The sequence below is a fragment of the Zingiber officinale genome, chromosome 9A, assembly GCF_018446385.1.
Source record: "Zingiber officinale cultivar Zhangliang chromosome 9A, Zo_v1.1, whole genome shotgun sequence".
Classification (NCBI taxonomy): Eukaryota; Viridiplantae; Streptophyta; class Magnoliopsida; order Zingiberales; family Zingiberaceae; genus Zingiber; species Zingiber officinale.
Window position 1 is genome coordinate 70062593 of NC_056002.1, and position 72089 is coordinate 70134681.

A 72089-nucleotide genomic window follows, 5' to 3' on the forward strand; every position below is an offset into this window, starting at 1 on the left:
TCAGAAGCAACACGAGTTAATGGGCGCTTATGATATGGTTGAACATCTTCGTCAACTATATCAAGGACAAGCAGGGCACTGGAATAGGAACTGCATAGGATACCTGGAAGATCTTAAGAAGAAGAGAAATAAGATTTCTACTTCAGGTATAAATGTTATAGAAGTCAACCTCTCTATTTCTTCATCGTGGGTATTAGAAACCGGATGTTCTTCTCACATTTGTACTAATGTACAAGCGCTGAGAAATAGCAGAGCATTGACGAAGGGCGAGATAGACCTACGAGTAGGCAATGCAGCACGGGTTGCTGCTGTTGCTGTAGGAACTTACTATTTATCTCTACCCTCTGGCTTGTACTAGAATTAGATGAAAGTTGTTATGTGCCTGCCTTAACTAAGAACATTATATCAGTTTCTTGTTTGGACAAGAAAGGGTTCTCTTTTATAATAAAGGACAAATGTTGTTCTGTTTATTTAAAAGATATGTTCTATTGTAGTGCACCTCTGATGAACGAACTCTATATTCTAGACCTTGAAAGCCCAATCTATAACATAAATACCAAGAGGTTCAAGACAAATGACTTGAACCAAATCTATCTCTGGCACTGTCGCTTAGGTCATATAAATGACAAGCGCTTATCCTAGCTCCATAAGGATGGTTTGCTGGACTCATTTGATTTTGAATCTTATGAGACATGCGAGTCATGCCTTCTAGGTAAGATGACCAAGACTCCCTTTAGTGGGCACAGTGAAAGAGCGACTAATTTGTTAGGACTTATACATAGTGATGTATGTGTCCCTTTCAATGTCGCTGTTAGAGGCGGTTATAGGTACTTCATCACATTTACTGATGACTTCAATAGATATGGTTATGTGTACTTGATGACACATAAGTCTGAATCCTTTGAAAAGTTCAAGGAATTCAAGAATAAAGTACAGAACCAGCTTGACAAGAGTATTAAGATACTTCGATCAGATCGAGGTGGAGAATACCTTAGCTATAAGTTTCGTGACTATCTAGCTGAGTGTGGGATTCTATCCCAACTCACTCCTCCTGGAACACCACAGTGAAATAGTGTATCCGAAAAGAGGAATCGTACCCTATTAGATATGGTACGGTCTATGATGAGTCACACAGATCTTCCTACATTTCTTTGGGGCTATGCTCTAGACACGGCAGCTTTTATACTCAACTGAGTTCCATCCAAGGTCGTGATAAAGACACCATATAAAATATGGACTGGGAGAGATGCCCAGGTGTCTTTTATGAGGATTTTGGGTTATGAGGCTTACGTTAGACGTCAAGTTTCAAACAAATTAGGACCCAAATCTGACAAGTGCTATTTTATTGGATATCCCAAGGAAACTAAGGGATATTACTTCTACATTCCCAGTCAGCACAAGGTAGTTGTGGCAAAGACTGGGGTCTTTCTAGAAAGGGACTTTGTTTCTAGAAAGACTAGTGCGAGTACGTTCGATCTTGAAGAAGTTCAAGATGCGGACCATAGCACTGAAGCCTCGATGGAAGTTGAACTGGAACCACAAAGTGTTATGGATGATGTTGTTCAAAGAGTTGAGGAACAACAACCAGTTCAAGTAGACATACCTCTTCGCAGGTCTGATAGGGTACGTCGTCAGCCTGAGAGATATTCATTTCTCTTGTCTGACCATGATGACGTTGTGCTCATAGAGGATGAGCCTACCACCTATCAAGAAGCTGTGATGAGACCATATTAAAAGAAATGGCTAGAGGCAATGAGATCCGAAATGAAATCCATGTACACCAACCAAGTATGGACTTTGGTTGATCCACCTGAAGGGGTAAAACCCATAGGGTGTAAGTGGGTCTTTAAGAGAAAGACTGACATGGATGGACTTATCTATAAGGGTCGCTTGGTAGCTAAAGGTTTCAAGCAGATTCATGGTATTGACTATGATGAAACCTTTTCTCCAGTAGCGATGTTTAAGTCCATTCGGATCATGCTTGCTATTGCAGCATACCATGACTATGAGATATGGCAGATGGATGTCAAAACCGCGTTTCTGAATGGAAACCTGCTCGAGGATGTGTACATGACACAACCTGAGGGTTTTGTAGATCCACGGCATACTAGCAGAGTATGCAAGCTGCATAGGTCCATTTATGGACTAAAGCAAGCTTCTCGGAGATGGAATCTTTGATTCGATGATGCAATCAAACAGTTTGGTTTCATCAAGAATGAAGATAAACCTTGTGTCTACAAGAAGGTTGTAGGGAACACAGTTGTCTTTGTTACTTAGAGCCCTAAAGTCAATTATGGACTTGTTGTATCATATTCTTATATAAATAAAGGCATTTGTTTTGGTTATTATACTTACTTGTATTGGTGCCAAATAAACTAAGTATAATAGCGTCCTTGAGTAGAAGGTTCTCACCTATATCAATCTGTTAGTTGAACTGATAGTGAGATGATATAGGGAACACTACTCTTAATCATTCCTAGTCGAGTATTAACATTCAGGGACAATGTTAATGCAATAAGACTAGCATGTAGGTCAACTCGATGACTTGATCTCACAAGTCATGGATATAGATATATCAAGTTGACACATGGGTATGCATTGGAGAATGTATACTGAATGACCCGCCATGAGAAAGTATCATGGATCGTTATATGAGTGTCATATACTTTCTCATGTGGCTATTAGTATGACTACTAGTCCTTGGACCTGAAGTCACCATGGATCCCTACATAAGGAGTTATGTACTTTGGTTTCGTCAAACGTCACCCGTAACTGGGTGGTCTATAAAGGCGATTACTGGGTATATAACGAATTATGCAGAGGGATGTGAGTGATGTAGATAGGATCTATCCCTCCTATATGACGGGAGCGACATTGATATTCTTGATAAAGTGAGACCACGAAGTGCATGACCATGCCCAAATGAGTCAATATGATATATTGAGCTCATTTGATTTAGTGAGTCTACTTGGAGTTCAAGATTTAGATTGGTCATAGGATGACACGGTCTATGCCTCACATTGATTAATCTAGATGTCTAGGATAGAAGGACACTTGTCATATATTGTGTGGAGTCACAATTAGTAGTCACATGGTGATGTTGGATCTCAATATTCTTGTAACTTGGGTAGTAATGATATGTTGCTAGATACCGCTCATTACTTATGCTCCTAAATGGGTTTAGGGGCATTGCCAACGTTACAAGAACCTATAGGGTCACACACTAAGGACAATTAGATGGAGATTAGGTTCATATGATGAACCAAGAGGATTAGATTCATTTGATGAATCAAATTAGATTAAGAGTAATCCTAATTGGGCTAATTGAGTTGGACTCAAGTTGATTCATGTGTTCAATGAGTCTAATTTAGATTATGACTCATTGAATCAATTTAATTAAATGAATTAGATTCATTATATTAAATTGGCTTGAATTAAATGGTTGGATTAGATCAACCATGAGAGAGATTAAGTCAAGTTTGACTTGACTTGAGAGGAAGAGGAAGAGTCAAGTTTAACTTGACTTTATGCCACATCATTTATGACTTGGCATTAAGTGGCCAATGATGATGTGCCACATCATCATGTTTAGCACATGTGTGTGCCACCTAATGGGGGTACAAATTCCCTTTCAATTTAATGTGGCCCTCCACATTTAGTGAAAAAAAGGAGTTACACTCCATGAAGGTGGCCGGCCACTTTTGATTGTGAATGGAATTCATTTTTCATTCAAGGGCATTCACTTCATCTTCTTCCTCAAGCTCTCCTTCTCCTCTCCCTCTTGTCCTTGGCCGAACCACCTAGGTGCTAGCACACCTATTGTTTGGTCTTCTCCACCTAATTAGTTCGTGTGGATACGCATAGAGAGTTGTCTACCTTGACAACTTGAGATACAACATCTCCTTGGACAAGCGGGACTCGCGAAGGGCACGCATCAAGGGTAAAAGGTTTTCTCCTTGTAAATCTAGTTTAGAACTAGCATAAAACTCGTAATGTTTTTCGAAAGTTTTATTCTTCACATGGTTCCGGTGGCGGGGTTTCCGCAACGCGAAAAAATGATTTTCGCGGCCCGAAAACCCCAACAGTCTTCCTTATATTGTATGTGGATGACATACTACTCATTGGGAAAGACATCCCTTTGCTGCAGTCTGTCAAGACTTGGCTAGGAACTTGTTTCTCAATGAAGAACTTAGGTGAAGCATCCCGTATTCTAAGCATACGGATCTATAGAGATAGATCTAAGAGGTTGCTTGGCCTAAGTCAGAGTACATACATTGACAAGGTACTTCTACGGTTTGTCATGCAGAACTCCAAGAAGGGATTTCTGCCGATGTCACATGGTGTGAGTCTTTCAAAAACTCAAGGTCCCTCTTCTAGAGAGGAGAGAGACCGCATGGATCAGATCCCTTATGCCTCAGCCATAGGATCTATCATGTACGCCATGCTATGTACTCGTCCTGATGTCTCGTATGCTTTGAGCATGATGAGCAGATACTAGTCAAATCTAGGTGAAAGTCACTGGATAGCGGTCAAGAATATTCTTAAGTACTTAAGAAGGACTAAAAAATATTTCTTGATATATGGAGGCGATGACGAGCTAGCTGTAAAGGGTTACAGTGATGCCAGCTTCTAGACCGACCAAGATGATTATCGATCGCAGTCAGGGTTCGTGTTTTGCATAAATGGTGGTGCTGTGAGCTGGAAGAGTTCAAAGCAGAACATAGTCACTGATTCTACAACAGAGGCCGAGTATATTGCTGCATCAGAAGTAGCAAAAGAGGCAGTTTGGATCCGCAAGTTCATCACTGAACTTGGGGTGGTTCTTAGCATCGTTGACCCTATTGAGCTCTATTGTGACAACAATGGAGCAATTACGCAGGCCAAGGAACCTTCCTCACACCAGCGGACCAAACACATACTACGGCGCTTCCATCTCATTCGGGAGATTATCGAGAGAGGAGATGTGAAGATTTGCAGAGTACCCACAGAGGCTAACATCGCAGATCCCTTGACCAAGGCTTTGGCACAGAGAAAGCATGATGGTTACACTAGGTCATTAGGCCTTAGAGCCTACACTGATTGGCACTAGTGCTAGTGGGAGATTGTTAGTTAGAGCCCTAGAGCCAATCATTTGATGATTATTGTATGGACTCGTTGTATCATATTCTTGTATATAAATAAAGACATTTATTTTTGGTTATTATACTTACTTGTATTGGTGCCAAATAACTAAGTATAATAGCTTCCTTGTGTAGAAGGTTCTTACCTATATCAATCGACTGGTTGAATCGATAGTGAGATTATATAGGGAACACTACTCTTAATCATTCCTAGTCGAGTATTAACATTCAGGGACAATGTTATGCAATAAGACTAGCATGTAGGTCAACTCGATGACTTGATCTCATAAGTCATGGATATAGAGATATCAAGTTGACACATGGGTATGCATTGGAGAATGTATACTGAATGACCCGCCATGAGAAAGTATCATGGATTGTTATATGAGTGTCATATACTTTCTCATGTGGCTATTAGTATGACTATTAGTCCTTAGACCTGAAGTCACCATGGATCCCTATATAAGGAGTTATGTACTTTGGTTTCGTCAAACATTACCCGTAACTGGGTGGACTATAAATGCGATTACTCGGTGTGTAACAAATTATGCAGAGGGATGTGAGTAATGTAGATGGGATCTATCCCTCCTATATGACGGGAGTTACATCGATATTCTTGATAGAGTGAGACCACTAAGTGCATGGCCATGCTCAAATGATTCAATATGAGATATTGAGCTCATTTGATTGAGTGAGTCTACTTGGAGTTCAAGATTTAGATTGATTAGAGGATGACACGGTCTATGCCTCACATTAATCAATCTAGATGTCTAGGATAGAAGGACATTGTCATATATTGTGAGGAGTTACAATTAGTATTCACAAGGTAATGTTGGATCTCAACATTCTTATAACTTGGGGTCTAGGATAGAAGGACATTATCATATATTGTGAGGAGTTACAATTAATAGTCACAAGGTGATGTTGGATCTCAACATTCTTATAACTTGGGTAGTAATGATGTGTTGCTAGATACCACTCATTACTTATGCTTCTAAATGGGTTTAGGAGCATTGCCAACGTTGTAAGAACCTATAGGGTCACACACAAAGGACAATTAGATGGAGATTAGGTTCATATGATGATCCTAAAGGATTAGGTTCATGTGATGAACCAAATTGAAAAGAGTAATCCAAATTAGGCTAATTGAGTTGGACTCAATTTGGTTCATGTATTAGATGAGTCTAATTTGGACTTACACTCATTGAATTAATTTAATTCAATGAATAGAGATTCATTAAATTAAAATTGACTTGAACCAATGGTTATATTAGATCAACCAAGGGAGAGAAGTGGTCAAGTTTGACTTAACTTGAGAGGAAGATGAAGGGTCAAGTTTGACTTGATCATTTGCCACCTCATTGGTGAATTGGCATTAAGTGGCTGATGATGATGTGCCACATCATCAAGGTTAGCACATGTGTGTGCCACCTCATGAGGGAGATCAAGAATTTTTTACTCTTGAATTTCCATGGAGTATATAAACCTTTTTGAAAGGTGGTCGGCCACTTTTGTGGAGTTACAAGCTTGAATTGATTTTTCATTCAAGTCATCTTCTTCTTCAAGCTCTTCTCTTCTCTCCCTCTCCTCCCTTGGCCGAACCCTAAAAAGGTGCTAGCACACCTTTTGTTTGGTCTCTCTATCTCTTGCTTGTGTGGATACACATAGAGGAGTGTCTACTTTGACACTCTCGAGATCTGGCGAACTTTGGACGAGCGGGATTAAGCGAAGGGCTTCGCATCAAGGGTAAAGCTCTTCTCCTTTGTAGATCTAGTTTAGATCTAGGTTAGAAAACTCATACTCGAAGTTTTACGAAATTTTAATCTTCGCACGGATCCGTGGCATGGGAGTTTCGGGATTTCCGCAACGCAAAAAATAATTTTTGCTGCCCGAAAAATCCAACAAAACACACATATTAAACACATGTGAAACCTAACTTAAACTCTTTGACACACATATTAAAATATGATTGTACTCGATCAAACTTAGGTTGATTGCACCCACAGTAATATCCTCTGTCATTCTACCGTTATGCGATAGCATCATTCATCTCCCTCATTCGTGAATAGAATTTTCTTGGTTGGATCCTCGACTCAGGCAATAGAAGCATTGAAGATGCTGGTGGTGGCTTTCCGTTCACGAGTAGTAACAACTGCATCGACATCAAGGGCACCACTATTAATATCATTCCCACAACGATAGTAAGCTAATCTCGTTGCCTCTTCCATTGGTGGGTAACTTCTCCTCACCGTTCTCTTTTCCACCGTGAACTTATCTACCGGAGCCCTTGGAGGACAAACTGTAGCTATTTGCCTCAAGCTTTCTCTTAAACAAGCATCCAACCACTCTAAATATGTCCTTCTTTCTCAGATTAGGGTAGTCAGAGCAGTAGCAACTACCTCCCTTCCCCTTCTCTACCCAACCAAAGTGTCACCTCCCTGTAGGGGGTGAATATATGACAAAGCTCCCGTTTCTTATATCTGGTGGTAGTTTGGTCTCTTCTATTGGCGCCAACCGTACGAGAAGCAACAATAACATCAGGTATTTTTTCTACAGCAATTCCAGCAAAGTCCAATGAAGCCCAAATCATTAACTTTCGGTGATGATGCAGCGAGACCTATAGCAGCGCAGTATAAGCATCTACAGCAGACAATGGTCAAGCTGCTTACTGAAGCTGCAAAGATGGTCATGGCTAGGAATTTTACTATGCAAAGATGGTCATAGCTGGTATATTGGCACGGCTCAATCACCAACTCCCCTTGCCATTGGGGAAGCCCCTTATCCACTCTACCTTCTACTTCAAGGAGGCACTGCAACATATTCTCTGTAACACCCCTAGTCTTGATCTTTCTTGCAATTCGTCCTCTCACCATCACAACAATCCATTGTCTACTTATCTGTCGGTGTAATTTGACATTGTTCACAAACTTAGTATCTATAAGTCATTCTCTGAGGTCTCTCCCATTGTCGAATTCTCCAACTTCACTTGCGATGCCTCTTTTTTACAAATCTAGTATCAATACTGAAAATAACAGTGTCTAATTATGCCCAGGAATAATAGTATTAGCCCATTGAGAACCATTGAGAAGATAGGATATTTGGACAATAAATAATTTATTTTTTTATTTATCTAAGTAAACAGTTTAAGGGATTAATTTTACCTATCTTCCTCAATCAAAATAAACACACACGGTGAACTATGATTTTTTTGTTCCTTTTTCACACCCCTAAATTTATTTCATCTATCTATGATCCACTCCTTTAGATAAGTAGAGTATTAATTTTTTATAAAATGTATCTAAAAGAGTTATTCTTAATCCACTGTCTTCGTAGTCCATGCGCCCTTAATATTTTTAGGATTCGATTTAAAGGAGTCGTTCTCTGTCACTTTTTTTTTTTGTTTTTTTTTAAGTCCACGAGAATATCTTCAGTTAACATGTGGTCTGGCATAGACCCATACAGGTAGGCTTACAGAGGGGGCTATGATGCGCATCAAAAGTACTCCTAGAATAGGAATATAACGATAAATTAAAAATTGAGAGGTTTACTAAATTAGCACGCGGCAGTCGTTTTTTTTAGGTTTTTTTTCTTTCTTTTATTTTCATTGCGGCAGGTTTTAAAAAATAAAATTTTTAATTATTATATTTGAATTAAAGGTTACAAAATCCATGATTTTTTATTGCGTTAATAATTCAAGTATGATAATCAATATAGAATAAAAATCTTTGGAAAGTAATTAAATTCAGAAAATTTTCTATAAATGTATTAACCTTTTAATCCTTATAATAACAACCCTATTTAGACAATTTTAATTGGTAGGTTACAAACTTACAATAATCGACTTTCCTACTACGGCAGAAGTGTCCGCAGGCAATTAAATTTATGCGACCGTTGGCATTTTAAAAGGGGGCATAAGTCTAATCGATTACTCATAAGCCTAACCGATTAGGCCACCCCCTCAAAATGGAAGAACGAGCAATCGTCGTCCCGAACCACCTTCCGCCATTATCTCCATTGGCTCCGTCCCCCGATCCACGATCTGGTTTCGACTCTGCATCCAGAACCTTCCATAGCCTCCGTCCGTACGTCCCCCTTCCGCCGCCCGATCGCCCCCTCTCCTTCGCCGCCTACGCTTTCTCCCTCCTCCCCTCCCCTCTCCCCTCCCACCCCGCCATCGTCAACGCCGCCACCGGCGACACAATCTCCTTCGTTGATTTCATAACCCAGGTCCGCTCCCTTGCCGCTGCCTTACGGTCCGAGGTCGGCCTCGCCAAGGGCCATGTCGTCTTCATCCTTGCCCCACCCTCCCTCGATATTCCCGCTTTGTACCTCGCCATTCTCTCCATCGGCGCCGTTATTTCCGCTGCCAACCCTGCCTCCTCCCCCGCCGAGCTCGCTCGCCTTGTCTCCCTCTCGGATCCCCACATTGCCTTCGCCGCGTCGCAGGACGCCGCCAAGCTCCCCAGCCACGTGGCCACCGTCCTACTCGACTCGCCCCGTTTCCGCTCGTTTCTCGATGCCGAGGCAGGGGACCTCGTGGAGGAGGAGGTCGAGCAATCGGACGTGGCCGTCATACAGTACTCCTCCGGGACAACCGGTATGGTGAAGGCGGCGGCGCTGTCGCATCTAAATTTCATCGCGATGGTCGCTGGATTCCACTCTTTGAGGAAGCCAGCGGGCGGGGAAGAGGTGACGCTCCTGGGAGCGCCCCTGTTCCATTCCATGGGTTTCTTCTTCTTGATGAAAGGGTTGGCGTTGGGCGAGACGACTGTGGTGATGGGGGGCCGGGGAGGTGTGAAGGAAATGATTCAGGCCGCAGAGAGATATCGGGCGACGGCCATGACGGCGTCGCCCCCCGTGGTTGTTGCGATGGCAAGGTCACTGGAGAGTGTCGGCCTGACAGCACTGGAGTACGTCACCTGCGGCGGAGCCGCACTCCCTGAGGCAGCAGCCATGAGATTCATGAGGCGCTTTCCACATATTCAGATCCGTCAGGTAAGCATTTCATTTTATTTTCTTCGTTTTTAACAAAATTATTTAAAATTATTGAATTAGTGAGATAATTTTTTTAAGTTGAATTTGAATCCATAATATTTTTAAACAATCAAATTGATTAGTTTTATAAAATTTAATTTAAATATGCTCAAATTAAAATATAAATAATTAAATTATTTCAAAGTATAATTATATTTTATTCGAATCATAATGCAAAGAACTCGAATTTGAATTTTATTTCGAGTTAAACTCGACTTAAAATTCTTTATATTTTTAAACTTCTAATAAATTCAAATAACAAATATTAATATTTTAATATTATTTCATTGTACCTTCAGAGTACACGTAGTATTAAAGTAGGGGCCAATATTGTTTGTGTCATTGATCGATTTCACTGGCTGAGAAATGATAGCGTTAGCCACTTTGCTTATAGAGATGTTTTTGGCGTGAAGTAGTGAATTGCGCATGAGAAACATAATGTCCATTCTTAACTTTAAATCCAAGAAAGAATGAATGCGTAGCGTCGGTATCGATCCGTCCTGTTCATCTCTGTATTAGAGTTAGTTAAACGAGTCGCTCTTCTGTCAAATACAATTACAAGTGATTTTGAGTAGTAATACTTTATTTTTTTTAATTATATGTACCAAAACGAGACTCATCTGTATATTTATTTATTATTAAAAAAAATCCTTGAGTTTTATTTATCTATTTTCGTATATTTACATTGCTTGTGCCTCCGTCAAGATTTAAATTTTATATATATATATATATATATATATATATATATTTATTCTGTAATGGTCTTCCTAGATTGGAATCACCATATGAGTTGAGAAGGATAACTTATTGAGTAATAATATGCATAGAAAAAAAAAATTTAAAGAAAAATTTAAGCATAGACACCTAAATTTATAATTTTTTTTTTTTTTAGACTCATCACTTTATATATCTATCCTTGAATATTTTTTTAATATTCTTTCCTAATGCATATTAATTTTCTTTATATATCTATCCTTGAATATTTTTTTAATATTCTTTCCTAATGCATATTAATTTTCTAATTTATTTATCGAATTAGATTAGATGTAACAACTACTACCTAGTTTCTTCTGGTAGAATCAAATACAACAACTACTGGATTTTATTATCAGGTGTGCCCCTCATGCAATTTCTGGAGTCAATGGCACAGAAGCAACCCTATTGTCAACTAATTCAATTTTTTTTTCCTATTAAAAAGAACAAAAATCAAAAAGCCTCTTTTTATTGGAATAGTCAAAAAAAAAAATGTCTTTTTCATTTATTATTAAAAAAATATCTCATCCGATTAAATGATGGTTAGGGATATGGATCCACTGAAGCCGGAGGCATATCGAGGATGATATGTAAAGAAGAGTGTCATCGGATGAGGTCAGTCGGACGCCTCTCCCAACATGTCGAGGCAATGCTTGTGGATAATGCCACAGGAGAAACATTATCAATTGGCAAAACCGGCGAGCTATGGCTTAGAGGTCCTTCAATCATGTTAGGTGATAATAAATCATCTAAAAGCCCTTTTGCTCTAATTGTACTTTCACAACAGTTTTATCTCATTGTTATCAGGTTATGTGGGAAATAAGCAAGCCAATGCAAACACCTTCGATGCTAGAGGCTGGCTAAAGACTGGTGACCTTTGTTACTTTGATGAGGATGGGTTTCTTTACGTTGTGGATAGGTTGAAGGAATTGATAAAATATAAAGCCTATCAAGTAAGTTTAAAACTCGCTCTAGGTTGAAAATAAAATTCTACAAACACTTGTTTATCAACCGTGTATAATTGTAGGTTCCACCTGCTGAGTTAGAGCATTTGCTTCAATACCTTCCAGGGGTTGCCGACGCTGCTGTGGCTTCGTGAGTTCGATTGATTTTTAGTTAAACTTTGACTTCCTTTTGGATCGAACTCATGCTAAATTGAATATTTTCTAGTAAATTTAATGATCATGATAGAGAATTCATAAAACAAAATAAATTATTTTCAACTTATTTATTTATTTGCACATACACGTTGGTTGATTTCAACAAATTTGGTATGTAATTCCTGCCTACTTTCAAGTCATAACTCTTTGCGGCTTGTCTGCCAAATGATAGTTATCCAGATGAAGAGGCAGGTCAAATACCTATGGCTTTAATAGTTCGACAACCAAACTCCAAACTAACTGAAGTAGAAGTAATGAATTTCATTGCGAAACAGGTTAAAGTATCTTTAGTCATATTTCATTCTAAATTCATGCAAAAATAGATTAAGACTGAATCCTTTATTTCTGTTGTTGTGTTGTAGGTAGCGCCATACAAGAAGATTCGCAAAGTTGTGTTCACTAACAAGATACCGAAAACGCCATCAGGAAAGATCTCGAGGGCTGAATTACGCAACCATCCAGTTTTGAAGTCCTCTAGACTATAAGAGGGATTCTTTTTTTGTAATAAATAATTAGGTGGATAAATTGGACTCATGTATGCCCCAATATACTATGTCCTCAAGTTTCTTCAATAATGATCTCTCTTGGGGCCTGGGGCCTGGGGCCTGGGGCCGGACTGATGGTCCTAGGTTCGATGTTACATGATTCATTTTTTTCAATCATAATCATATGTCGCATATCATCTATATTTTTTTGAACTTTCTTTGAGCGTATACATATTTGTTGTCTGCCTCTCAAATATTTTGCTTGTTAAAGGTTCCAAAAGTTAGTCCCAAGGGGAGTTTAACTGAAGAGTTGATGTGGATGTATGTGCCTCTTGTATATATGTTAAGAGAAGAATGCCAGATGCAGCCTTGTACAAGTTAATGGAATTAAGAACAATGGAATTAAGAACAGACTAAGCTGAATCTTATATGATGTAACATGGTGATGCTTTAAAACGTGTAATTCTGAATGAGGACGGCAAGTGATAAGTTTTTGATGTACATGAATATGAACCAAGTGATACATGAATTTTATAATTTATGTACTTAAATAGAATAAGTACATGTATGTAGTTAATGAAATATGATTTAGAAGTTTTTATTGAGTCATGTAAATAATCTTGTATTAATGTGAAGCTGAAAATCAAATCATTTTATAATATAACTCATTTATCTTGGTGACTTTCTCTTCTCTTGAAACTTATCTGAGAGTCCACCACTTTCTAATGAATTTGTATCAAAGCCAATATTATAATTTCATTGTTGGTCACTTAATGAAGGTTATATTATTATTGAAAATGATTTTGAAGAACCTCTAAATGTGGCAATTTTACCTTAAAATTTTAAGGATACTTTAGAGAAATAAAGAAAGAGAGATTAGTGTATTCTCACCATCATCCATCAAGGTTTGGATGAAGACATATTTGAGAAAATAGCCAATGAAACAACATGAAAGAAAGTGTAGGAGAGACTTCGTAACTATGGAAGTGAACAAAGTGAAGAATGCCTGACTTCAAACTCTAAGGGAGAGTTTGAATTACTTTTAATGAAAAATAGTCAATTTGTCTTTGACTATTTTACAAGAGTATTTGTTATTGTGAATCAAATAAAAAGACTTAAAGAAACTACTTGATGTGTTTGCGTAATTGAGAAGATATTGTGTTGTCTTAGTACAGAGTTCAACCATGTAGTTCTTGTAATTACAAAATTCAAAGATTTGGAGACCATGCCCATTGATAAACTATATGGATTGTTACAAACTCATGAAGAACTGATGAATCATGGAAAAGAAAGAGCAATCAGAAACCAAAGAAAATGATGCGGAGCAATCCTTGTTTCTTGAAATATGGAGGATTTTATTAGAAAAAAATACAATGGTATATTGATTATAGAGTTATCAATCATATGATGGGTAATAAAAGTAAATTTGTTGAGCTTTTTGTTACAAGCAAGAAAGACTTTGTAAGTTTTAGAGACAACACGAAGATGAAAATTGAAGGTAAAGATACGATTTTTCTTAAAACAAAGAATGATGGTCATAACATTCTTTGTGATATTTATTAAGTTCCAAAATTGGCTAGCAATATCTTGAGTATTTGTCAAATTTTGGGGAAAAAATTACAAGATTCATGTGAAAAATTATATGTTTTGGCTCCAAGATCAATATTTTAACCTTGTTGCTAAGGTGTTTATGACTAAGAATCAAATGTTGTTGCTAGACTTGAAGAATTGTGGACCTATATACTTGAAGATTTATATCCAGGATCCCTCATGGATTTAATATATGAGGTTTGGACAATTAAATTTTGGGGAACTCAAAGCTTTGGGAGATCATAAGATGGTGACACGGATTCCAAAGATTCATCATCCTGATCAATTATGTAAAGCATTCTTATTTGTTAAGCATCCAAGAAAGAACTTTCCAAAGTAATCCATTTCGAAAGCAACCAAACCACTCCAACTTGTCCATGTTGATGTTTGTGGTATGATCAATCTTGACTCTTTTGGTAAAAGTTGTTACTTTATGCTCTTGATTGATGATCTTAGTAGAAAGACATCAGTTTATTTTTTGAAACAAAAATTGAGGTATTTGATACACTAAATTTTTTAAAGATATTATTGATAAATAAGTAGATATAAAATTCAAGCATTAAGAACTAATATAGGTGGTGAATTTACATCTAAAGAATTTAATTATTTTTGTGAATTGAATGAGATTCTTCACCCTTTGGCAATTCTTTATCACTCAACAAAATAAAGTTACTGAAAGAAAGAACAAAGCAATACTTAATATAAAGAGGAGCATGTTAAAGTCGAAGGACATGTCTAAGGAGTTATGAACCGAAGTTATGGTATGTGTTGTGTATCTTTCAAAATGAACTCCGACAAAGAGCTTGGAGAATGTAACACCTCAAGAAGTATGGAATGGATGAAAAACCCAATTGTATAACATTGATGAGTATTTTCATCCATTGCATTTTCACATGTCCTTAAAGCTGAAAGATCAAAGTTAGATGATCAGATTCAGAAATTTATTTTCATTGGACATGATAAAAATTTTAAGGAGTACAAATTGTACAATCTACACTAAGGAAGAGTTGTGTTTAGTAGTTGATGAATATGCATCATGGGACTGGAGCTCTAAGGAAGAAGAAGGATCTTATGATTTCCTTTCTTACTTTGATGAGGAATAAGAAGCATAAGAGGAATCTACTCCACCAGTAACTCAGTATTCACTCAAGTTATAATTCACATTAGGATCATCTTTAGGAGAAAAGAATCTAAAATATCAAAATCATAATTATAGCTATGATGAGATTCATGTTATTGATGAAACAAGTTTATTTTGTTTGTTGGTGCAATCAACCTCTAGTCAAGATTGACCAAGCTAAAGTTGGCTTAAGTTGAGTTTAGATGTTTGAAAAATATATTAGATGGTTGAGAGTAAGATGACAATTAACATAAAAATTATTAGAGAAGAAGATTGGTGGTACAATCGACCTAGGGTCAAGGTTGACCAAGATTGATTTGAGTTTCAATGTTGGCTGATTGAGCTAAAAGTTAAGTAGATCAAGCTTGGTTAGATACTCAATAATGATAAAATTCAAGTGGATCATGGTTGATCGAATACTTCCTAATTGGAAGTCCAATAAAGAGTTGACATGGGAGAAATCCAAGTCAATCATGGTCGATAGGACACTTGGCAATGTTGGGTGAAGTCCAAATGGGTTATGGAGGGTTGAACAATTGGTATGTGAAAGTAAAATCCAAATAGGTTACGGAGTACTAGATGTTAGACATATGGAAGTGAAGTCCTAATAGGTCATAGAGGACCAATGTGTTGAGGATTTACATGAAAAATTACATATGTTTTATAATAAAGCACTTAGAAGAGAAAATAATTTTCTTAAAGGATTATGTGCATCCCAAAATGACAAGACCATATGTAGGATCGATGACGTGCTAGAGGGGGGGGGGGGGGGGGGGGGGGAATATCATTCGTGCCTAATTCGTTCGTTTCAAAAAACTCAGAATAACACTTAGCGGAATAAAGAACAAATAAGACAAAGCTAGCACCTTTTGTTTTACTTGGTTCGGAGCCTATGACGACTCCTACTTTAAGGTCTGCGATCGTTAATTACTTATGTTGGACAATCACTATATATTCAAATAAGGATTACAAAACTTGAAGTACAATATAACAAAGTTATCGACAATAATAGAATTAGAAGTCTTTCGTCGGTTGTTAGAGCAGCGTTGAGGAGAGCAATAGTTGTTCATTCTTGATCTCAGAAATTGTGTTATTGAAGCAACTGGTCGAGCCCTCCTTAAATAGCTAAGCTAGACCTGATCCAGATTCATTGATCTCGGCATCAAGTTTGACTCGTCGCTGATCAATCGACCAATCCTCTAGTTCGATCAACCGATCTTGCCTGAATCGGTCCATCTTCCCATCTAGATTCAGCTTTGGATGAGTCACCATTCGGTCGACCGATCCCGTTATCCTCGCTGGCTTATTTGGTTTGATCCAATCAATCCGACCTGATCTCAGTCACTGCATATCCACTGTTCGGTCGACCGATCCCCATGTTTGGTTGATCGATCCTTCGATCAAATTGGGTCAGCTGGTTGGAAATCAACTCTGTTTACTTAGTGGTTCGGTCGACCGATCCCCGGTTCAATCGACCGATCAGGGCTAAGTCCAACCCTAGAAAACTATTAGTTTCCTACAAAATAGAGTTAAATAAAATAGGAAATATTATATAAATCATTACCTTGACAGCCTTCGAACTGTACGGTTCTGACTTCGGATTTCCTCCGGAAACCCTAGGTCGAACCGACGCCTACTGTTCCCTCAACGGGGAACGTGTCCTCACCTACTCCTCTTAGGAGAAGTTACTTGTTGCCAGATCGGTCCTCCAAATCGACTGGGCTTTTGCTCAGCGTCCGAAGCTTTAGGTCTTCATGCTAGATGTCCGCTCCTCGATCCATCAAGACTTCTACCTAGTCTGCGACCACCAGGGTATCAACCTAGAGTCCCCAACTCTAGGATTTTACCCAAAGCGCTTGACCCGCCAAAGCTTTTCTCTTAGGGTTACCACCCCCTAGGGGTTTCCACCTACCTAACCACAACTAGGACTTCCTATCACCTAAGGTTATCACCCCCTAGGACCTAGGGTTACCTCCCCCTAGGGGTTTCCACCTGCCTAGAATCCACTAGGATTTTTACCTAAGACAACTTAGGACTTTCCTGTAAGCTCAATCAACCTTATTAGCTTATAAGACAACTTAAGTTTGGACCCTTTGACATAATCAAAACTTAGGTTCTATCGTCTGATACTTCCTGCACCAACAATCTCCTCCTTTTTTATTATGACAACCTAGTTCAAAGTTAAGTAAAACATAACAATAATTTAAAGGATCTTTAGCATGAGCATAAAAATAATAATTTGAAAAACAACTCCCTTATGCTACCCTCTTTCACAAAAACTATTTCTAACTCTTAACTTTGACTTTTCTCTCTCCCTTTGACATAAATCAAAAAGTGGAGAGAAGGTTGTTTGACAAAAGGTTTTTACTCTGTTTAACTTTAAGCTCCCCCTAAATGGTAGCACTTAAAAAAAACTTAGCTTTGAAAATAATTGCTTTGAAAAATACTTAGCTAAATTAGAAATACTTTGAAAATACTTAGCTTTTTCAACAAAGACTGAGCTAAACTTAAGCTTTGAAAATAATTATTTTGTCAAGTACTTAGCTTTCAAAAGAAGTTAATAAAAACTTCGGTTTAATACTTAGCTTTATAGAGGTTTTGAAAAAGGTTTAGTTAAAAGTACTCAACTTAAAAAGTATTTTGATTAAAGCTTAGTTAAGTAATTAAAAAATTGATAAAAGCTTAGCTTAAGTACTTAGCCTAAAAAATACTTTTTAAAAAACTTTTTCAAAAATATTTGAACTTGTTTATTCAAATAAGGTTTATCTTCATAAAAGCTTAGCTTTTAAAATATTTTGATAAATACTTAGCTAAATGATTTCTTTGAAAAATACTTTATCAAATACTTAGTTTTTGCCTTTTCAAACATAATTTAATTTTCTTTTCAAAAATAATTTTTTTAAAAAATTAAGGGTGTGTTTGGTATGTGCGTTTTCCATTTTCATTTTCTAGAAAACATGTGTTTTCTGAAAAATGGTGTTTGGTTTGCGTTTTTCGTGCTTGCTTTCTAAAAAAATAGCTAGTGTTTTCTAGAAAAACAGAAAATGACAAAAATTCATTTTCTGTTTTCTAGAAAACGCGCGTTTTCCAGAAAATGAAAATGAAAAACGCGCGTACCAAATGCACCCTTAATAATTAACTTCCTCTTTCAGAAATATTTTGAACTTTTGAAAAAGTTTAACTTTGAAAAACAAAGTTTTAACAAAAAAATAAAAATTAATATCTTAATCTTCCTTTCACTCCCCCTTAATTAATGTCAAAAATATTTGAGGGTCCTAGAGTCTAAGCATAAAGATAAAAATAATTAACTATTTTTCAGTTTTTCCATCTCACCCTTTCTAGGTTATCAGACATGTTTAGCTTATAAGTGTATGTGAGACGGAGTTAAGTTAAGTTGATTTTATCTTTAACTTTGAAAAATATTGAAGTATATTTCAAAAATTTGGATTTCAAATGTACTGAATTTGAGATTTTAAAATATAAGTTTGAATTTTGAATGGGTTTGAATTTCAAATTTTGGAATATTAGTTTGAATTTCAAAATATAATTAAAATTTGAAGATTAATTGAATATTTGAAAATAATTTTGAAATTAATTATGATTTTAAAATGATTAATATTTTAGAAATTAATTATAATTTAAAAATAATTAATATTTAAAAATAATTAAGATTTGAAAATAATTTTGAAACTAATTATGATTTGAAAATGATTAATAATTTGAAAATGAGTAAAATTTTGGAAATAAATTAAAATATTATAATTAATTATAAATTTTAATTGAGTTAACTTTAATTTAATTAATTTAGGTTTGCTAACTACTTTAAATCTAGGTCTATCTCATCCTTTTCTAGATTTTCAATCAGGGAACCTTAATAGTTTTGTGAGATGATTAATTTAATCTTTAATTTAAATTTCAATCTAAGGGTTGATAAAAATATCTATTTCAATAATTAGCTTCTAGGCTGTGGCGAGATACTAGGACTTCTTAAGTATGGGATCATCCATCACATCTAGACAAAGTCTTTTAAATAAATTAAATAATTAATTGTCTTTCTAAAAATTATAGGTCTAACTAGTCAAGTGTGGATCAAGCCTAAATCCTTATCTACCCTAATCAAAGCATATATAATGAAAAACAGTAAAACAACCATCAGATAATTCTATTTTATGATAAAGACGATCTTTTTGTCGGGTTCCCTGGATTATAGCCTCGATAAGGTCTATCAAGGTAATAAATTTGATCCATGGGGACCCAATATTGACCAAGTCTAACTTGATTAGTCATATTAGACTTTGGGACCCATGCTTGGACTATTTTTCTGTGTTCAATTAATAAGCGATAGATAAGATCTAAACTTACAGTTAGCCTTATATCTAAGTCTAGATTGATTATATACAGCTCTCTGTTTTTCAAAAATTAGGTCAAGGTTCTTGGAACCAAAAGTAAACCATTCCAATGAGTCCTTGAGTTCTTTGACCTGAATTTTTAAATTGGAATTCTCTTCCTGAACTTGCTCAGCTAAAGAGCTCGAGTTAGTTATTTCCTTAAGGGTTGTTACCTCCTTTTGGAGTGACTTGACCCAGACATTGGATTTGGCCAACTTTCTTAATAAATATGCAATTAAATTTTGTAATTCATCTATCTGAGTACCAGAAATTAGGAAACTTACAATGTTGTTTGGCCCTTCAAAAATGGATACGAATCCGTGGGTTCTCTCAGACTCAGTTTCTGATTTGTTCTTGGTTTCAAACTTGGACTCGGTTTGGGCAACGTACGCTTGTACCGTAGGGAAAGGAAGCTCGCTTCTTCATGTCCTTCTTTGTCTGACTCTTCTGATGACTCGGACCACATTGCCTTCAATGTCTTCCTTCTTCCTTGCTTCTGGTTTGGACATTCAGGCTTGTAGTGTCCCTTCTGGTTGCAGCCGTAGCAGATAACTCCAGACTTGGTCTTCGAGTTTGATTGAGTCACCTTCTTCTTCTTGAGAGCTTTACAAACTAGTTTGATTAGTTTGATGGTGATTTCATCTTCAAGATCCGATTTATCTTCAGATTTGGGTTCGGTTCGACGCTTAATTTTTGGTTTCCTCTTTCTACTCGGCTGGGTAAGCAATGCCTTGCTCGGCTGGGCACGCATTAGTCTGTTCATAAAGTTCAAATTCTGAAAAGAGTTTCATCTAGTCTAATAGACGAAATATCCTTGGATACCTTGTAAGCATCTACCATTGATGCCCACAAGGTGTTTCTTGGAAAAGCGTTCAGTGCGTACCTTATGACGTCACAGTTCTCCACTTTCTGTCCGATCGCGTGGAGTCCGTTCAAAAGATCTTGTATGCGAGCATGTAGCTGACTCGCCAACTCACCTTCTTGTATTTTTATATTATATAACTTATTTAATATTAAATCTCGTTTGCTTACCTTCGTGTCGGAAGTGCTCTCGTGCAGCTCGATTAGTTTATTCCACAACTCCTTTACACTGTTGAAGGGACTAACTCAGTTTAATTCTTCTTTGGTTAGGTCGCATTGAAGAGTTTGCGTTGCTTTTGCATTGGCTTCAATTTTCCTGTGAGTTGGTGTGTCCCATTTGACGTAGGGGACAAGTGCTCTAGTGCTGTCGACTAATAGAGAGAAGTCCATTTGAATGATGATCCACATCTCTACCTCTGTCTTTAGATAGTACTCCATTCTGCCCTTCCAGTAGCCGAAATCTTCTCTGGAGAATAGAGGCGGACGTGCAGTGCTATAGCCTTCTTGGCGGGCCATTATAGAAGAAAATCTCGCACATAAAAAGTAAAAAAGAAACGAATGTCCCAACACTTGGTCTTGGATTAGTAATGCGGGAGAAAAATAAAACTAGCAATTCACTAATTTCAAAAAAAATAATAAAATATTAATAAAAAGTATTATTACAAATTTTGGTAACTACGATATTTTGGTAATATTGACGAATGGTGAAAAGATGAAAAATGAATTTTTCAAAAATAGTTTTGGAGGGAAAAAAATGAAAGACGTAAGATTTTTTTTTTAAGAAAAAACAGTATATAATTTTTCAAAGAAGAACCTCCCCTGCTCGATTGGTGGTTTCACCAAATCAGAGCGGCCAAGATCTGATACCAATTGTAGGATCGATGACGTGCTAGAGGAGGGTGAATAACACTCATGGCTAATTCGTTCATCTCAAAAAACTCAGAATAACACGTAGCGAAATAAAGAACAAATAAGACAAAGCTAACACTTTTGGTTTTACTTAGTTCAGAGTCTGTGATGACTCCTACTACAAGGCACGTGATCGTTGATCGCTTACATTGGACAATCACTATAGATTCGAATAAGTATTACAAAACTGGAAGAACAATATAACAAAGTTACTGACAACAATAGAATTAGAAGTCTTTCATCGGTTGTCAGAGCGGCGTTGAGGAAAGCAATAGTTTTTCATTCTTGATCTCAGAAATTATGTTATTGAAGCAACTAGTTGAGCCCTCCTTAAATAGCCAAGCTAGGTCTAATCCAGATCCATTAATCTTGGGATTAGGTTTGACTCATCGCTGATCGGTCGACCGATCCCCTGGTTCAGTCGACCAATCCGACCTGAATCGGTCCATCTACCCATCTAGATTCAGCTTCAGATGAGTCATCCTTCGATCGACTGATCACACCGTTCGGTCAATCGATCTCACTATCCTCGCTGGCTTATCTGTGATGTGAACCCAACGAAAAAGATATCTCAAGAACCCACAACGAATTGAAAACAGAAAGAAGGAAGGTCTAAAGACGATAAGATGGATGAAAGAAACCTCGACCTAATGCATAGAAAAGCATGAACCTTGGTATACGAGATAGAAGACACCATAACCTTGGGATTGAGGTTGATAAGTCTTTGAACGCCACAAGGAGATGCCTTGATAAGTTCAAGTTCAATGAAAAACCAACGAGCGAGAGCCTCACCGTGCTTTAGATTGAAAAATATGTCAAAGATACATGTGTGACCGTCACCCCCTTTATTTATAGCTATAAGGTGATCAAAAAACCCTAAAAGGCCAAAAGAAAGCCCATTTAGTAAAGGCCTATGTAGACTACTTAGCCATTTTAAGCTTATGGCATTATTACAACCCAAATAAAAGTAGAAATTGAGTCTAAATTAAGCCTACATATCCCTACTACATAGACATGAGACTTAAGTGCTAATTAAGCTCATCTAAGGCTTGAATTAGGTTAACTATGCCGAATGACTTGCTCTTGAGAATAAAGGATGCATTGGAGAATGTATACTGAATGACCCGCCATGAGAAAGTATCATGGATCGTTATATGAGTGTCATATACTTTCTCATGTGTCTATTAGTATGACTACTAGTCCTTGGACCTGAAGTCACCATGGTTCCCTACATAAGAAGTTATATACTTTGGTTTCGTCAAACGTCACCCGTAACTGTGTGGACTATAAAGGCGATTACTGGGTATGTAACGAATTATGCAGAGGGATGTGAGGATGTGAGTGATGTAGATGGGATCTATCCCTCCTATATGACGGGAGCAACATCGATATTTTTGATAGAGTGAGACCACGAAGTGCATGCACTACAACAAAATTGTTAAAAGACAACACCACAAAGACAACGATTTTAGAAGGAACTGTTGTTAATTTGGTAAAAGACAACAGTTTTTAACAAAATCGTTGTCTTTGAGCGCCCAAAAAAAATAAAAGACAACAGTTTGTAAAAATCGTTATTGTTGAACGACTTTTTGTAAAATCAACAACACCTTTTACAACAGTTTTCTAAAACTGTTGTCTTTAAGTGCTTTTTTAGGGGTAAAAGACAACAGTTTATTAAATTGTTGTCTTTGACTTTATTTATTCGCCGTTTTTCTCATTCGTCATTTTTTTTGTAGCAATGGTTTGCTTCCCTCTCTCCGAAAATTTTTTGACGCCCTATTTTCCCCCCTTAGCCTATCCAAACCCTAAACCTCTCTCGTCATACGAGATCTTCATACGGCTCTCCTCATACGATCTTGGCGAGTGTGGAAGTATGCCCCTTTTTTAAAATGCGAGGTAGGAGCGTGGGTGGTTGCTGCTGCTTGTGCAGATTGCTGGGTGGAGGTGGAGATGGAAGCGGAGGCGACCTCCTCGGTCCTGGGTTCTCTCCGCCTTGGGGGGTCTTCTCCATGATCGCCTTCCAAGTTGCTTCCATAGAGTCGTTCTCCTCCGAGCTCTCCGCCTCCTTGTCCAATGGATCGCCGTCGGAATCTGGATCTAGGAGTTTAGGCGTTGCAGGCGTAGGTCGGGGCGAGAGAGGGACGGCTTGAGCAGCGGGAGGAGGAGGGGCACTCTCGAAAGACTTGATCTTCACGGCTTCCGTCGCCTCCAGCGGCCCGTGGTGGTGCTTTTGGTCGGAGAGCTTCCATATGATGAGGACGATGAGATGGATGACGACGAAGAGATACAGCGGCGAGAGGCAGGAACAGAGGGGAGGGGGCAGGACGGCGCCGCTGTCGGTCTGTCGTCATCGTCAGCCAAGAGCTGGGCGCAGCAGGCTGAGGAGACGTACCAGCTCTAGCTAGCTCTGGCGCTTCGGCTCTGCTCCGAGGCGGCCTGCGCGGAGGACCCTAATTTCTTGGACGCTGCAGATCAGATGGTGCTGCCGGAACGTGCTGCTCCTACTTCCTTGTCCCATCGATTCTGGGTTTGGAGACAGTTTCATCCTCTCTGTACAATCTGAACCGGGCGGCGCAAGTGGCCTTCCCCGGCGAAGAGATACTGGCGAGAGCTAAGAGCTTCTCCTATGCCTTCTTGCGAGAGAAACAAGCTGCACACCAGCTGCTCGACAAATGGATCATCACCAAGGATTTGCTCGGGGAGGTAATTGTCCAACTAAAATAGATAAATTTCAGTTTCTACTTGTGTCGAATTAGTACCATATCCTAGTTTGATCAACGGAGTAGGTGGAGTATGCTCTGGATTTCCCCTGGTACGCGAGCCTACCTCGCGTTGAGGCAAGACTCTACTTGGAGCAGTATGGAGGGGGAAGTGATATTTGGATTGGCAAGACTCTCTACAGGTAAGCTCATCTACTGATCGCAGTTCCTTACTTTAAGCTATCTACTTACTAAACTTGTTTACTTAACTGAATGATTAACTGAAAGAGTGATATGGCAGGATGCCTCTGGTAAACAATGATATGTATTTGGAGTTGGCTAAGTTGGACTTTAACCATTGCCAAGCTCACCATCAGCTGGAGTGGCTCTATCTTCAAAAGTATGTCAAATATTTCTTATTCTAATTGAGACCTGCATTGGTTCAGTGTTGTACAAGTAGTCAACCTATTCAAGTTTCAATTGTGTGGTTCCACTCAAGGTGGTACGAGGAGGCAAGCCTTGGATGGCATGGTGTGAGCAGAAGAACCCTGTTGGAGGACTTCTTCTTAGCAGCCTCTTGCATATTCGAACCCGAACGCAAGACTGAGAGGTTGAGTTGGGTTTGAACCCTAGTTTTCTCGAAGGCCATTTCAGCCTACTTTGGCAGGGACTCATGCACTGATACTGTCACGCCCCCAGAAGAGTCCCTGTCCGAGAAAATTTCGGCAGCATCTCCCTTGTACGGCGGACAATCAAAAATTTTCTACAAGCACTAAATACTCAGCCACATGCGGCTGGAATAATAACAATAAATATAACACAACCACACAAACATCCACGCAGTTATATATAATCAAACAAAGCAGTATTACTCTGACTTGAAAACCACCCTACTCAACTACACTCGTAAAACTCAAATCCGACGAAACTCACCTCTTATGCCGACCCGGCAGGCATGTAGTAGAATATGACCAAATAAAATCCATCGACATCACAATAATAAATACAACGTCCAAGTATCAAACAAATCAAGTCTAAACATAGACAAACGAGAAGAAAACTCAAAAGTCAATCAATCCTCGAGGTCTGTAGGGGATCTAGCACTACGTGTAGTGGGGACTAACGACTAGAACTCCCTCCGGACAGCATCAACCTGAAAATAACAACAATGGAGGCGGGGTGAGTCCAACACTCAGCAGGTACAGTTGATATGCAAAGTAAAGAAATAACACCTAGCACTAATCATGCGTACAGTCTCCTGATAAAAATAAAGGTAAATGCAAACCGCAAAAGACAAGAGAGAATCTGTACTAACCAGGACCCGGTATAAGGACAAACAGTCCGAAAGGTATAGAAGACCTGTATGCATGTCAAACATAGGTATCCAAACAATATGCAGCATATAAATGCAACAATCACAATCACAAACAATAAATGCATCATGCATATGATGCCAATGTCATGGTCACCCCTGACGCCAGTCAGCCAACTCACAACAAAAGTGGGACCAAGTGGGTAGGGCTGTGACAACCGCGCACTCAGCAACACTACTCCTGATGAGTGATGCTGTCGGAGTACATACGTACTCCTACCCCAAATCATAAATGGGGGAGCGCAATGCTCTCATCTCCCGGTACACTATGACGGGGAGGAATCTCTAACGTGCTACACGTTGCGTCACACTACCCATGAGCGGATCAACGAAGCACCGAAAGAGTCAAACTGACGTGCTACCACGCTGTGTCACGCTACCCATGAGCGTCACAACGGAGCACCGAACAGTGATGAAAACTGGCAAAGTGCTCGACAATAATGGAGCAATCTCTCACACAGCATGCAATCATGCGAATGGTGCATGTCACTAAGCAAGGTAATATGCTAAATCAACCTCTGGACATATAACAATGGGCACCATAGTGAATAGATCAAAACAAGATATACTGATCAATAAGGTATCAAACCTAGGTCCTGAACATGTGAAACATGGTTGTATCACTACCCATGAGCATGTGAAATCAGATAGGTATCAACACGAAATGCCAACAAACAATCAATCAAACAGGTAACATGTATCGGGCAGTGATTAACCGAAACAAATGAGAAAAACACAATTAATGCAAATTGTTAATTTCATTACTAGGCATATCAAAGACAATAAGTCAAAAGTACCCGCCTCCGACAAAAGAAAGGTCCAATTCCGACTCCGAGATACTCGTCTCGCGTCAAAATCCTGTGATATCAAACATACGTTTTTATTTAGCTACAATTCTAATAAATAGCTAAATAAAAATCTCTAACCCTGAATTAGGGCAAAACCCTAATTAATACATGAACATAAACCTAATTCACACTTAGTCAATTTGTATCCCTTTTACACTGACATGCTACAATTATCCAACCTACATGAATCAGCAAAATCAAAAATCCATATTTAAAAATTTACTACTAAATGATCGATGCACCCATATTCAACTAATCCCAATTACGCAAACCAGAAGAGATTTACTAACACAAAATCCACATTTAACCTCATCAATAAACCAACCAAATCCAATAATGAATCCACTCCAAAACTTACCCAAACTCAAGTAGGTGGACAGGGGTACAAGCCGGCCACAGAGGTTTTACAATTGCTTCCTCCCTGTTTCCACTTCCTCTTCTTCGGTGATGGTAGTACAGTACAAAATCTACTGCTGGTGGTAGTGAAACCGGCTGCCGGAGGAATGGAGAGGGAAAACAGTGGTGTCGGGCAGCAGATTGTGATCACCAAGATGCTGGTCTCGGATTGCTTTGCCTCGTCCACAACCCGGAGAGATAACTAAAGCACAGGAAAACAAAGCAAAGATTAGGGCAAGGAGCATCCGAGAAGAATTTCCGGGAAGATTCGAGATGAAGGCAGAGAGGAGAAAACCGGCACTGCTTGGCGTCGGCGGAGACGCTAGGGCACAGATGACAGCGGCCGGCGCTGGAGTTTGTCTAGGGCAGAGGAAGGGTCGCCGGCACTGCTCGTGCGTCGGTGGAGAAGGAAACGGCTGCAGCCGGCGGTTAGGGCAGAGGAGAAGGTCACGAGGGAAGAAGACTCGGGCGTGCAGGGGTTTTCGGCGAGGAAGAGAGGAAATAAAGAAAAAAAAAAGAAAAGAAAAATAAATAAAGAAAAGGAATTAAGAAATTCAACTTTTCCTCATTTAAATGGGGTAACCTAAACAGGCTTTTTCCTGACTCCGTTTTTATCCCCGTTAACTCGTCCGTACTAGCTCCGAAAAATTTCCAAAAATTTGGAAAATTCCCTTATTATTATTCGTCCATTTTCGGTATTTTACATTCTCCCCCACTAACAAAAATTTGGTGCCCAAATTTCGTTATCTACCATCAGCAAACACTAACAATAGGTAAAAGAGTATAAATGCCGAACGGTAAATTAAATCACATACCTCAAGGGAAAAGATGGGGGTATCGAGCTCAGATCGTATCCTCGAGCTCCCAGGTAACCTCCTCGTCAAAATGATGTTGCCATCGGACTTTCACCAGTCGGATAGTCTTGTCCGCAGCTGACGCTCCTTCTGATCCAGAATCCGTATTGGAACCTCCTCGTAGGTGGCGTCAGGTTGAAGGGGAACAGGGATATCTGTCAGCACATGCGTCGGATCGGGTAAGCTACTGCTCCGATCCTCTCCAAGATCTGGAAAGGTCCAATGTATCACGGAGCTAGCTTACCTCTGAGGCCAATCTCTTCACCCCTTTCTTGGGTGAAACTCGCAAAAATACCTGGTCACGAATGGAGAACTCTAAGAGTCTCCCACTCCGGTCAGCGTAACCCTTCTGGCAGTCTTATGCCTCTAACATCCTCTGTCCGATAGTATGTACCACTTTGCCTCACGTTGAGCTCTATGAGGTCCCAACAACTGGGCCTCTCGGATTCTCGTCCAGATTAACGACTGAGCAACTATGGTAACAAAAATACCCTGCTCTGTCTGTCCCTGCTCCTCAAAGTCTAACTCGGAGAAACCCTAAATCCAGTCTGTTACCACTACTCGGTGGCAAACTAAAGTCCCTTTGGACTTCTGGTCAAGTACATCGGCAACCACATTAGCTTTTCTCGGGTGATAGCTAATGGTACACTCATAATCCTTCAGGAACTCCATCCATCTCCTCTATCGAAGATTAAGTTCCTTCCAAGTAATCAGATATTTAAAATTCTGATGATCAGTGAGAATCTCAATGTAATATCTTACAGGTAATGCCGCCAAATCTTCAGGGCAAAAATAATAGCGGCCAACTCCAGATCATGAACTGGGTATTTCTTCTCATACTCCTTCAACTACGGAGAAGCATATGAGAATACTCTACCGTGCTACATTAGAACAGCACTCATATCCTGTAGAAACGTGTCGGTGTAGAGGACAAATCCGTCCTCTCCAGAAGGTAAAAACCAAAAATCGAAGCCGACATTAGTCTCCGCTTCTGCTCCTAGGAACTGGTCTTGAAATCCTCAATCCAAGTAAACTTCACACCTTTCATGGTCAGGCGTGTAAGTAACGTAGCAATCCGTGAGAAACCCTCAACGTATCTCCGGAAATATCGAACCAAACAGAGGAAGTTGCAAGCTTCCTGTATAGACTCTGTCTACTCCCAACGGTAACAACCTCGATCTCATGTGAAACCACGGTATACTCCTATTGGTGACCGTGTGGCTCAAACATCTCACATAAGACAAACCCAAAACGCACTACTGAACTTCGTATATAGATATTCTCATCGAAACATCTCTATCCTATGCAAAGATGATGTGCGTGACTCACCGCTGATTCGTAATAGATCACATCATCGTCTACAAAGACAATGGAATCCGATCCAAACATCCTGGAAATACCAAAATCATCAAGTCTCTGTAAGCCTATATGGCCAAAAACCAAAACACATAATGTCCGTATCACAGACATTTCTAACCATAAGATCTATGATAATAAGTCAAAAATCTAATCATCAATAACATAAATCACCATAGAATAAATCCTCCAGTGTGAGAGCAACGCTCCATCACAGGAAACATCACATATGTGGGAGCAACGCTCTACCACCAATAGTCTGAAATAGGTATCTGCAATAAATATAGGAGCTATGCTCCGCTACCAGCAATCCGTAATATGTGGGAGCAACTCTCCACCACAAAATAATACATAAGTACCTCAAGAAACCTAACTATCCAGCTAGCGAATGTACAAGATCTCTCTACCACAAATCACTGTGGTTAGCCTAGGCTATAACAACCTAGTAAACTAATCAAATCCATCATCAACTCTATCAGCATCCTAGTGGGTCATCCACTGATAGGAGAATTAGTTGATGAGTTAATCCAACAAATGATATAATGTAGACACTCCACATCCTACATTTAACATAGGTAGAATCATCATGATGCTACCCACTATACATCTGTCACAGATGCACACACAACATATGTATGATCGACATAATCCTCCAATTAGTAACATCAAACATACTCACAACATAGGTATAAATCATCGTGATACCTCCAACAATGCACACCGAACCCGTGTGCATATACCAACATAGGTATAATCGACAAAACACCTCAAACAACACTCACATGACCTATATACACCTATGCCAAGAGTATAATCAACATAATACTTCCAACAAATCATAATCGACACAAGTATACTCTCAAAACAATCATATAATGAACAAGATACCTCAAATATTACACCCAACACATCTGCACATATCACAACTCAGATTAGATCGATAAGATACATCCAATAAAACACTCAAACATATGTGCACATTCCACAACATAGTTTTTAATTGACAAATACCTCCAATAAACAATCAGACATGTATGTCTAACCACTCGGGTATAATCTACTAGAAACCCATAATAATCATATGTATAAAGGTATACGACCCAAAAGATAAAGTCAGAATTCAAGAACACCAAATCATTATTTATCCACATAGTTCAATATCAGATGAACAAATATCAATTTTATCATCATGTTAACTAACCACAACTAACCAGATTTCTAAAAATCTCATAGGCACTCTAAACCATAAACTCTCTAACACCCGATTTATAATCTGATCACCAACTATAAACATCATATCGTGAATATCATACATGACACTTACTATATCACCATCAATGACAACCCAAATAATAGATCATCAAAATAGTTGACACTCACTATGTCACCATCAACGACAACCCAAATAATAGATCATCAGACAACCACAAACATTTACTCTCACAAACCCTTAGAAATCAACATATCACAATATCTAATCTCACAATATCATTCTCAATAATGATCAAACATGGTAACTCCCAATGAAACAATTTTCATCGTATCAGGTGTCCTAATATCCAAAAGATACGAGTATAAAAACTCTACTGTCTAAGTCCACAGAAATATATAGGTATCATCCATTACCCAGCTAACAATAGCAGAGGCTGATATGTGCCTCCATCTCCTAATAGTAGTAAGCTAAAACTACTGATGGTATGAAATGAAAAATCACCGAGACTATAATCCTTGATCTCTATTAGGTCACCAAGATTGGTTAACCCTTCACATTAAATAGCTACAACCCGTGACATTATAAGATAAAGTGCTAATAGATGTCCTAACTATCATAAAATAAACATCATATTTATTTGCGCGAGATGTTCCATCATTGTCAGCCTCCAACCGACCTCAAAATTCGAGCGAAAATCGCCGAATCCATATAACAACGAAATTAAACATAATATCTACGACCGTACAAACCGAAATAGACATCCAAAAATCCAGAACACCAAAAGAAGGTATCCATAACCTGCTCTGATACCAATAAATTAGTATCAGATAAATCTCGAAAATCCATAATACAAAAATCCAACAAGTATCGCCAAACTTGGCGCTCTGATACCAAGTAAATAAATTGGTATCAGGTTATCCCAAACATCCAACATACGAAAACAAAAGATCGTATACCTATGCTCTGATACCACTTTATTTACTTGGTATCAGAGCGCCAAGTTTGGCGATACTTGTTGGATTTTTGTATTATGGATTTTCGAGATTTATCTGATACTAATTTATTGGTATCAGAGCAGGTTATGGATACCTTCTTTTGGTGTTCTGGATTTTTGGATGTCTATTTCGGTTTGTACGGATTTCCGTTATGATTATGTTTCGGATTTTCGTTTCGGATTTATATAGATTTTCGGCGATTTTCTCGTTCGGAATTTTGAGGTCAGAAGTTGGGGACTGGACAGCGATGGAACATCTCCAGACGGCAAATAGGTATGATGTTTATTTTATGATAGTTAGGACATCTATTAGCACTTTATCTTTATTACCTGTCTGGTTGTTGTAGCCATATTACATGTGAAGGGTTAGCCACTGATACCAGAACACCAAAAATCCAGAACACCAAAAATCCAGAACACCAAAAGAAGGTATCCATAACCTGCTCTGATACCACTAAATTGTCACGCCCCCAGAAGAGTCCCTGTCCGAGAAAATTTCGGCAGCATCTCCCTTGTACGGCGGACAATCAAAAATTTTCTACAAGCACTAAATACTCAGCCACATGCGGCTGGAATAATAACAATAAATATAACACAACCACACAAACATCCACGCAGTTATATATAATCAAACAAAGCAGTATTACTCTGACTTGAAAACCACCCTACTCAACTACACTCGTAAAACTCAAATCCGACGAAACTCACCTCTTATGCCGACCCGGCAGACATGTAGTAGAATAAGACCAAATAAAATCCATCGACATCACAATAATAAATACAACGTCCAAGTATCAAACAAATCAAGTCTAAACATAGACAAACGAGAAGAAAACTCAAAAGTCAATCAATCCTCGAGGTCTGCAGGGGATCTAGCACTACATGCAGTGGGGACTAGCGACTGGAACTCCCTCCTGACAGCATCAACCTGAAAATAACAACAATGGAGGCGGGGTGAGTCCAACACTCAGCAGGTACAGTTGATATGCAAAGTAAAGAAATAACACCTAGCACTAATCATGCGTACAGTCTCCTGATAAAGATAAAGGTAAATGCAAACCGAAGAAGACAAGAGAGAATCTGTACTAACCAGGACCCGGTATAAGGACAAACAGTCCGAAAGGTATAGAAGACCTGTATGCATGTCAAACATAGGTATCCAAACAATATGCAGCATATAAATGCAACAATCACAATCACAAACAATAAATGCATCATGCATATGATGCCAATGTCATGGTCACCCCTGACGCCAGTCAGCCAACTCACAACAAAAGTGGGACCAAGTGGGTAGGGCTGTGACAACCGCGCACTCAGCAACACTACTCCTGATGAGTGATCGAGTGGACGGGATGCTGTCGGAGTACATACGTACTCCTACCCCAAATCATAAATGGGGGAGCGCAATGCTCTCATCTCCCGGTACACTATGACGGGGAGGAATCTCTAACGTGCTACACGCTGCGTCACACTACCCATGAGCGGATCAACGGAGCACCGGAAGAGTCAAACTGACGTGCTACCAGCGTGTCACGCTACCCATGAGCGTCCAACGGAGCACCGAGCAGTGATGAAAACGGAAAAGTGCTCGACAATAATGGAGCAATCTCTCACACAGCATGCAATCATGCGAATGATGCATGTCACTAAGCAAGATAATATGCTAAATCAACCTCTGGACATATAACAATGGGCACCATAGTGAATAGATCAAAACAAGATATACTGATCAATAAGGTATCAAACCTAGGTCCTGAACATGTGAAACATGGTTGTATCACTACCCATGAGCATGTGAAATCAGATAGGTATCAACACGAAATGCCAACAAACAATCAATCAAACAGGTAACATGTATCGGGCAGTGATTAACCGAAACAAATGAGAAAAACACAATTAATGCAAATTGTTAATTTCATTACTAAGCATATCAAAGACAATAAGTCAAAAGTACCCGCCTCCGACAAAAGAAAGGTCCAATTCCGACTCCGAGATACTCGTCTCGCGTCAAAATCCTGTGATATCAAACATACGTTTTTATTTAGCTACAATTCTAATAAATAGCTAAATAAAAATCTCTAACCCTGAATTAGGGCAAAACCCTAATTAATACATGAACATAAACCTAATTCACACTTAGTCAATTTGTATCCCTTTTACACTGACATGCTACAATTATCCAACCTACATGAATCAGTAAAATCAAAAATCCATATTTAAAAAATTTACTACTAAATGATCAATGCACCCATATTCAACTAATCCCAATTACGCAAACCAGGAGAGATTTACTAACACAAAATCCACATTTAACCTCATCAATAAACCAACCAAATCAATAATGAATCCACTCCAAAACTTACCCAAACTCAAGTAGGTGGACAGGGGTACAAGCCGGCCACAGAGGTTTTACAATTGCTTCCTCCCTGTTTCCACTTCCTCTTCTTCGGTGATGGTAGTACAGTACAAAATCTACTGCTGGTGGTAGTGAAACCGGCTGCCAGAGGAATGGAGAGGGAAAAACAGTGGTGTCGGGCAGCAGATTGTGATCACCAAGATGCTGGTCTCGGACTGCTTTGCCTCTGTCCACAACCCGGAGAGATAACTAAAGCACAGGAAAACAAAGCAAAGATTAGGGCAAGGAGCATCCGAGAAGAATTCCAGGAAGATTCGAGATGAAGGCGGAGAGGAGTAAATGAGTGAGAACCAATGGAAGCAACAAACTCGCACTCGGAAGTGGCACACCAAGGAAGAACTCGGCACCTAGGTCTCGGCTAGGGCAGAAGCGTGGCGGTGAGATGGGGTCAGCGAGGGTGCAAAGAAGAGAAGGGCCGGCTCTAGGGAAAGGTGACGTCGGCCGGCGCTGGAGTGTCGGCAGAGGAAGGCCGGCGGTGTCTCGCCGGACCAGAGGAGGCGGCGTCGGCGGTGACGCTAGGCACAGAGGCGATCGGCTATAGAAGGGGCGGCTCCCGGCGGTGTTAGGGTCGAGTGGCTGGCGGCTAGGGCACAGACTCGGTGGGGAAGAAGGAAAGGCTCGGCGATTAGGGCAAGGAGTCGGCGACGGGGAAGAAGGGGCGCGCGGACGGTTTCGGGGAGAAGAAACAGATTCGGGGAGAAGAAATAGAGGAAACGGCGAAAAGAAAAATAAAGAAAAGGCAAAATAAATAAAGAAAAGGAATTAAGAAATTCAACTTTTCCTCACTTAAATGGGGTAACCTAAACAAGCTTTTCCGGGCCCCGTTTTTATCCCCATTAACCCGTCCATACGAGCTCCGAAAAATTCCCGAAAAATTTCCAAAAATTTCGGAAAATTCCCTTATTAATATTCGCCTATTTTCCGGTACTTTACATTCTCCCCCACTAATAAAAATTTGGTCCCCAAATTTCATTATCTACCATCAGCAAGTACCAACAACAGATATAGAGTATAAATGCTGAACGGTAAATAAATCACATACCTCAAGTGAAAAGATGGGGATATCGAGCTCGGATAGTGTCCTCGAGCTCCCAAGTAGCCTCCTCGTCCGAAAGATACTACCATCCGACCTTAACAAGCCGGATAGTCTTGTTCCGCAACTGACGCTCATTCCGGTCGAGAATCCGTACCGGAACCTCCTCATAGGTAATGTCAGGCTGAACTGGAACTGGGATATCTGCCAGCACATGCGTCGGATCGGGTACATATCTCCTCAGCATGGATACATGAAATACATCGTGCACGCCTGACAGGGACGGTGGTAGTGCCAGTCGGTAAGCTACTGCTCCGATCCTCTCCAAGATCTGGAAAGGTCCAATGTATCACGGAGCTAGCTTACCTCTGAGGCCAATCTCTTCACCCCTTTCTTGGGTGAAACTCGCAAAAATACCTGGTCACGAATGGAGAACTCTAAGAGTCTCCCACTCCGGTCAGCGTAACCCTTCTGGCAGTCTTATGCCTCTAACATCCTCTGTCCGATAGTATGTACCACTTTGCCTCACGTTGAGCTCTATGAGGTCCCAACAACTGGGCCTCTCGGATTCTCGTCCAGATTAACGGCTGAGCAACTATGGTAACAAAAATACCCTGCTCTGTCTGTCCCTGCTCCTCAAAGTCTAACTCGGAGAAACCCTAAATCCAGTCTGTTACCACTACTCGGTGGCAAACTAAAGTCCCTTTGGACTTCTGGTCAAGTACATCGGCAACCACATTAGCTTTTCTCGGGTGATAGCTAATGGTACACTCATAATCCTTCAGGAACTCCATCCATCTCCCCTATCGAAGATTAAGTTCCTTCCAAGTAATCAGATATTTAAAATTCTGATGATCTGTGAGAATCTCAATGTAATATCTTACAGGTAATGCCGCCAAATCTTCAGGGCAAAAATAATAGCGGCCAACTCCAGATCATGAACTGGGTATTTCTTCTCATACTCCTTCAACTACGGAGAAGCATATGAGAATACTCTACCGTGCTACATTAGAACGACACCCATATCCTGTAGAAACGTGTCGGTGTAGAGGACAAATCCGTCCTCTCCAGAAGGTAAGCTCCTAGAAACTGGTCTTGAAATCCTCAATCCAAGTAAACTTCACACCTTTCATGGTCAGGCGTGTAAGTAGCGTAGCAATCCGTGAGAAACCCTCAACGTATCTCCGGAAATATCGAACCAAACAGAGGAAGTTGCGAGCTTCCTGTATAGACTCTGTCTACTCCCAACGGTAACAACCTCGATCTCATGTGAAACCACGGTATACTCCTATTGGTGACCGTGTGGCTCAAACATCTCACATAAGACAAACCCAAAACGCACTACTGAACTTCGTATATAGATATTCTCATCGAAACATCTCTATCCTATGCAAAGATGATGTGCGTGACTCACCGCTGATTCGTAATAGATCACATCATCGTCTACAAAGACAATGGAATCCGATCCAAACATCCTGGAAATACCAAAATCATCAAGTCTCTGTAAGCCTATATGGCCAAAAACCAAAACACATAATGTCCGTATCACAGACATTTCTAACCATAAGATCTATGATAATAAGTCAAAAATCTAATCATCAATAACATAAATCACCATAGAATAAATCCTCCAGTGTGAGAGCAACGCTCCATCACAGGAAACATCACATATGTGGGAGCAACGCTCTACCACCAATAGTCTGAAATAGGTATCTGCAATAAATATAGGAGCTATGCTCCGCTACCAGCAATCCGTAATATGTGGGAGCAACTCTCCACCACAAAATAATACATAAGTACCTCAAGAAACCTAACTATCCAGCTAGCGAATGTACAAGATCTCTCTACCACAAATCACTGTGGTTAGCCTAGGCTATAACAACCTAGTAAACTAATCAAATCCATCATCAACTCTATCAGCATCCTAGTGGGTCATCCACTGATAGGAGAATTAGTTGATGAGTTAATCCAACAAATGATATAATGTAGACACTCCACATCCTACATTTAACATAGGTAGAATCATCATGATGCTACCCACTATACATCTGTCACAGATGCACACACAACATATGTATGATCGACATAATCCTCCAATTAGTAACATCAAACATACTCACAACATAGGTATAAATCATCGTGATACCTCCAACAATGCACACCGAACCCGTGTGCATATACCAACATAGGTATAATCGACAAAACACCTCAAACAACACTCACATGACCTATATACACCTATGCCAAGAGTATAATCAACATAATACTTCCAACAAATCATAATCGACACAAGTATACTCTCAAAACAATCATATAATGAACAAGATACCTCAAATATTACACCCAACACATCTGCACATATCACAACTCAGATTAGATCGATAAGATACATCCAATAAAACACTCAAACATATGTGCACATTCCACAACATAGTTTTTAATTGACAAATACCTCCAATAAACAATCAGACATGTATGTCTAACCACTCGGGTATAATCTACTAGAAACCCATAATAATCATATGTATAAAGGTATACGACCCAAAAGATAAAGTCAGAATTCAAGAACACCAAATCATTATTTATCCACATAGTTCAATATCAGATGAACAAATATCAATTTTATCATCATGTTAACTAACCACAACTAACCAGATTTCTAAAAATCTCATAGGCACTCTAAACCATAAACTCTCTAACACCCGATTTATAATCTGATCACCAACTATAAACATCATATCTGTGAATATCATACATGACACTTACTATATCACCATCAATGACAACCCAAATAATAGATCATCAAAATAGTTGACACTCACTATGTCACCATCAACGACAACCCAAATAATAGATCATCAGACAACCACAAACATTTACTCTCACAAACCCTTAGAAATCAACATATCACAATATCTAATCTCACAATATCATTCTCAATAATGATCAAACATGGTAACTCCCAATGAAACAATTTTCATCGTATCAGGTGTCCTAATATCCAAAAGATACGAGTATAAAAACTCTACTGTCTAAGTCCACAGAAATATATAGGTATCATCCATTACCCAGCTAACAATAGCAGAGGCTGATATGTGCCTCCATCTCCTAATAGTAACAGAAGCTAAAACTACTGATGGTATGAAATGAAAAATCACCGAGACTATAATCCTTGATCTCTATTAGGGTCGACCAAGATCGGTGGCTAACCCTTCACATGTAATATGGCTACAACAACCAGGTAATAAAGAGCTAATAGATGTCCTAACTATCATAATAAACATCATACTTATTGCTCAGATGTTCCATCAGCACGCCACAACCGACCTAAATTCAAGCGAAAATCGCCGGAATCCATATAACCAACGGAAATTGAAACATAATCATAACGGAAATCCGTACAAACCGAAATAGACATCCAAAAATCCAGAACACCAAAAGAAGGTATCCATAACCTGCTCTGATACCAATAAATTAGTATCAGATAAATCTCGAAAATCCATAATACAAAAATCCAACAAGTATCGCCAAACTTGGCGCTCTGATACCAAGTAAATAAATTGGTATCAGGTTATCCCAAACATCCAACATACGAAAACAAAAGATCGTATACCTATGCTCTGATACCACTTTATTTACTTGGTATCAGAGCGCCAAGTTTGGCGATACTTGTTGGATTTTTGTATTATGGATTTTCGAGATTTATCTGATACTAATTTATTGGTATCAGAGCAGGTTATGGATACCTTCTTTTGGTGTTCTGGATTTTTGGATGTCTATTTCGGTTTGTACGGATTTCCGTTATGATTATGTTTCGAATTTCCGTTTCGGATTTATATGGATTTCCGGCGATTTTCTCGTTCGGAATTTTGAGGTCAGAAGTTGGGGACTGGACAGCGATGGAACATCTCCAGACGGCAAATAGGTATGATGTTTATTTTATGATAGTTAGGACATCTATTAGCACTTTATCTTTATTACCTGTCTGGTTGTTGTAGCCATATTACATGTGAAGGGTTAGCCACTGATCTTGAAAATCCGAACACCAAAAATCCAGAACACCAAAAGAAGGTATCCATAACCTGCTCCGATACCACTAAATTGTCACGCCCCCGGAAGAGTCCCTGTCCGAGAAAATTTCGGAAGCATCTCCCTTGTACGGCGGACAATCAAAAATTTTCTACAAGCACTAAATACTCAGCCACATGCGGGAATAATAACAATAAATATAACACAACCACACAAACATCCACGCAGCTATATATATAATCAAACAAAGCAGTAATACTCTGACTCGAAAACCACCCTACTCAACTACACTCGTAAAACTCAAATCCGACGAAACTCACCTCTTATGCCGACCCGGCAGGCATGTAGTAGAATAAGACCAAATAAAATCCATCGACATCACAATAATAAATACAACGTCCAAGTATCAAACAAATCAAGTCTAAACATAGACAAACGAGAAGAAAACTCAAAAGTCAATCAATCCTCGAGGTCTGCAGGGGATCTAGCACTACGTGCAGTGGGGACTAGCGACTGGAACTCCCTCCTGACAGCATCAACCTGAAAATAACAACAATGGAGGCGGGGTGAGTCCAACACTCAGCAGGTACAATTGATATGCAAAGTAAAGAAATAACACCTAGCACTAATCATGCGTACAGTCTCCTGATAAAGATAAAGGTAAATGCAAACCGAAGAAGACAGGAGAGAATCTGTACTAACCAGGACCCGGTATAAGGACAAACAGTCCGAAAGGTATAGAAGACCTGTATGCATGTCAAACATAGGTATCCAAACAATATGCAGCATATAAATGCAACAATCACAATCACAAACAATAAATGCATCATGCATATGATGCCAATGTCATGGTCACCCCTGACGCCAGTCAGCCAACTCACAACAAAAGTGGGACCAAGTGGGTAGGGCTGTGACAACCGCGCACTCAGCAACACTACTCCTGATGAGTGATCGAGTGGACGGGATGCTGTCGGAGTACATACGTACTCCTACCCCAAATCATAAATGGGGGAGCGCAATGCTCTCATCTCCCGGTACACTATGACGGGGAGGAATCTCTAACGTGCTACACGCTGCGTCACACTACCCATGAGCGGATCAACGGAGCACCGGAAGAGTCAAACTGACGTGCTACCACGCTGTGTCACGCTACCCATGAGCGTCACAACGGAGCACCGAACAGTGATGAAAACTGGAAAAGTGCTCGACAATAATGGAGCAATCTCTCACACAGCATGCAATCATGCGAATGATGCATGTCACTAAGCAAGATAATATGCTAAATCAACCTCTGGACATATAACAATGGGCACCATAGTGAATAGATCAAAACAAGATATACTGATCAATAAGGTATCAAACCTAGGTCCTGAACATGTGAAACATGGTTGTATCACTACCCATGAGCATGTGAAATCAGATAGGTATCAACACGAAATGCCAACAAACAATCAATCAAACAGGTAACATGTATCGGGCAGTGATTAACCGAAACAAATGAGAAAAACACAATTAATGCAAATTGTTAATTTCATTACTAAGCATATCAAAGACAATAAGTCAAAAGTACCCGCCTCCGACAAAAGAAAGGTCCAATTCCGACTCCGAGATACTCGTCTCGCGTCAAAATCCTGTGATATCAAACATACGTTTTTATTTAGCTACAATTCTAATAAATAGCTAAATAAAAATCTCTAACCCTGAATTAGGGCAAAACCCTAATTAATACATGAACATAAACCTAATTCACACTTAGTCAATTTGTATCCCTTTTACACCGACATGCTACAATTATCCAACCTACATGAATCAGAAAATCAAAAATCCATATTTAAAAAATTTACTACTAAATGATCAATGCACCCATATTCAACTAATCCCAATTACGCAAACCGTAAGAGATTTACTAACACAAAATCCACATTTAACCTCATCAATAAACCAACCAAATCCAATAATGAATCCACTCCAAAACTTACCCAAACTCAAGTAGGTGGACAGGGGTACAAGCCGGCCACAGAGGTTTTACAATTGCTTCCTCCCTGTTTCCACTTCCTCTTCTTCGGTGATGGTAGTACAGTACAAAATCTACTGCTGGTGGTAGTGAAACCGGCTGCCAGAGGAATGGAGAGGGAAAAACAGTGATGTCGGGCAGCAGATTGTGATCACCAAGATGCTGGTCTCGGACTGCTTTGCCTCTGTCCACAACCCGGAGAGATAACTAAAGCACAGGGAAAACAAAGCAAAGATTAGGGCAAGGGAGCATCCGAGAAGAATTTACCGGGAAGATTCGAGATGAAGGCGGAGAGGAGTACACTGAGTGAGAACCAATGGAAGCAACAAACTCGCACTCGGAAGTGGCACACCAAGGAAGAACTCGGCACCTAGGTCTCGGCTAGGGCAGATAGCAGGTGGCGCCGTGAGATGGGAGTCGCGGGCTGAGCACAAAAGAAGAGATCGGCAATCGGCTCTCCAGTGAAAGGGGCGGTCGGCGCTAAGGTCGAAGACGGCGGTGTCGACAGAAGGAAGGCCGGCGGTGTCTCGCCGGACCAGAGGAGGCGGCGTCGGCGGTGACGCTAGGCACAGAGGCGATCGGCTATAGAAGGGGCGGCTCCCGGCGGTGTTAGGGTCGAGTGGCTGGCGGCTAGGGCACAGACTCGGTGGGGAAGAAGGAAAGGCTCGGCGATTAGGGCAAGGAGTCGGCGACGGGGAAGAAGGGGCGCGCGGACGGTTTCGGGGAGAAGAAACAGATTCGGGGAGAAGAAATAGAGGAAACGGCGAAAAGAAAAATAAAGAAAAGGCAAAATAAATAAAGAAAAGGAATTAAGAAATTCAACTTTTCCTCACTTAAATGGGGTAACCTAAACAAGCTTTTCCGGGCCCCGTTTTTATCCCCATTAACCCGTCCATACGAGCTCCGAAAAATTCCCGAAAAATTTCCAAAAATTTCGGAAAATTCCCTTATTAATATTCGCCTATTTTCCGGTACTTTACATTCTCCCCCACTAATAAAAATTTGGTCCCCAAATTTCATTATCTACCATCAGCAAGTACCAACAACAGATATAGAGTATAAATGCTGAACGGTAAATAAATCACATACCTCAAGTGAAAAGATGGGGATATCGAGCTCGGATAGTGTCCTCGAGCTCCCAAGTAGCCTCCTCGTCCGAAAGATACTACCATCCGACCTTAACAAGCCGGATAGTCTTGTTCCGCAACTGACGCTCATTCCGGTCGAGAATCCGTACCGGAACCTCCTCATAGGTAATGTCAGGCTGAACTGGAACTGGGATATCTGCCAGCACATGCGTCGGATCGGGTACATATCTCCAAGGACGGTGGTAGTGCCAACCAGTAAGCTACTGCTCCAATCCTTTCCGAGATCGGGAAAGGTCCAATGTATCACGGAGCTAGCTTACCTCTGAGGCCAATCTCTTCACCCCTTTCTTGGGTGAAACTCGCAAAAATACCTGGTCACGAATGGAGAACTCTAAGAGTCTCCCACTCCGGTCAGCGTAACCCTTCTGGCAGTCTTATGCCTCTAACATCCTCTGTCCGATAGTATGTACCACTTTGCCTCACGTTGAGCTCTATGAGGTCCCAACAACTGGGCCTCTCGGATTCTCGTCCAGATTAACGACTGAGCAACTATGGTAACAAAAATACCCTGCTCTGTCTGTCCCTGCTCCTCAAAGTCTAACTCGGAGAAACCCTAAATCCAGTCTGTTACCACTACTCGGTGGCAAACTAAAGTCCCTTTGGACTTCTGGTCAAGTACATCGGCAACCACATTAGCTTTTCTCGGGTGATAGCTAATGGTACACTCATAATCCTTCAGGAACTCCATCCATCTCCCCTATCGAAGATTAAGTTCCTTCCAAGTAATCAGATATTTAAAATTCTGATGATCTGTGAGAATCTCAATGTAATATCTTACAGGTAATGCCGCCAAATCTTCAGGGCAAAAATAATAGCGGCCAACTCCAGATCATGAACTGGGTATTTCTTCTCATACTCCTTCAACTACGGAGAAGCATATGAGAATACTCTACCGTGCTACATTAGAACAGCACCCATATCCTGTAGAAACGTGTCGGTGTAGAGGACAAATCCGTCCTCTCCAGAAGGTAAAAACCAAAAATCGAAGCCGACATTAGTCTCCGCTTCTGCTCCTAGAAACTGGTCTTGAAATCCTCAATCCAAGTAAACTTCACACCTTTCATGGTCAGGCGTGTAAGTAGCGTAGCAATCCGTGAGAAACCCTCAACGTATCTCCGGAAATATCGAACCAAACAGAGGAAGTTGCGAGCTTCCTGTATAGACTCTGTCTACTCCCAACGGTAACAACCTCGATCTCATGTGAAACCACGGTATACTCCTATTGGTGACCGTGTGGCTCAAACATCTCACATAAGACAAACCCAAAACGCACTACTGAACTTCGTATATAGATATTCTCATCGAAACATCTCTATCCTATGCAAAGATGATGTGCGTGACTCACCGCTGATTCGTAATAGATCACATCATCGTCTACAAAGACAATGGAATCCGATCCAAACATCATGGAAATACCAAAATCATCAAGTCTCTGTAAGCCTATATGGCCAAAAACCAAAACACATAATGTCCGTATCACAGACATTTCTAACCATAAGATCTATGATAATAAGTCAAAAATCTAATCATCAATAACATAAATCACCATAGAATAAATCCTCCAGTGTGAGAGCAACGCTCCATCACAGGAAACATCACATATGTGGGAGCAACGCTCTACCACCAATAGTCTGAAATAGGTATCTGCAATAAATATAGGAGCTATGCTCCGCTACCAGCAATCCGTAATATGTGGGAGCAACTCTCCACCACAAAATAATACATAAGTACCTCAAGAAACCTAACTATCCAGCTAGCGAATGTACAAGATCTCTCTACCACAAATCACTGTGGTTAGCCTAGGCTATAACAACCTAGTAAACTAATCAAATCCATCATCAACTCTATCAGCATCCTAGTGGGTCATCCACTGATAGGAGAATTAGTTGATGAGTTAATCCAACAAATGATATAATGTAGACACTCCACATCCTACATTTAACATAGGTAGAATCATCATGATGCTACCCACTATACATCTGTCACAGATGCACACACAACATATGTATGATCGACATAATCCTCCAATTAGTAACATCAAACATACTCACAACATAGGTATAAATCATCGTGATACCTCCAACAATGCACACCGAACCCGTGTGCATATACCAACATAGGTATAATCGACAAAACACCTCAAACAACACTCACATGACCTATATACACCTATGCCAAGAGTATAATCAACATAATACTTCCAACAAATCATAATCGACACAAGTATACTCTCAAAACAATCATATAATGAACAAGATACCTCAAATATTACACCCAACACATCTGCACATATCACAACTCAGATTAGATCGATAAGATACATCCAATAAAACACTCAAACATATGTGCACATTCCACAACATAGTTTTTAATTGACAAATACCTCCAATAAACAATCAGACATGTATGTCTAACCACTCGGGTATAATCTACTAGAAACCCATAATAATCATATGTATAAAGGTATACGACCCAAAAGATAAAGTCAGAATTCAAGAACACCAAATCATTATTTATCCACATAGTTCAATATCAGAGGAACAAATATCAATTTTATCATCATGTTAACTAACCACAACTAACCAGATTTCTAAAAATCTCATAGGCACTCTAAACCATAAACTCTCTAACACCCGATTTATAATCTGATCACCAACTATAAACATCATATCTGTGAATATCATACATGACACTTACTATATCACCATCAATGACAACCCAAATAATAGATCATCAAAATAGTTGACACTCACTATGTCACCATCAACGACAACCCAAATAATAGATCATCAGACAACCACAAACATTTACTCTCACAAACCCTTAGAAATCAACATATCACAATATCTAATCTCACAATATCATTCTCAATAATGATCAAACATGGTAACTCCCAATGAAACAATTTTCATCGTATCAGGTGTCCTAATATCCAAAAGATACGAGTATAAAAACTCTACTGTCTAAGTCCACAGAAATATATAGGTATCATCCATTACCCAGCTAACAATAGCAGAGGCTGATATGTGCCTCCATCTCCTAATAGTAGTAACAGAAGCTAAAACTACTGATGGTATGAAATGAAAAATCACCAGAGACTATAATCCTTGATCTCTATTAGGGTCGACCAAGATCAGTGGCTAACCCTTCACATGTAATATGGCTACAACAACCAGACAGGTAATAAAGATAAAGTGCTAATAGATGTCCTAACTATCATAAAATAAACATCATACCTATTTGTTGTCCAGTCCCCAACTTCTGACCTCAAAATTCCGAACGAGAAAATCGCCGGAAATCCATATAAATCCGAAACGGAAATTCGAAACATAATCATAACGGAAATCCGTACAAACCGAAATAGACATCCAAAAATCCAGAACACCAAAAGAAGGTATCCATAACCTGCTCTGATACCAATAAATTAGTATCAGATAAATCTCGAAAATCCATAATACAAAAATCCAACAAGTATCGCCAAACTTGGCGCTCTGATACCAAGTAAATAAATTGGTATCAGGTTATCCCAAACATCCAACATACGAAAACAAAAGATCGTATACCTATGCTCTGATACCACTTTATTTACTTGGTATCAGAGCGCCAAGTTTGGCGATACTTGTTGGATTTTTGTATTATGGATTTTCGAGATTTATCTGATACTAATTTATTGGTATCAGAGCAGGTTATGGATACCTTCTTTTGGTGTTCTGGATTTTTGGATGTCTATTTCGGTTTGTACGGATTTCCGTTATGATTATGTTTCGGATTTCCGTTTCGGATTTATATAGATTTCCGGCGATTTTCTCGTTCGGAATTTTGAGGTCAGAAGTTGGGGACTGGACAGCGATGGAACATCTCCAGACGGCAAATAGGTATGATGTTTATTTTATGATAGTTAGGACATCTATTAGCACTTTATCTTTATTACCTGTCTGGTTGTTGTAGCCATATTACATGTGAAGGGTTAGCCACTGATACCAGAACACCAAAAATCCAGAACACCAAAAATCCAGAACACCAAAAGAAGGTATCCATAACCTGCTCTGATACCACTAAATTGTCACGCCCCCAGAAGAGTCCCTGTCCGAGAAAATTTCGGCAGCATCTCCCTTGTACGGCGGACAATCAAAAATTTTCTACAAGCACTAAATACTCAGCCACATGCGGCTGGAATAATAACAATAAATATAACACAACCACACAAACATCCACGCAGTTATATATAATCAAACAAAGCAGTATTACTCTGACTTGAAAACCACCCTACTCAACTACACTCGTAAAACTCAAATCCGACGAAACTCACCTCTTATGCCGACCCGGCAGGCATGTAGTAGAATATGACCAAATAAAATCCATCGACATCACAATAATAAATACAACGTCCAAGTATCAAACAAATCAAGTCTAAACATAGACAAACGAGAAGAAAACTCAAAAGTCAATCAATCCTCGAGGTCTGTAGGGGATCTAGCACTACGTGTAGTGGGGACTAACGACTAGAACTCCCTCCGGACAGCATCAACCTGAAAATAACAACAATGGAGGCGGGGTGAGTCCAACACTCAGCAGGTACAGTTGATATGCAAAGTAAAGAAATAACACCTAGCACTAATCATGCGTACAGTCTCCTGATAAAATAAAGGTAAATGCAAACCGAGAAACTGTACTAACCAGGACCTCGGTATAAGGACAAACAGTACGAAAGGTATAGAAGACCTGTATGCATGTCAAACATAGGTATCCAAACAATATGCAGCATATAAATGCAACAATCACAATCACAAACAATAAATGCATCATGCATATGATGCCAATGTCATGGTCACCCCTGACACCAGTCAGCCAACTCACAACAAAAGTGGGACCAAGTGGGTAGGGCTGTGACGACCGTGCACTCAGCAACACTACTCCTGATGGGTGATCGAGTGGACGGGATGCTGTCGGAGTACATACATACTTCTACCCCAAATCATAAATGGGGGAGCGCAATGCTCTCATCTCCCGGTACGCTATGACGGGGAGGAATCTCTAACGTGCTACACACACTACCCATGAGCGGATCAACGGAGCACTGGAAGAGTCAAACTGACGTGCTACCACGCTGTGTCACGCTACCCATGAGCGTCACAACGGAGCACCGAACAGTGATGAAAACTGGCAAAGTGCTCGACAATAATGGAGCAATCTCTCACACAGCATGCAATCATGCGAATGGTGCATGTCACTAAGCAAGGTAATATGTTAAATCAACCTCTGGACATATAACAATGGGCACCATAGTGAATAGATCAAAACAAGATATACTTATCAATAAGGTATCAAACCTAGGTCCTGAACATGTGAAACATGGTTGTATCACTACCCATGAGCATGTGAAATCAGATAGGTATCAACACGAAATGCCAACAAACAATCAATCAAACAGGTAACATGTATCGGGCAGTGATTAACCGAAACAAATGAGAAAAACACAATTAATGCAAATTGTTAATTTCATTACTAAGCATATCAAAGACAATAAGTCAAAAGTACCCAGCTCCGACAAAAGAAAGGTCCAATTCCGACTCCGAGATACTCGTCTCGCGTCAAAATCCTGTGATATCAAACATACGTTTTTATTTAGCTACAATTCTAATAAATAGCTAAATAAAAATCTCTAACCCTGAATTAGGGCAAAACCCTAATTAATACATGAACATAAACCTAATTCACACTTAGTCAATTTGTATCCCTTTTACACTGACATGCTACAATTATCCAACCTACATGAATCAGCAAAATCACAAATCCATATTTAAAAAATTTACTACTAAATGATCAATGCACCCATATTCAACTAATCCCAATTACGCAAACCAGAAGAGATTTACTAACACAAAATCCACATTTAACCTCATCAATAAACCAACCAAATCCAATAATGAATCCACTCCAAAACTTACCCAAACTCAAGTAGGTGGACAGGGGTACAAGCCGGCCACAGAGGTTTTATAATTGCTTCCTCCCTGTTTCCACTTCCTCTTCTTCGGTGATGGTAGTACAGTAGAAAATCTACTGCTGGTGGTAGTGAAACCGGCTGCCAAAGGAATGGAGAGGGAAAAACAGTGGTGTCGGGCAGCAGATTGTGATCACCAAGATGCTGGTCTCGGACTGCTTTGCCTCTGTCCACAACCCGGAGAGATAACTAAAGCACAGGGAAAACAAAGCAAAGATTAGGGCAAGGGAGCATCCGAGAAGAATTTACCGGGAAGATTCGAGATGAAGGCGGAGAGGAGTACACTGAGTGAGAACCAATGGAAGCAACAAACTCGCACTCGGAAGTGGCACACCAAGGAAGAACTCGGCACCTAGGTCTCGGCTAGGGCAGATAGCAGGTGGCGCCGTGAGATGGGAGTCGCGGGCTGAGCACAAAAGAAGAGATCGGCAATCGGCTCTCCAGTGAAAGGGGCGGTCGGCGCTAGTGGCGGGAGAGGATGCTAGGGCGCAGCCTCGGCAGGAGGAAGCTCGGCTAGGGCATGGGGTGGCCGGCGGTGGCGCTGGCTCTGTGCAGTAGCGCTTGGCGTCACGGCGGTAGTGAGGAGGGGCGTCGGCGATTAGGGCAAGGAGTCGGCGACAGGGAAGAAGGGGCGCGCGAACGGTTTCGGGGAGAAGAAACAGATTCGGGGAGAAGAAATAGAGGAAACGGCGAAAAGAAAAATAAAGAAAAGGCAAAATAAATAAAGAAAAGGAATTAAGAAATTCAACTTTTCCTCACTTAAATGGGGTAACCTAAACAAGCTTTTCCGGGCCCCGTTTTTATCCCCATTAATCCGTCCATACGAGCTCCGAAAAATTTCCAAAAATTTCAGAAAATTCCCTTATTAATATTCGCCTATTTTCCGGTACTTTACAGATACTATGAAACAAGCACTGATACTGAACTTCCTCAATGCTGATGACTGCTACAGCAATGAGCATGGCACCAACAGGTCAGTGCTAGACACCATCCCATTCAAATTTAAGAATCGAAAACTCTCGAAACAGGTCAGTGCTAGGCACCAACATTTCAGCCTACTGTTCTGTCTGAATTTACTAATGGTGGCAATTATTATGTGCACGCGTGTTATGTATCCCCAGCCTATTTCTTTGGAGGTGGTGAATTGTATTGAAGATTGCTTGGTCACTGCACTTATATGCAATCTTTTGTTCCTAGCTATATAAATGTCATTTCTGTTGCATTCTTCATGTTATGATCAGGTTGTCAAAGACTGGAATGATTACTCTACGTATGTGAATCAATGATACAACCATCATATTCAGGAACAATTTATCTGAGTGGTCAATGAAACTGAGAACTCTCAGGAGGCCTTACAGGTTCCTGACATTATTTTGCGGCAGCATGCGGAAAAATAGTATGTGAATTTCCTTCTAGTCATTTATTGTTGAAATTATGGATTACATAATTGTGGATTTATTTGTTGCATTCTGATAGTTACCAAAATACATTTTTAGGGAATGTCTTCTTGTGAGACAATTATTTTTTCAAAACAATCCTAAAAACTTTATTGACCTTGGTGGTGGAGTCATGGATACGGAGGTTTTCCTTCTAATTTGAGGACTTCACAAGGAGGTCTTTCTTTGAGTATTGGTAAGAACTTACAATGTCTCTACACCTTTGCTATTTGCTTTTGCTTGCATTGTCATTCAATCACTTTATTGTTTTAAAAATATTATTATCTTTCTTATTTGTTGAACATAGATGTCTCTACTACTATGACTGTGTGTCCTGGACTATTGGTTGGTTTTCTACTTGCAAATCAAAATGTCAAGGATGCATACCAACTGGACTGAAACAAGGTGATTAATAATTTGTTCTTTATTTTTATTTTCTAGGTTATTGAATGCCTATATATAATATACCTATTGAGGTAACTTATTTTAGCTTGCTTGTTTCATTCTTCATATTGTGTCTACTAAAATTATTTTTTCACTGTTTGTTGTTGCTAAGCTAGAAGAGTTTTGAAAATTCGAGAGTGAAGACAACTCATACAAATCAAGAATTTAAAATCATTGGGATAAGTGGCAAGCCTTGCAAAGATGAAACCTAACTAGTTGAGGGGATAATGACCTTGTTTTGGATATTTTTATTTTCTAATATATGTTTATATTTTGCAGGTTCTATTGACAAAGTTTCCTAGCGTGCCGCCAACGTTCCAAGTAACATCAAATGTTGTCCAGGATTTGACAACATACATAATATTTTGCAGGTTCTGTCCTTCATTGGCATATTTCCTATGCAGACATACATAATCAATTAGTAGATAGGATGAGTGGTGCATCAATTAATCAATTAGTTTTGGTGCCAAGTTGCAATGGGTAATGAACATCTTTAATATCATTTTCAATTGACTATTTTAGTGAATTATATGCACTAATTTTGTATTTGTGTGTAGTTTCCATTGGAATTTGACTGTCATTAAACCTCATAAGGAGATTGTTTATGTGTTGGATTCTTTAAGTCATCGCATTTGTGATGAAGATTGGAAATATGTTATGGAAATGTGAGTTTATATATGCTTTTTATTATGTATTTAATTTAGTCATAAAACACTTATTTATCAACTATGTTGAATGTATATATGAAGGGCGTTAAGATTATTTAATTCGAACAATGGAAGGAAAGGAAGAAAGCATGTACAATGGGAAGTAATCAAGGTATGGGTACTTCTATTTCAATCAAATATTTTAATGTGTATATTTATCATTAACAATATGAATTGCCTTTAACGTAGGCTCCTAGGCAGCCAAATGTGAAACAATGTGGTTATTACGTGATGAGATTTATGAGACAAATTACTGAAGAAATTGCAATGATCGAGGGGGATACACTACCATCAATAGTAATATTATCTTTATCATCTCAAATAATTAGAAGTTATTTAGTTATTATTTTTTTCCAATTAATTATATTTTGTTCTTTAAGATCATATAATTTATGTGTGTTCACAGTTCACAAAAGTGGAATACTCTCAAGAAGAAATTGATGAAGTGCGCTCTGAAATAGCCGAATGCATACAAGATCATATTTATGAATATGTATATACATGAGTTTATCTTATTGCATTTGACAATGATAATATTCAGTTAAATTGAAACAAATTGGCAATGTTTCAACATAGGAAACCAACGTCTATTTTTTAGGATCTGCTATATGAAAATACTATATGAGAAGTTTAATTTACAGTATATCACAATGAAGAAAATAATAAACCTTGTTAGCCAGTTGTTGTTATATACTTTACAAACTCTAAAGCTCTATATTACTGGAGACTAGCTAGACTTCTTGTTGTTGAATTGGATTAAAATCATGTGATTTTTATTTTCACAGGAAGTAAAAGGGTGTTTAATATTAATAAGACAAGAGCAGCTTATTAAGAAAAACAGAAACTCAAGTTGTGAAGGAATTTGATCAATACTAAACAATTCAAGAACTATAATCTGAAACTAAATTGTTTAGAATTTTGTATCCAGTATTAAGACTGGGTACCTAATTTGAAAATTATTGTGTTCAAGATTAAATTGAAAGAAATGTGATGTGAGAATCATTACGTGACCGAATGGTAAAAGGAGATCAGAAGTTAGCTAGATTGTAGAATTATAGTACTACAGAATCTGAATATAGAAGCCAATTTATAGGAATCAGAATTGAATTGCAGAATGGAAGGAGTTATAGGTTCATAAATTAGCAAATTAAGGAAACAATTGGAAAAGAACTTGAAGTCTGAGTTTTGGAACTGAAAACAGTGAAGACAGCATTTGCAGTATAGTGCAAATTCTATGCAGTGCAGATTCTATGCAAGTCTTGTAAAGGCTGAGAATTGAATTAAAATGAAGGAAGTATACTTTAACTGAGAATTAATGAAATGTTTCCCTAGGCATATATCTAAGGAAATCAAGCTCAGGTTTTGAGAACATTAGAAAAAAAAATCAGCTTGAATAATATTGAGATTTTGAGATAAGTTTGCTGTAATACAATGGAAACCAAAATAAAGTTTGTCTTATTAATTTATTGTTGTTGTTTGTGCCTAGAAAGAAGTATTGTTATCATATTCAATTGTGTACAACATCTTTGTTATCATCTTTATGCCATTTACTCTGGGGAAATGACTTAACTTGCAATCATATGCTATTTACTTCAGGGAAAAGATAATGACCATACCTAGAAAGGAGAAGAAAAGAGAAGCTAGGAGGGAGGAGAAAGCACAGGGTGTTTAGAAAGCATATATAAACTCTGCATAATACCTCAGGGAAAAGGCTGCAGTTCTCGATATGGTGTTTAGAAGATGCACAAGGTATTTAGAAGATGCACAGGTAGAGAAGATTTGATCCAACAAAACAAGATATTTTGGACTTCATATATATGTGTGATATATTGTTATGGGTACTATTTAGTTTTGTAAACTTTTGTGATGTTTGGATGTTGATGTTGTTGGTGCGGGTAGCACAAACGGTCTAACCCAAGTTTTGATGAATGACAAATAGGTTAAGTTAGTTGTGTTGTTGTCTGACACTTTGATCAAGTGTGCAGGAAAAGTCCAGCTAGGTCGACAGGCTGACCGGATAGCTGGCGAGAAGTCCAAGCGGGTCGACGGGCTGACCGGACGCTTGGCGAGAAGTCCAGCTAGGTCGACGGGCTGACCGGATAGCTGGCGAGAAGTCCAAGCGGGTCGACGGGCTGACCGGACGCTTAGCGAGAAGTCCAGACGGGTCGACGGGCTGACCGGACGTCTGGCAGGTAAGTGAGGTAAGTCACTGGAGGGGAGTGACTGTGAGGATGTTGGTTGCTACTCGGAAAACCTAAAGGTTCCACTATACAAAAATTTTGTACAAAGGTCTGAACCTTTTTTCTAGCTACCATGTGTTCTTTTAAATTAAATTTTGGATCGCCTGCGGAACTTAACACGTTTGATCCAAAACTTAATCTATTTGTTCTTTTAGGTTTTAACTTGGATCTCCTGCGGAACTTAACACGTTCGACCCAAGTCTCCTTAAGTTATTAATTCCATTAAATACTAATTTCCATAAAAGGTTCCCAGTACTGACGTGGCAAGGCACATGACCTTCTTGGATATGGGAGCAACCACCACCGACTAGACAAAACCTTTAATAGAAAGCTAATATTTAATTTCCTAAAATAACTTTAGGTTAACCAAAGAGAACAATCAAATCACAAGGAAAAGAAAGAAAACAAAAGAACACAACATCGAAAAATATATTCGAAATACTAGATCATAAGCCTCTTGTATTTGGTATTATTTCCATAAATAACTAGCATGATGCGGAAATAAAAATTACTAATTATACCTTGTAGAAAAACCTCTTGATCTTCTACCGTATTCCTCTTCTAACCTCGGACGTTGTGTGGGCAACGATCTACCAAGATGAGAAACCACCAACCACCTTCTTCTCCTCCAAGCAAGGTTCGCCACAAAGGAAGAACTTTACCAAAGAAGAAAATCAAAATACTAACCAAGCTCCAAGAGATGCTAACTTTCTCTCCTTCTTCTTCTTCTTCTCCAAGTAGTATCCGCCACCACAAGAACTCCAAGAGATGAAGTATTCGGCCACCACAAGAGGAAGAGAGGGAGAGGTTGCCAGCCACAACACCAAGGAAAAAGGAGAGAAAACAATAGAGGTTGTGTCCCATGAAGGCACCCTCACCTTCTTTTATATTCCTTGGCCTAGGCAAATTAGAAAATTTAATTACAATAAATTTTCCTTAATTTCCTTGACTTGATTTAATTGAGAGAAATAAAATAAAATTTCCCAAATCAATTTCAAGTGGCCGGCCACATCATTGGAAAACAAAAGAGGACAAGTTTTAATCAACAATTAAAACTTCCTAATTTGTTTCGGAAATTTTAAAAATAAAATTTCTCTTTAAAATCTCTTCATGGTTAATAAAAGGAAATATCTATAATTTTAATTTTATTAACATGTGAATAATTTTAAAGAGAAAATAAAACATCTCTCCAATCTACAAATAAGGAAAGAGATCTAATCTCTTTCTTTAATCTTTGTAAATCTTTTACAAGAGAGATATTTTAATTCTAATTCTCTTTAAATTATATCTTCCACATTATAATAAAAATTAAAATTAAATTTCTTTTTAATTTATTTTGGCCGGCCCTACTAGCTTGGGTTGGCCGGCCACCCCAATATACCTAGGCCGGCCCTAGCTTGGTTCCCAAGCTAGCTTGCCCGACCCCTTATTGTGGGTATAGAAGGTGGGTATAGGTGGGTATAGAACTCTATAAATAAGAGGCTACAATAGGGACCGAGAGGAGGAATTGGTTTTGGTCTCCCGATAAAAGCATCCCGTGTTCGCCCCCAACACACAACTTAATTTTATCAATGATAATTCATTCCACTAGAGAACTATCATTGAACTACCGCACCAATCCCAAATTACATTTTGGGCTCCTTCTTATTATGAGTGTGTTAGTCTCCTGTGTTTAAGATATCGAATGTCCACTAATTAAGTGAGTTATTGACAACTCATGTAATTAATATCTAAGTCCAAGAGTAGTACCACTCAACCTTATTGTCATGTTGGACTAAGTCCACCTGCAGGGTTTAACATGACAATCTTTATGAGCTCCTCTTGAGGACATTATCAACCTAGTATCTCTAGGACACAGTTTCCTTCTATAATCAACAACACACACTATAAGTGATACCATTTCCCAACTTATCGGGTTTATTGATTCAACGAACTAAATCTCACCCATTGATAAATTAAAGAAATAAATATCAAATATATGTGCTTGTTATTATATTAGGATTAAGAGCACACACTTCCATAATAACTGAGGTCTTTGTTCCTTTATAAAGTCAGTATAAAAGAAACGACCTCAAATGGTCCTACTCAATACACTCTGAGTGTACTAGTGTAATTATATAGTCAAGATAAACTAATACCTAATTACACTACGACCTTCTAATGGTTTGTTCCTTTTCCATTTTGGTCGTGAGCTACTGTTTATAATTTATAAGGTACTGATAACATCATCTTCTGTATGTGACACCACATACTATGTTTTCTACAATATAAATTAAATGAACAACTACAAACAAATGTAGACAATTAGACCAAATGTGATTCTTTATTCATAATAAATGTTTACAAAGCTTAGGCTTTCAGTATACATTCCAACAGAGGACGCGTTCCCGGGAAGGGGACATTAGGCGTCGATCCGGCTTAGATCCATTTCGGATATCTAAGTCGAGATCGTGACTAGATTCCGGTCTCGGAAAGACGGAATCTAAGTCATACTCTTGTTGTTAATTTTTATTACTTAGCGTATATATAAAAATGTGCTTACAAACTGTGCTGCAGGGTTTTATTTTGCCTCGGACTAACACTGTTTTGCAGGTAGGGAACAGTGAGGGTCCGGGCGCCCGGGATGGTTCTGGGCGCCCGGAAGTCCCGGCACCCGGAAGGGATCCAGGCGCCCGGAGGCAAACTTTATCCCCAGGACGACGTTGACACTTGGAGCATGCTGGTTGGGAGTGTTACGTCACACTCCAGGCGCCCGGAAGGGATCCAGGCGCCCGGAGCAGCATATAAAAGAAGCCCCAGGCAGGAGCTTCAAGACATCTGTTTTCTGAGAACTCTGAGTTCAATCACTCTGCTACTCTGCGCTCCAACGACGTTCACAAAGCACCGACGACTCACTCCGATCTTCTGTTAATTCATTATTTGTCGGTATAGCTTTGTTCTTCTTTCATTAGCAATATTTGAACGTAAATTGTAATTATCCGAATTGCTAGTGAATTGCCCAACGAAAGTACTCAAGGAGTACGGGCCTTCGAGTAGGAGTCGTCACAGGCTCCGAACGAAGTAAAAATCAACCGTGTTCATCTCTTTACTTCCTTACTTTTCCGCTGCGTTTTAACTCCAGATTTTCGAATCGATATTCACCCCCCCCCCCTCTATCGAATCTAACGATCCTACAAGTGGTATCAGAGCCGGTACCGCTCTGATTTGGTACAACCTCCAAACAGATAGGGGGTGAAATTTTTTAAAACTGATATTATTATTATCTTCTTGGAAGATTTTTTTTTGCATTTAAAATCTAAATTGGTGCAACACCAACTTAGAGTTTCTGTTTCTCCCGCACTGCTAATCCAAGACGAAGTCTTGGGATATTTTTCCAGTTAATTTCGTGTGTGTAGGTAATGATGTCTCAACAAGAAGGCTTCAGCATAGTACGTCCTCCTCTATTCAACGGGGATGATTTTTCGTACTGGAAGAGGAGAATGGAGGTCTACATGAAGACAGACTACAACCAATGGATGAGCGTCACAAGGGCTTACAAAATTCCAGTAGACAACTCCGGGAACATACTAGACCCTGAAGACTGGACAAATGATGTGAAGAAAAAGGCATCAATTGAAAACAAAGCCATCAATACTCTACACTGCGGACTAACACGAGAAGAACTGAACCGGGTCGGACCGCATCAAAACGCTAAGGAACTTTGGGATAAACTGATCGAGCTGCACGAAGGAACAAGCGACGCAAAGGTAACAAAGAGAGATTTGCTGTTAAATAGAATTTTTAATATAAAAATGCAGGAAGGAGAAACGGCAAGTCAGCTCCATGCGAGGGTCAAAGATATCCTCAACGGTCTCCACGCGATAGGCCACCAAATGGAGAACCGAGACTTAATCAGGTACGCGTTAAATGCTTTTCCGCGAAACAATTTGTGGGCATCAATCGTAGATGCCTACAAAATTTCAAAAAATTTATCTAAATTAAAATTGGACGAACTCTTTTGTGAATTAGAACTTCATGAGCAAACTAACGCCGGGGTCGAGAAAGGTGTAGCTTTATTTGCAGGTTCATCTAAAGAAAAGAAGAACAAGCCTGAATCCGAAGAAGATTCCGATCAAGACTCTGAAGACGAAGAACACCTGGTGAACCTGGTAAGGAAAATGTTCACCAGGAAAAAGAAAAGCTTCAGCAAACAGGATCTTCAGAAGATCAGTTCGCCAGCCGACTCAAGAAATGTCACATGTTTTGGATGTAACAAAAAGGGGCACTACAAGAACGAATGCCCAAAATTGAAACTTGACAAACCAAAGTCAACAAAGAAGAAAGCCCTCAAAGCAACATGGGACGATTCCTCCTCAGACGAATCGGAAGGAGAAAAGCACCAAAGTCACCTCGCGCTGATGGCTCGTAAGAGGAATCGGAAGACGGGTCCGAACCCGAATCGAGCCACGAGTCCGTACTCGTTTCCGAAGGTTCCAAAGAGGTATACCTAAACTTAAATCGTAAATTCTTTAGAATTATCTCGTGTTTGAATAAAAAATTAGTTAATTTGGAAAATAAAAATAAATCGCTTCTTGAGGAAAATCAAAACCTCAAGGAACAATTAAAAAATTCGAATCCAACTCAAGATCGAACACTTGAGGAGGAGAATTTATCATTAAAAAATGAACTTAATAAGTTAAAGGAAATGTTGGAAAAATTCACAACAAGATCTAAAAATTTAGATTTAATTCTAAATAACCAAAAGGCATGCTATAATAAAACCGGACTTGGATATAAGTCAAACTCAAACAAAACCTTTAAATCATTATTAACCCAACACAAAGCAACTAAACAAGCTTGGGTCCCGAAAGCGTGCTTAACCACGCAAGTAGGACTTAATCAATTCTATATAACTAAAGATAAAATACATTATATAAACTTGAATAAATCAGATCAAAAACTAAAATATAAATCTAAATTAAAATCAAAATTCAAAACTCAACAAAATTTAGATTATCACCAAGTTGATTATAACTATAAAAAGAATCGATACAAACCTAAAACCAAAATCTAAATTAATAGCCAATAATTCAGGGGGAGGCTCCAGAATAGCTGGCACCTCCAAAACTAACATACCCGACAGGGAAACCCAAAACAAACTAACCCGACAGGGTAATTAGGATTAGTTAAAGAGAGACCAAGTTTAACTGGAATCATGGTACTGGTGAAGTTTTTGGATGATAGTACGTTAGGGAAGCTTGGGCATCACATGTCTAGAAAGATATGGTTTCGATCTGGTGCATTTGGCCAAGTGGAACTGACCGAAGCTACCCTTAAACGAATCCTAACCAGTTAGACCAAGATTTAGTACTAAGTTCCGTGGATAGGACTATTCGGAAAACCTCGAAAGGTTGGTTACTTCTAATGATGTCCTTGTGACTCACCAAGCTTAGAAGTTTATTCAAAGAATGCCTATTTGTGGAAACCAAAGCTAAGTCTGAATCTAACACAAGTTAAACCAAGAGTCTGTAATCAAACCAATTTAATCTCACAAAATCATAGGATTCCCTGATTGATAATATAGATCAGGTGAGATGAATAAGGGTTAACATTAATTTTCAAAATTCTAATTATTTTCAAAATTTTATTTAAAAAAAAAAAACTTAAATCAAAATTTAATTTTAAACTTAAAAAATTAACTTCAAAATTTTAAAACTTAAATTAATTTCAAAATTTAATTTTAAACTTAAAAAATTAACTTCAAAATTTTAATTTTAAAACATAAATTAATTTCAAATTTTAATTTTAAACTTAAAAAATTAACTTCAAAATTTTAAACCTAAATTAATTTCAAAATTTTAAACTCAAATTATTTTCAAAATTCAAAAATTAACTTCAAAATTTTAAAACTTAAATTAATTTCAAAATTTTAAAATTAAGATTTTTTTACTTAAATAATGATTGATTAAAAATTGATAAACTAAGACTAACATAAAAATCCTACTTGTTGTAGGAAACCAAGTGGATTTTGGACAGTGGTTGCTCCAAACATATGACTGGAGATCACACCAAGTTCACTCAATTAACCTACAAAAGCCTAGGAACAGTTGCCTTTGGAAACAACGGTAAACTCAAGGTAATTGGTATAGGTAATATTGAATTAAAAATAGATTTCATAATTACAAATGTTCTACTTGTTGAAAATTTTAAATACAATCTTCTGAGCATAAGTCAATTATGTGACACTAGGTATAAGGTAAAATTTCTATCCACAGAATGTTTGATCAAACATCTAGATAATCCAACTATAAGCCTAAAAGGCTTTAGAAAAGACAATATCTATGCCATTAACTTAACCACTTCTTCAGTCAAGTGTTATTTAACACAAAAAGAAGAAACCTGGCTATGACATAGAAGAATGTCACACACACATTTCAGAAACATAAGTAAATTAAATGGTCTAGTTAGAGGCTTACCAAAATTACCTAACTTAGATTTAACAATATGTAATGCTTGTCAACAAGGCAAACAAACAAAATCTACCCACAAACCAATTAATGAATCCCAAACCAACTCAGTCCTAGAACTTTTACACTTAGACCTATTTGACTCCCATGGAGTTAAATCAATAAATGGAAGTCTATACTGTTTAGTTATAATAGATGACTATTCTAGGTTCACTTGGGTCAAATTCTTAAAAAATAAAGATGAAACCTTTGAAATTTTTACAAATTTCTGCAAACAAATTGAAAATGAAAAAGGCATAAAAATTAAAAGAATCAGAAGTGATAATGGAGGAGAATTTAAAAATCATAATTTTGATAAATTTTGCCTTGAAAATGGCTACCATCATGAATTTTCTTGCCCTAAAACTCCCCAACAAAATGGAATTGTAGAAAGGAAAAATAGAACTTTACTTGAAGCATCTAGAACTATGCTAAACGAATACAACTTACCTAAATATTTTTGGGCAGAAGCTGTTAGTACAGCCTGCTATGTACAAAACCGAACAACACTAAACAAAAAACACAATAAAACATTTTTTGAAATATTTTACAACAAACAACCTAATATAAAACACTTTAAGGTATTTGGTTGCCCAGCCTTTATCCTAAATACTAGAGAACACTTAGGCAAATTCACTTCTAAAATAGAAAATGGAATTTTTCTAGGGTACTCTCTGAATAGCAGAGGCTATAGAATTTATAATAAAGTTACCTTAAGAATTGAGGAAACCACCAATGTAAAATTCAAAGAATCCAATCAAAACCTAGAACAAGCCCAACCTCAACCAGTTGACCCTGTTCACGAACATATCAATTCTGAAGGAACAAACCAAACCCAAAATCATGAAGAAGAACAACTACAAGAAAGTCAACCTTCTAGAACCATAAGAGTCAACCCAAACCATCCTACTGATCAAATAATTGGTGACCCAGACCTTAGGGTCCAAACTAGGTCATCTTTCAGAAACCTAAGTCAAATCTCGTTAATCTCAAATATTGAACCCAAAACTGTAGCTGAATCCCTACTTGACCCAGACTGGGTCATAGCTATGCAAGAAGAATTAGCTCAATTTGAGCGCAATGAAGTTTGGGACCTAGTACCTCCACCTAACGATAAGAAAATAATAGAAACCAAATGGGTATTTAGAAACAAGTTAAGTGAAACTGGAGAAATTACTAGAAACAAGGCCAGGTTAGTTGCCAAAGGGTTCAGTCAAGTTGAAGGACTTGACTATGATGAAACTTATGCCCCGGTAGCTAGACTAGAGTCCATTAGAATGTTACTAAGCTATGCAGCCCATAAAGGATTCAAACTATACCAAATGGATGTCAAGTCTGCCTTTCTTAATGGATTAATAAAAGAAGAAGTTTATGTAGGTCAGCCACCTGGTTTTGAAAGCCTAGAACACCCTGATTATGTCTACAAATTAAAAAAGGCATTATATGGACTTAAACAGGCACCTAGGGCATGGTATGAAAGACTAACCTCTTACTTAATCTCTAAAGGGTTCAACCAAGGTCAAGTTGACCCAACACTATTTGTGAAATCAATAAAAGAAGATATTTTTATAGCTCAAATTTATGTAGATGATATCATCTTTGGTTCAACAAACTCAGAGTTTTTAAACGAATTTACAAACCTAATGGAACACGAATTCGAAATGAGTCTGGTAGGAAAATTAACTTATTTTCTAGGGTTACAAGTCAAACAAACAAATGAAGGAAATTATATTTATCAACAAAAATATACTAAGGAGTTACTTAGAAAATTTGGAATGGAAAATACTAAAGAAATAAAAACACCTATGGCCGTAAACACAATCCTAGATGATGATCCTAATGGAAAATCTGTAGACTTAAAACATTATCGGAGCGCAATAGGTAGTCTACTTTACTTAACTGCAAGCCGACCTGACATTTTATTTGTAGTTAGTATGTGTGCTCGATACCAAACCTGTGCTAAAGAATCTCATTTGACTCAAGTCAAAAGAATCTTTAGATACCTCAAGGGAACCACAAATGTAGGAATTTGGTATCCTAGGACCAACAACTTTGAATTAATAGGATATTCTGACTCAGATTATGCCGGATGCAAATTAGACCGCAAAAGCACAAGTGGTGGATGCCAACTACTTGGTCCATCCCTTGTCAGCTGGTTTAGTAGAAAGCAACACTGTGTTGCACTATCTACAACTGAGTCAGAATACATAGCTATAGGCGAATGTGTTGCACAATTATTATGGATGATGCATACTCTAAAAGATTTCAACTTAAATATCACAAATGTGAAAGTATTAATTGACAATATAAGTTCAATTAACTTAACCAAGAATCCTGTGCATCATTCAAGAACCAAACATATTGAAATTAGGCACCACTTCATCAGGGATCATGTTACCAAAGGTGATATTGAACTCAAGTACATTGAGTCTAAATCAAATTTAGCTGACATTTTTACAAAACCACTCCCTGAAAGTGAATTTAGCAACTTACGACGACAATTAGGGATGTGCTCAATAGACTAGGATCTTTCAAAAATACTTTCAAAATTAATTTCACCAACTTATAGGCTAAACCTGTTTGTTTTCAAACTTTCCATTTTTAGACTCTCGAAAACAGTTTTGGCCTTAGACTAGTTTTACATCCTTAGAGAGCATGTACCCATAGGTCTAGTTTTTTTGAGCATCTCACCAACACCTTAGGTTTACCTTGCTTGTGTTTGATAAACATAGAAAGGGGTGAGATGCATAGGCCAACTGTCTGGACTTAAGATGCTAATTTCAGTGCATCAACATAAGTCTGGACGTTAAATACAATTCAGATATTAATCAGATTAAAGTTCATCAGTCAAGTTAAACACTGACTGGTTGTAATTAACTTAATCTGACTAACCAAGTGAAAGCTACTATCTTCTGATAGTTAGTTAGTACCTAATTGGTTAGACAGCTGGTTAAAGTTATGTCAGGTTCAGGGGGAGGAATTAATTAAAAATTTTCCTTTATATAAAATATTTTAAATTTTGTTTGAAAAATGTTCTCTTAAAAATTTCTTAAACCTACTTTTGAAAACTAACTCTTATAAAACTAAGTTGTTTTTAAGAATTGGGTTTTACTTTTTATTGAAAATTGATTTTGAAAATTAGATTTAACTTAGTTTTGAAAATTGTGGAAATTAGATTTTTCAAAACTTAAGTTTACAAACTAAGCTTTTCAAAATCATTTCCCTTAATTTTGATTATCAAAGTTTAAAAATCAATTTTCAAAATCAACTTGCTTAAAATTGTGAAAATTTTTTAAATCAACTCAAAATTGTTTCTTTTAAATCACAAACTTTTTATCCATTTTTCTTAGTTTTTGAAAACTCAACTTTTCAAGTATTTTAAACAATGGTTTTGAAACTAGTACTTTTGAACTTTAAAATTTTGATTTTTGAAAATTAGATTTAATTATTTTACTTTATCAAAATTAGTTCTACCAAACTCCTTTGAAAACTAAAAGTAAAGTTCAAAATCAATATTTACAAACTGAAATTTGATTTGCAAAAACTCAAGTGTTAAAAATTATGAAAGTTAGATTTTTTCAAACTTAAATCACTGTCAAAACTTAAGTTTTAAATTAAATCGTTTACAAACTTAGTGTTGAAAAATAAATTTTTCAAACTTAGTTTTGGAATTCTGGTTTTTGAAAACTTGTGTTTGAAAATGAAAACTTAGCTAGCCTTCTAAAAGCTAAAAGCTAATGCTTTAAACAAATTTTCAAAAGCTTAAACTCCCCCAAGTCAACTTGACTATTTTTTAACTTGCTGTTAAAAATTATACTTTTATCAGTATCTTTGAATTTTTAAACTAAACTTTTTATTACTCTACACTATGCTTGTTTACCCCTGCTTACTTTTTGATGAATGCCAAAGGGGGAGAAGGGTTAGGTGGTTAAGTTAGCTAAACCAATTTGAAAACACAAACTGACTTTAAAACCACACAAATGCATGTTGTTTCGTACATATGCTTTCACTAACTTAACCAGGTTGTCATTCCATCAAAAAGGGGGAGATTGTTGGTGCGGGTAGCACTAACGGTCTAACCCAGGTTTTGATGAATGACAAATAGGTTAAGTTAGTTGTGTTGTTGTCTGACACTTTGATCAAGTGTGCAGGAAAAGTCCAACTAGGTCGACGGGCTGACCGGATAGCTGGCGAGAAGTCCAAGCGGGTCGACGGGCTGACCGGACGCTTGGCGAGAAGTCCAGCTAGGTCGACGGGCTGACCGGATAGCTGGCGAGAAGTCCAAGCGGGTCGACGGGCTGACCGGACGCTTGGCGAGAAGTCCAGACGGGTCGACGGGCTGACCGGACGTCTGGCAGGTAAGTGAGGTAAGTCACTGGAGGGGAGTGACTGTGAGGACGCGTTCCCGGGAAGGGGACATTAGGCGTCGATCCGGCTTAGATCCATTTCGGATATCTAAGTCGAGATAGTGACTAGATTCCGGTCTCGGAAAGACGGAATCTAAGTCATACTCTTGTTGTTAATTTTTATTACTTAGCGTATCTATAAAAATGTGCTTACAATCTGTGCTGCAGGGTTTTATTTTGCCTCGGACTAACACTGTTTTGCAGGTAGGGAACAGTGAGGGTCCGGGCGCCCGGGATGGTTCTGGGCGCCCGGAAGTCCGGGCGCCTGGAAGGGATCCAGGCGCCCGGAGGCAAGTTTTATCCCCAGAGCGACGTTGACACTTGGAGCATGCTGGTTGGGAGTGTTACGTCACATTCCAGGCGCCCGGAAGGGATCCAGGCGCCCGGAGCAGCATATAAAAGAAGCCCCAGGCAGGAGCTTCAAGACATCTGTTTTCTGAGAACTCTGAGTTCAATCACTCTGCTACTCTGCGCTCCAACGACGTTCACAAAGCTCCGACGACTCACTCCGGTCTTCTGTTAATTCATTATTTGTCGGTATAGCTTTGTTTTTCTTTCATTAGCAATATTTGTACGTAAATTGTAATTATCCGAATTGCTAGTGAATTGCCCAACGAAAGTACTCAAGGAGTACGGGCCTTCGAGTAGGAGTCGTCACAGGCTCCGAACGAAGTAAAAATCAACCGTGTTCATCTCTTTACTTCCTTACTTTTCCGCTACGTTTTAACTCGAGATTTTCGAATCGATATTCCCCCCCCCCCCCCCCCCCGCTCTATCGAATCTAACGGTCCTACAGATGTTTGGTACTTTAATGATGTTTTGATGATGATGTTTGGTACTTTAATGAAATTTGCACTAGATGATGATGTTTGGATCGGATTGTAGGTTTTTGATATATGATATTTTATAGATATATTATTTAAATAAAATAATGGTTATTAAATGATGGAAAAAAATTCAGTTTTTTATTTATTGTCAAAATATTGTATATTGTACCCAAAGACATCAGTTTAAATATGTGAAACTGTTGTCAATGGCATTAAAAGACAACAGTGAAAAATCATTGTCAAACTGATGTTAAATAACATTGTTGGCTAAAAAGACAACGGTTTTTAACCGTTGTCAAACTGTTGTCATTGGCTAAAAAGACAACGGTTTTTAACCGTTGTCGTAGATAGTTCAAAACTGTTGTTGAAGAGCCTATTATTAAAGGCATACGTTCAAAGACAACGGTGAAAAACTGTTGTCAATGACAAGACAACGGGTTTTTACCGTTGTAAAACTGTTGTCTGCCTTCAAAGATAACGGTTAAAAATTGTTGTCTTTGTCTTCAAAGACAACAGTTAAAAACTGTTGTCTTTGAGCACCCCCTTTAACAACACAGCCTTTAACAACAGTCCGAAAGGGGCTACGACAATGGTGAAAAACCGTTGTTGTAAGGCTTTTTTCTTGTAGTGATGGTCATGCCCAAATAAGTCAATATGAGATATTGAGCTCATTTGATTTAGTGAGTCTACTTGGAGTTCAAGATTTAGATTGATTAGAGGGTGACACGGTCTATGCCTCACATTGATCAATCTAGATGTCTAGAATAGAAGGACACTTGTCATATATTGTGAGGAGTCACAATTAGTAGTCACAAGGTGATGTTGGATCTCAACATTCTTATAACTTGAGTAGTAATGATGTGTTGCTAGATACCGCTCATTACTTATGCTTCTAAATGGGTTTAGGAGCATTGCCAACGTTATAAGAACCTATAGGGTCACACACAAAGGACAATTAGATGGAGATTAGGTTCATATGATGAACCAAGAGGGTTAGATTCATATGATGAATCAAATTGGATTAAGAGTAATCCTAATTGTACTAATTGAGTTGGACTCAAGTTGATTCATGTGTTCAATGAGTCTAATTTAGATTATGACTCATTGAATCAATTTAATTAAATGAATTAGATTCATTATATTAAATTGGCTTGAACCAAATGGTTGAATTAGATCAACCATGGGAGTTATAATGTCAAGTTTGACTTGACTTGAGAGGAAGAGGAAAAGTCAAGTTTGACTTGACTTTATGCCACATCATTTGTGAGTTGGCATTAAGTGGCCAATAATGGTGTTACACATCATCATGTTTAGAACATGTCTGTGCCACCTCATGGAGGTTACAAATCTCCTCCTCATTTTAATGGCCACATTAAATGAGAGGAGGTTACAATAGTGGCCAACCACTTATTGTGATGAATGGAATTCATTTTTCATTCAAGGGTATTTTTATTTCATCTTCTTCCTTTTGCTCTCATTCTCTTCTCCCTCTCCTCCTCCTTGGCCGAACACTTCATAGGTGCTAGCACACCTTTTGTTTGGCCTCTCCACCTAGTTTGTTCGTATGGATACTTCTAGAGGATCGTACGCTTGACGATCTTGAGATCCGGCGAACCGTTGGACGAGCGGGATTGTGAAGGGCATCGCATCGAGGGTAACTTCCTTCTCCTAGTGTAGATCTAGGCTTTAGTAAACTCGTACTCAAATTTTATTTTATTTATACTTCGCACGGATCCGGTGACGGGCCTTTCGAGATTTCCATTACGCGAAAAAATGATTTTCGCGGCCCGAAAAACCCAACAAAGACAACAACACTCCCTGGAGGAGGGAGATGAGAGTGGTCCTCTGGAGTAAGAAGGACTAAATAGGAAGGGGACCCATAATCTAAGCCCATTGCATAAATTTTCGACTCAGTGGCACTGGAAGTGCAATGAACGAACCACTCAGAGGAGGAAGAAGAAGAGGCCATTGTGGACAAAGGATCAGGGGAGGAAGGAGAACCTTAATGGAACAGAGAAGGAATAAATGCAGCGAAGGAAAAAGACGACGGGATGAACCCCTTTGGTTCATCTCTAAAACCCTCGATGTTATTACTGAGAAGGGTAAACAGTAGAATAAGAAAAGGGTAAATTGACAGCAAGCCATTAGGCATCTAAGTAGAATATTGGATATGCAAGAAGGGATATACTTACCTGGATAATCGTGATGGAAACATTCCTAGGGTACAAGTTCGAATGGGAAAAGTTGTAAGATCCCGAGGGGTGTGATGATCAATCTTTTGATATTCCTTTGTTTTATGATTTGATCTGGACAAGCTCCAGTCATTATTTTAAGATTAACCGAGCACATATAATGTAAAACAAAAAAGTATAGTGGGCAAGATAGGTCGGGCTAATAAGCTCACCCGGTCACTAGGAGATGATCGACGAGTAAAAGATTAATCAGGCACACATAACGTAAAATAAATAAGTATCGTGGGCAAGACAGACCAGGCTAATAAACTCGCCCGGTCACTAGGAGCCGATCGAGGAGTAAAAGATTAATCAAGCACATAAAATGCAAAATAAATAAGTATTATGGGCAAGACAGACCGGGTTAATAAGCACGCCCGATCACTAGGAGTCGATCGAGGAGTAAAATATTAATCATGTTGGGTTTTTCGGGCCGCGAAAACCGCTTTTCGCGTCGCAGAAACCCCGAAAACCCAAGCCACCGGATCTAATCTAGATCTACACTAGATTTACAAAGAGGAAACCCTTTATACCTTCGATACGTGTCCTTTTCGTATCCCGCTCGTCCAAGGAGATGCCGGATCTCAAGTTGTCAAAGTAGACAACTCTCTAGAAGTATCCACACGAACTAATTAGGTGGAGAAGACCAAACAATAGGTGTGCTAGCACCTAGATGGTGTTCGGCCAAGAGAGGAGAGGAAGAGCAAGAAGAGAGAGCACTTGAGGAAGAAGAAGATGTAAATGACACTTGAATGAAAAATGAATTCATTCCCTTCACAAAAGTGGCCGGCCACTTTCACAAAAGTGTAACCCCCATTTTGCATTAAGTGTGGTCATTAAAGAGATTTGTAACCTCCATGAGGTGGCACACATATGTGCTAAACATGATGATGTGGCACCTCATCATTGGCCACTTAATGCCAAGTCACAAATGATGTGGCATAAAGTCAAGTCAAACTTGACTCTTCCTCTTCCTCTCAAGTCAAGTCAAACTTGACTTAATCTCTCTCATGGTTGATCTAATCCAACCATTTAATTCAAGCCAATTTAATATAATGAATCTAATTCATTTAATTAAATTGATTCAATGAGTTATAATCTAAATTAGACTCATTGACACATGAATCAACTTGAGTCCAACTCAATTAGCCCAATTAGGATTACTCTTAATCCAATTTGATTCATCAAATGAATCTAATCCTCTTGGTTCATCATATGAACCTAATCTCCATCTAATTGTCCTTAGTATGTGACCCTATAAGTTCTTATAACGTTGGCAATGCCCCTAAACCCATTTAGGAGCATAAGTAATAAGCGGTATCTAGCAACACATCATTACTACCCAAGTTATAAGAATGTCGAGATCCAACATCACCTTGTGACTACTAATTGTGACTCCTCACAATATATGACAAGTGTCCTTCTATCCTAGACATCTAGATTGATCAATGTGAGGCATAGACCGTGTCATACTCTGACCAATCTAAATCTTGATCTCCAAGTAGACTCACTAAATCAAATGAGCTCAATATCTCCTATTGACTCATTTGGGCATGGCCATGCACTTCGTGGTCTCACTCTATCAAGAATATCGATGTCGCTCCCGTCATATAGGAGGGATAGATCCCATCTACATCACTCACATCCCTCTGCATAATTCGTTACATACCTAGTAATCGCCTTTATAATCCACCCAGTTACGAATGACGTTTGACGAAACCAAAGTACATAACTCCTTATGTAGGGATCCATGATGACTTCAGGTCCAAGGACTAGTAGTCATACTAATAGCCACATGAGAAAGTATATGACACTCATATAACGATCCATGATACTTTCTCATGGCGGGTCATTCAGTATACATTCTCCAATGCATACCCATGTGTCAACTTGATATATCTATATCCATGACTTGTGAGATCAAGTCATCGAGTTGACCTACATGCTAGTCTTATTGCATTAACATTGTCCCTGAATGTTAATACTCGACTAGGAATGATTAAGAGTAGTGTTCCCTATATCATCTCACTATCGGTTCAACCAACCGATTGATATAGGTGAGAACCTTCTACTCAAGGACGCTATTATACTTAGTTTATTTGGCACCAATACAAGTAAGTATAATAACCAAAAACAAATGCCTTTATTTATATATAAGAATATGATACAACAAGTCCATAATATAATCATCAAATGATTGGCTCTAGGGCTCTAACTAACAAATCAAGCACATATAACATAAAATAAATAAGTATTATGGGCAAGACAAGCCGGGCTAATAAGCTCACCCTGTCACTAGGAGCCGATCAAGGAGTAAAAGGTTCAAGGCCAGATTTTCATAAGTAGAGCGACAATTTATATAAGAGGAAAGTGTTGGTTAATCCTAGGAAGATCGTACCGGTTTCATTGTACAAAAATTTTGTACAAGTGTCGAACCTTTCCTAAATAACCTATTGTGTTCTTTAGAGTTAAATTAGGAATTGCAAACGGAACTTAACATTATTGATTCCAAATTTAACTTATCTGTTCTTAATGGTTTAGACTTAGATCACAAGCGGAACTTAGCACTATTGATCCAAATCCACCTATGTTATAAATTCAATTAAATATTAATTTCTAAAATTGGCTTCCAAATTAAACATGGTGAGGCACTAGGCCTTCTTGGATATGGGAGCAACCACCACTTCCTAGACAAAGCCTTTTAAGGAAAGCTAATATTTAATTTCTTTATATAACTCTAGGTTTAACCAAAAAGAACAATCGAATCACAAATTCTAAAAAAAAAAAACACAAACTCGAATAACAAATTCGGAAAACTAGAATCTAATGCCTCTTGTGTTTGGAATTCATACAAAGAAAATAACTAGCATGATGCGGAAGAAAATTACTAGTTATACCTTCTCTTTGTATGCTAATGACCTCGAGATCTTCTGCTGTATTCCTCGCCTCGCCTTGGATGTCGTGTGGGCGACGATCCTCCAAGATGAACACCACCCAAAGAGCTTCTCCTCCTTCTCTATGTTTCGACCACCACCACCACCAAGGAAAAGAGAGCAAGGGAAAAGGAAGAGGAGAGAGGTCGGTCACAAGAGGATCACCAACAAGAGAATAAGAATTGTTATCTCATGATGCCTCCTCTCCCCTTCTTGTATATTACTTGCCCAAGGCAAATAAGGAAAGACTTTTTACAAAAATTAAAATCTTCCTCTTGTTTTTCCTTTTCCCTTTTTATTTTTCCTTTTCATTCCTCTTGATTGATTTAATCAACAAACATGGATTGATTAACTTTATTGGTCGGCCCCTTGCTTGGGCACCAAGCATGGGTGGTCGGCCACAATAAAAGGAAAGAAATATTCTTTGTAAAAAAGTTTATAAGCAAAGAAAAACTCTTATAAAATTTTTACAAGCTCTCTTTCAACTTCCTAAAGTGAATGTTAAAAAAGGAAAGTTTTAAAAAATTAAAACCATGTTTTAAAAATTTAAAACTTCTCTTCTAAAATTTTTTTTTTTAACATGGTTAGAAAATTTCAAATTTAAAACTTCTTTTCCTTTTTTCTTAAAACCATGAGGATGGTTAAAAAGGAAAGTTTTAAAACTTTTAAATTTTCTTTTAAACCATGTGGCCTAATTCAAATAAGGAAAGTTTTATATTTTAAAAACTCTCTTTTAAAACTTGTAGTTTTCTACAAAGAGAAGATTTTAAAAATTCAAAACACCCCTCTTATTTGAATTTATTATGACCGACCCTTCTTTGCTTGGACACCAAGCAAAGGGTCAGCCACTTTGTGAAGGAAATTGGCCGGCCCCTTTGGCTTGGTCACCAAGCCATGGGCCGGCCTCTTCTTGGACCCCAAGAAGGGCTTTATATGGGTGGACTTGAGGCTTTAATGAGGCTATGACAGGGACCTAGAGGAGAAATTGGTTTTGGCCTTCCGATGAGTTTGAGTATCTCGTGTTCGCCCCGAACACACAACTCAAGTTCATCAATAATAACTCATTCCACTAGAGAGTTATTATTGCACTACCGCACTGATCCCAAATTACATTATGGGCTCCTTCATATATGAGTGTGTTAATCTCCCTGTGTTTAAGATAACGAATGTCCACTAATTAAGTAAGTTACTGACAACTCACTTAATTAATATCTAGCTCCAAGAGTAGTACCACTCAACTTCATTGTCATGTTGGACTAAGTCCACCCACAGGATTTAACATGACAATTCTTATGAGCTCCTCTTGAGGACATTCTCAACCTAGATAACTAAGACACATATTCCTTCTATAATCAACAACACATACTATAAGTAATATCATTTCCCAACTTATCGAACCTATTGATTTATCGAACTAAATTTCACCCTTTGATAAGTTAAAGAAATAAATACTAAATATATGTGCTTGTTATTATATTAGGATTAAGAGCACACACTTCCATAATAACTAAGGTCTAGTTCTTTTATTAAGTCAGTATAAAAAGAACTTACCTAAAATGGTCCTACTCAATACACTTAGAGTGTACTAGTGTAATTCATTAGTCAAGATAAACTAATACTTAATTACACTGCGACTATTCCAATGGTTTGTTCCTTTCCATCTTAGTCGTGAGCAATTGTTTATAATTTATAAAGAACTGATAACATGATATTCTGTGTGTGACACCACACACCATGTTATCTACAATATAAATTAATTGAACAACTACACTTAACAAATAAAATATAGATATTTGACCAATGTGATTCTTTTATTTCAAAAATAAATGTTTACAAAAGTTAGGTTTTTAGTATACACTCTAACAGAAAGAACACCTATAAATAAGGCCAATGGATTGTATTGAACTAAATGAATAATTATAAATAAGAAATGACATATGGTTGGTAAAACAACGTAACGGAAGGAAAAGATACATGTATAAATTAAATGGTCCGGCTAGAAGAGGAGTTAAGAACAAGATCGATCAATCAGTAGGGACCGATTGGAAACCTAAGCCACACACGCCTAAACATAATCAGTCAATTAGTCAACCTGTGCAAAGGAAACTCATCAGCAAAGAAATACTTAGGAGGTACAAGTAATATCAAGGGGGAGTTCATACAAAAACATCCTGAAAAAGAGTTCAAAAGAAGGGGGAAGTTATAATCTTGCCCCAATTACAATAATTGGGGGAAGAAATTGGGAGGGTGATTCTTTACTATCCCTCCTCGTGTCGGGAAAGCTGGGGGGAGGATCTGCAACCAATAACTTCAACTCCTCTAACTGTTCTACCCCTTCCTTTGTCACGAACTTGATGGAATTTATGAAAAAATTTGAAACTGGAACAACAAAATCAGGAGAATTGAAGTAGGCCTTTTTGCGCTCTTTGAAGCGGGTGTCTTCGTTAGCTTTATAGTTTGCTAATTCCTCCTAGACAGCCTTTAGAGCAGTCTCTTTGAGGTTCAAAGCAAATAACTAATTGGTTAATTCCGTAGCATGTGCATCTTTTAGTGACTGCAATTGGGAAGACAGTCGAGCAACTTCAAA

At 38.6% G+C, this 72089-nt stretch overlaps 1 protein-coding gene and 1 long non-coding RNA gene across 2 annotated transcripts; both read left to right on the forward strand.

The window, feature by feature from the left end:
• Positions 1-9053: 9053 nt before the first annotated feature.
• Positions 9054-12707, forward strand: LOC122018794 (4-coumarate--CoA ligase-like 7). The gene is made up of 6 exons (XM_042576208.1): positions 9054-10115; positions 11455-11641; positions 11715-11860; positions 11935-12002; positions 12240-12342; positions 12430-12707. Exons 1-6 carry the CDS (start codon positions 9084-9086, stop codon positions 12550-12552), a joined length of 1659 nt encoding a protein of 552 aa, XP_042432142.1. The 5' UTR covers positions 9054-9083; the 3' UTR covers positions 12553-12707.
• Positions 12708-24246: 11539 nt separating this feature from the next.
• Positions 24247-24634, forward strand: LOC122019675. The gene is made up of 3 exons (XR_006121988.1): positions 24247-24322; positions 24421-24519; positions 24619-24634. It is a non-coding gene; the product is annotated as an uncharacterized LOC122019675 (long non-coding RNA).
• Positions 24635-72089: the final 47455 nt, after the last annotated feature.

Excerpts from the sequence above, each read along its gene's own strand:
- LOC122018794 (XM_042576208.1), top strand. The coding sequence starts at position 9,084 with ATGGAAGAACGAGCAATCGTCGTCCCGAACCACCTTCCGCCATTATCT. Across the intron at positions 10,116-11,454 it reads CACATATTCAGATCCGTCAG|GGATATGGATCCACTGAAGC; the intron begins GTAAGCATTTCA and ends AATGATGGTTAG. Across the intron at positions 12,343-12,429 it reads TGAATTTCATTGCGAAACAG|GTAGCGCCATACAAGAAGAT; the intron begins GTTAAAGTATCT and ends GTTGTGTTGTAG.